General features: G+C 43.1%; 1 protein-coding gene across 1 annotated transcript; it reads left to right on the plus strand.

The window, feature by feature from the left end:
- The first annotated feature begins 13,572 nt into the window (after positions 1 to 13,572).
- On the plus strand, positions 13,573 to 25,083 carry LOC142143224 (protein kinase C delta type-like). The gene is made up of 7 exons (XM_075200936.1): positions 13,573 to 13,633; positions 14,593 to 14,681; positions 18,120 to 18,182; positions 19,994 to 20,132; positions 21,088 to 21,231; positions 23,156 to 23,284; positions 24,916 to 25,083. The coding sequence occupies exons 2-7, from the start codon at positions 14,608 to 14,610 to the stop codon at positions 25,081 to 25,083; spliced, it is 717 nt and encodes a 238-aa protein (XP_075057037.1). The 5' UTR covers positions 13,573 to 13,633; positions 14,593 to 14,607.
- Positions 25,084 to 72,089: the final 47,006 nt, after the last annotated feature.

Consider the following 72,089-nt stretch of genomic DNA (forward strand, 5'->3'; position numbering starts at 1 on the left):
TCCCCTTCCGCAGCAACAGCAACAGCTGCATCAGTAGCAGCATCTACAAAATGGCTGCTCATGCAAAGGCAGGCAACATTGTGTATTACAGGCTTTAATAAGAGGCACAACGCTGACAACATATTAGAGAAAATGAGGGAAATTATCTCCCAGTGGCTTACCCCACTTAGACTCTCATGGGGATTTGTGGTGTCAGACAATGCCAGTAACATTGTGCGGGCATTAAATATGGGCAATTTCCAGAACGTCCCATGTTTTGCCCACACCATTAATTTGGTGGTGCAGCATTACCTCAAGAGTGACAGGGGTGTGCAGGAGATGCTTGCGGTGGCGCGCAAAATTGCTGGACACTTTCGGCATTCAGCCAGTGCCTACCGCAGACTAGAGGCACATCAAAAAAGCATGAACCTGCCCTGCCATCACCTCAAACAAGAGGTTGTGACGCGCTGGAACTCCACCCTCTATATGCTGCAGAGGATGGAGGAGCAGCAAAAGGCCATTCAGGCCTACACAGCCACCTACGACATAGGCAATGGAGTGGGGATGCGCCTCAGTCAAGCGCAGTGGAGACTGATTTCCGTGTTGTGCAAGGTTCTGCAGCCATTTGAACTTGCCACACGAGAAGTCAGTTCCGACACTGCCAGCTTGAGTCAGGTCATTCCCCTGATCAGGCTGTTGCAGAAGCAGCTGGAGAAAGTGAGGGAGGAGCTGGTAAGCCATTGCGATTACACCAAGCATGTAGCTCTTGTGGATGTAGCCCTTCGTACGCTTTGCCAGGATCCGAGGGTGGTCACTCTTTTAAAGTCAGAGGAATACATTCTGGCCACCGTGCTCGATCCTCGGTTTAAAGCGTATGTTGTGTCTCTGTTTCCGGCGGACACAAGTCTACAGCGGTGCAAAGACCTGCTGGTCAGGAGATTGTCCTCTGAAGAGGACCGTGACATGCCAACAGCTCCACCCTCATTTTCTTCCACATCTATGGCTGCGAGGAAAAAGCTCAGTTTTCCCAAAAGAGGCACTGGCGGGGATGCTGATAACATCTGGTCCGGACTGAAGGACCTGCCAACCATTGCAGACATGTCTACTCTCGCTGCATTGGATGCTGTCACAATAGAAAAAATTGTGGATGATTACTTTGCTGACACCATGCAAGTAGACATGTCAGACAGTCCATATTGTTACTGGCAGGAAAAAAAGGCAGTTTGGAAGCCCCTGTACAAACTGGCTCTATTTTACCTGAGTTGTCCCCCCTCCAGTGTGTACTCGGAAAGAGTTTTTAGTGCAGCGGGGAACCTGGTCAGTGAGCGGCGAAGGAGGTTGCTTCCTCACAACGTTGAAAAAATGATGTTTATAAAAATGAATAATCAATTCCTCAATGAAGTACAGCACTGCCCTCCAGATACTACAGAGGGACCTGTGGTTGTGGAGTCCAGCGGGGACGAATTGATAATGTGTGATGAGGATGAAGTACACACTGTAGGGGGAGAGGAATCAGAGGTTGAGGATGAGGACGACATCTTGCCTCAGTAGAGCCTGTTTAGTCTGTACAGGGAGAGATAAATAGCTTTTTTGGTGTGGGGGCCCAAACAAACCAATCATTTCAGCCAAAGTTGTTTGGTAGGCCCTGTCGCTGAAATGATTGGTTTGTTAAAGTGTGCATGTCCTATTTAAACAACATAAGGGTGGGTGTGAGGGCCCAAGGACAATTCCATCTTGGACCTTTTTTTTTTGCATTATATGACCAATCAACAGTCGTTTGCCATGTTCAAAAAGTAAAACCAAATTTAAAAAAATACAAGAAATTAAACCAAAAGTAAAATGCCGTGTCATAATTTAAAACTAAAGGTATTGACGTGCTCTAAAACTACTGTATTGTTGTTTATATTTTATAAACACTACACTTGAAAGCTTGAGTCTTTCAATAAAAAAGTAACTGTCCATTGCACGAATATTTGCAACAGGGACAATTTTAGGGTTAAGAAAGTCAACTAATAACACTTCGACGCTGTCTGTCTTTATAAACACTACACTTGGAAGTTGGAGGAGGTATTGTGGCCCCGGCACCAAATTTACTACCGGGGCCACTCCACTGTGCAGTCCATATTTAGGTGTATCAGATATTAAACAACGGTGACAGTTGATGCCCAATTTTTTAATTATATTGTGGCCTCGGTACCAAATTGTGTACCGGGGCCACCACACTACGCAGTCCAGATACTTGTTTGGTGGAATTCAGACCAGTTGAGGGTTTTATTATTATTATATTGTGTGGACCACTCTATCTATACCACACTACAACTCTATATACCACTCTATTTCATACTTTAATTCTATTTAATACTTTAATTCTATTTCATACTTTAATTCTATTTCATACTTTAATTCTATTACTAATTACCACAAAGAGGAACAAAATAAACCAATTTTACCAAAAGTATAATATGACTTAGACTTACAAACACTACACTTGAAAGATCGTGCCTTTAAATGAAAAAGTCAGTCTTCATTGCACGACTATGTGCAACAGGGACAGTTTTTTGGGTTTACAAAGTCAAACAATAACACTTCGACCCTGTCTGTCTGGGATCTCAATGACGAATTGTCTGTACCATGTTTGGAGGAGGTATTGTGGCCCCGGTATCAAATTGGGTACCGGGGCCACCCCACTATGCAGTCCAGATACTTGTTTGGTGGAATTCAGACCAGTTGAGGGTTTTATTATTATTATATTGTGTGGACCACTCTATCTATACCACACTACAACTCTATATACCACTCTATTTCATACTTTAATTCTATTTCATACTTTAATTCTATTTAATACTTTAATTCTATTTCATACTTTAATTCTATTTCATACTTTAATTCTATTACTAATTACCACAAAGAGGAACAAAATAAACCAATTTTACCAAAAGTATAATATGACTTAGACTTACAAACACTACACTTGAAAGATCGTGCCTTTAAATGAAAAAGTCAGTCTTCATTGCACGACTATGTGCAACAGGGACAGTTTTTTGGGTTTACAAAGTCAAACAATAACACTTTGACCCTGTCTGTCTGGGATCTCAATGACGAATTGTCTGTACCATGTTTGGAGGAGGTATTGTGGCCCCGGTACCAAATTGTGTACCGGGGCCACCACACTACGCAGTCAAGATAGATAGATGCGTATCATAGATAAAGTACATTCAGTGGTGTGGGGCAAATTGAAAAATATTCAAAATGCACTGACATTATCAAAAACAAGAGGTTGTCACACGCTAAAACTCCAACATGTATATGATGGAGAGGATGGAGGAGCAGCCGTATGTGTAGTGTAATGCAGACCTGTTGAAGGTTTTTTATATATTTTATTGTGGTGCCCAGTGCCCACTCCTCTACGCAGTCCAGGTACATTTATTGGTGCGATTCATAAAAGTTCAGGGTTTTTAAGATATTGTGGTGACCCACTCCTCTACGCAGTCCAGGTACATTTATTGGTGCGATTCATAAAAGTTCAGGGTTTTTAAGATATTGTGGTGACCCACTCCTCTACGCAGTCCAGGTACATTTATTGGTGCGATTCATAAAAGTTCAGGGTTTTTAAGATATTGTGGTGACCCACTCCTCTACGCAGTCCAGGTACATTTATTGGTGCGATTCATAAAAGTTCAGGGTTTTTAATATATTGTGGTGACCCACTCCTCTACGCAGTCCAGGTACATTTATTGGTGCGATTCATAAAAGTTCAGGGTTTTTAATATATATTGTGGTGACCCACTCCTCTACGCAGTCCAGGTACATTTATTGGTGCGATTCATAAAAGTTCAGGGTTTTTAAGATATTGTGGTGACCCACTCCTCTACGCAGTCCAGGTACATTTATTGGTGCGATTCATAAAAGTTCAGGGTTTTTAATATATTGTGGTGACCCACTCCTCTACGCAGTCCAGGTACATTTATTGGTGCGAATCATAAAAGTTCAGGGTTTTTAATATATATTGTGGTGACCCACTCCTCTACGCAGTCCAGGTACATTTATTGGTGCGATTCATAAAAGTTCAGCATTTTTAATATATATTGTGGTGACCCACTCCTCTACGCAGTCCAGAAAGATACCTTGTTGCAACGTTTTGGACTAATAACTATATTGTGAGGTGTTCAGAATACACTGTAAATTAGTGGAAATGCTTGTTATTGAATGTTATTGAGGTTAATAATAGCCTAGGAGTGAAAATAAGCCCAAAAACTTGATTTTTAAACTTTTTATGTTTTTTTGCAAAAAAATCCGAATCCAAAACCTTAAATCCGAACCGAGACCTTTCGTCAAGTGTTTTGCGAGACAAATCCGAACCTCAAAAATAACGAAAATCCGGATCCAAAACACAAAACACGAGACCTCAAAAGTCGCCGGTGCACATCCCTAGTTTACATCAGATCAGGCCCAGTGCAACATTTCTCTATGCTCTAGGCAAAGCTTAAGCCAACTGCTCCTTCTTCCCACAATTTCCACTTCCTAGACCCTCACACACTTGACATTTGTAATATAAAAATATTAACTCTCACCTCCTCCTGGCAGTCTGGTAAGTCCAGATGTACTGATGTCTGACACAGAATCCTGTACAGGCTTCACTTCTGCCCAGGAGCAAACACAGGATATCTAGAAGCGTGGCACCAAATGTTAGATTTCAGAACAAAGTAAAAAAAATCATTCACCTGTTACACACTGACATGTCTCCCGCTGCCCACCAGCTTTTCTCACACATGTCACTCTTACTCTTGTTAGCAATGGTGTCCTGCCACCGTGCTGCTCTCCAGAGCCCAGCGCCCTAGGCAGCTGCCTAATGGTGACGCTGGCCCTGCATCAGCACATAACTATTTAAACTTTTGTTTTGATAGTGAAATATGCATTCTTTATTAGGTTTAAAGTCAATTATTTTTAAAAACGTATTGAATATGTCAAGTATAATTCTCCCTCTCCTGTGCAAATTTAAAACAAAATTGTTTCTAAAATACGCTCACAAAATCATATACTATATGCACGAGCAAAAAAGAAAGCACATAACAGCTTAAAAGGTGAATCCCCAAGCAGCCAATCAGTAGCAGCTAGTTAGAGTTGGTGACCATCGTCATCATCAGTTTCTATTTGCACCTGCTCTCTGGCACCGCAATTAACTTAATTGATACGGCTTTGACAAGCACATATGCATCTCTGTGCAGGTCAACATCTATTTGTAATTACGCAAACATACCTTACTGCACTCGGACTATATTAGCACCCCTTCCCTTCACTGATCCACATAACTCATAACTCACTCTACAAGGTAAATGTCACAGGACTAACATATTAACTCTTTACCAAGGGATATGTAAAGACTTATTCTTTTATTGTAATTATGTAAGCTACAGTAATCACTGTCTGTCAGTGTGAACCCTGTGCTCCAATTAAAATATATTTATTTGTAAAAGAGTAAAGTACATTATAGAATATAGAGATAATATTATTTCAATCATGAATGTGTCTACCATTAAATTGGAGTTGTGGAGCAAGATAAAAAGCATTTTATTTGTATTTCTACTTATGTTATCCCCAATACCTGCTTCCTAAGAGAAGGGCAATTCTGTACATTAGGTTGAAGCTAATTGTGTCCATCCCAATTCCTTGTCAAATGATGTGAGAATGTTTCCAGTCAACTCGACTATTTACTAATGTGTCTTCAAATGTTCTTCACCCAACTACATGATAAATCCTCTGACCCCTTAATGTGCCTAGTCACTTGTTATTTGTTTTCCCTCCAAACCCTAATCTGTCCATAACGAGCCCTCAACAGTCACAAACAATATCATATCAACATCCCAATCTATCTCCAGATCCAAACATAAATCCCTAAATACTATAGTATGTGTCCAAAACCCACTGCTACAACTAAATTTACCAAACCCACTTACAGATTATTGATTATATCTCCCAACTCATACATTAAATCAAAAAGAAGAAAAGAGTTCTGATTTTGGAAGTACTTATTTACATGCTAATATGTGGACTCGTTCTTAATCTTATACCCTTGATATGAATATGTTAAAAGTTATCCATTTTATTTCAAACAAATAAAACTTATGAAGCATGGTAATTATGGGTGTGCACCGGCCACTTTTGGTGTTTTGGGTTGTGATTAGCTTGAGGTTTTGGGTTCTGATTTGTTTTGCCAAAACACCCCACGAAAGGTTTTGGTTCTGATTTTGGGTTTTGGGTTCTGATTTTTTTTTTTAAAAAGCATAAAAAGTGCTAAAATCCATATTTTGGTGTTTTTTTTTCACTCCTACACTATTATTAACTTCAATAACATTCATTTCCACTAATTTCCAGTCTATTCTGAACACCTCACACCTCACAATATTGTTTTTAGTCCAAAAGGTTGCACCGAGGTAGCTGGATGTCTAAGCTAAGCAACACAAGTGGGCGGCACAAACACGTGGCCTTTTGCTCCTCCTCCATCCTCTGCAGCATATAGAGGGTGGAGTTCAAGCGCGTCACTACCTCTTGTTTTTGTTGATGGCAGGGCATGTTCATGCTTTTTTGATGTAGCAGGAACAGTGAACGTACTTTAATATCTGATACTAATATTTCTGCACTGCAGGAACAGTGAACGTAGTTTAATATCTGATACTAATATTTCTGCACTGCAGGAACAGCGAACGTAGTTTAATATCTGATACTAATATTTCTGGACTGCAAGAACAGTGAACGTAGGTATTCCAGTAGTAATATTTCTGGACTGCAAGAATATATTGCACTAGAATTTTTTTTATATTTTTTAAATAATTTTTTTATATATTTTTTTAATTATTTTTGTATAATTTTTTTTAATTTTTTTTAAATTATTTTTCTATAATTGTTTTTTTATTTTTTTTATGATTTTTGGATAATTTTAAAATAACTTTGGATAGTATAGATAGATAGATAGATAGATAGATAGATAGATAGATAGATAGATCTATCTATCTATATCTATACATATGTATATATATATATATTTATATATATATATATACACATATATATACACATATATAAATATATTTATGTCGTATTTCATGATACTAATATCATAGTGTTACTAGTAATGGAACCAACAAATAAATGTTATGCCACACAGTAGTGCCCCAGTTCAAATTATGTCACATAGTTGTTTTCCCAATTCATACCATACCTCATAATTGTGCCCCCACTTTATAGTATGCCATATAGTTGTGCTCCAATAGCTAGTAGGTCATATAGTTGTGCTCCAAATACATTGAATGCCACATAGTCAGGGGCGGATTGGCCACAGAACCTACCAGGAGTTTCCCCGGTAGGCAAGTGGCCACAGGACGCCACCGATTGATGTTTTGGTGGGGGTTAAAATAATGTAAAAAAATTAAGTGCAGTGCCTGATTTTGCTGGACGCTGGACCTTCCGGACCGGCTGTCGATGTTGGAGCAATGTGGTAGTGGGTGGCTGGCCCCTCCTCCTCTGATCTATTGATCCGTCCTCCCTCCCCCCAGCGTGGCCTCCTCCATTCCCTGTAATTGCGGATGTCTCATGGGACATGGCGTCCCATGTGTGTGCGCATAGGAGTCTCCAGGCGGGCGGCAGGTAAGTTTGAATGAAAGGTGGGGCAGCTCTTTTGTTTGAATGAAAGAGGGGGCAGATCTAATGTCTGAATGATGGGGGGGCCTACTCTGATGTGTGAATGAAAGGACTGAGGGGCCTGCTCTGATGTGTGAATGAAAGGACTGAATGGCCTGCTCTGATGTGTGAATGAAAGGACCTGGGGGCCTGCTCTGATGTGTGAATGAAAGGACTAAGAGGCCTGCTCTGATGTGTGAAAGAAAGGACTGAGAGGCCTGCTCTGATGTGTGAATGAAAGGACTGGGGGGCCTGTTCTGATGTGTGAATGAAAGGACTGGGGGGCATGCTCTGATGTGTGAATGAAAGGACTGGGGGCCTACTCTGATGTGTGAATGAAAGGACTGAGAGGCCTGCTCTGATGGGTGAATGAAAGGACTGAGAGGCCTGCTCTGATGTGTGAATGAAAGGACTGGGGGGCCTGTTCTGATGTGTGAATGAAAGGACTGGGGGCCAACTCTGATGTGTGAATGAAAGGACTGGGTGGCCTGCTCTGATGTGTGAATGAAAGGACTGGGGGCCTGCTCTGATGTGTGAATGAAAGGACCTGGGGGCCTGCTCTGATGTTTGAATCAAAGAACCTGGGAAGCATGCTCTGATGTGTGAATGAAAGGACCTGGGGGCCTGCTCTGTGTATACTATTAATTTAATATCAAAGCTAGTTGGCGCTTTCTAATTTTCATGTACTCATTATTTTTTCCAAATAGTACACCCAACATTCCAGGATCCAGACAAGCAGCAAATGATCTAAAGTAACCAACAGCCACAGGTGGTGAAAGTGACAAGAACAGGTAGGAGAGAGGAGGACAGTCTGCCAACTGTTCTGAATCTGGTGGGGTAGTTCCGAATTTTGGTGACTGTCAGCCTGTATAATGTAATCCAGGCTGTGGGTCCACCCATTGCCACTTTAAAACTGCAGTTATCATGATGTCCATTAAAAGTGACGTGTTTTATGCTGTATGGGTTCTGCAAAGTCGCATTTTACATTTGAAGGGGATTTTAGCTGCCGGAAATACTACTTGTCAGTTATATTATCGCTTTTATACTCATCGTGATTGTTTTGTCAGTGTGGTGTGTGTCGGGTTTGTAAGTGCCGATTACACGACTACCAACGTGTCTGCCAAACCTCCCTCACTGTTATTAAGTCAAACCACCAAAAATCACTGGGCATATTGAGGGCTCATATGCAATTGTTACGAAAGAAGTGTTTTCATGTTTGAAGCATTTCACCTTTGTGGTGATTGCATCTGGAAAGCCATTTATTATTTATTATAAGGTTTATTTTTAATGCTTATTTGTGAAACACACAGTACACTTATTTATATATTATATATATAGAGAGAGAGAGATTTGCTGATAGTTTGCATCTCAGGATGTCAGGGAAAGATGCAACAGTGCGGTGAGCTGCTCATATGCTACTCCTGTAGACTGATCAAATATAATTGTGCCAACAGGTTCCCTAAACGTATTAAACAAAGTCAGATATGTTTTTATGAAGGGAATATTAGGCGGATGTATTAGTAGGCAAATAAACAACTTTGAGCACAGAGGCATAAACCAGTCGCAGATCATGCAAAAGGATTCATGTATTTTTATAACACAGGACTGGCAGCTTTTGCACTGCATTGCTTTAGAAATGATCCACAGCGTTTTACATCATCACATCTAGGGTTTCCTAAATGTTACTACAACCAAATTCCAGTAGTCCTAAATCCTGCCTACTTTTGTATTAGCCACACCTACATTTGTTTTAATCCCGCCCACATGAGGCCACTTCAATAATTTTTTCCAGGGACACTTTAAGTTCCCAATCCGCCCCTGCACATAGTTGTGCCCCCAATACATTGAATACCACATAGTTGTGCTCCAATAAATAGTATGCCACATAGTTGTGCCCCCAATACATTGAATGCCACATAGTTGTGCCCCCAATACACAGAATGCCCCATAGTTGTGCCCCCAATACTTAGGATGCCACTTACACATGCCCCCAATACATAGTATTCCACTTAGACATGCCCCCAATACACATTATGCCACTTACATGTGCCCCCAATACACAGTATGCCACTTACATGTGCCCCCAATACATAGTATGCCACTTACATGTGCCCCCAATACATAGTATGCCACCTACATGTGCCCCAATACATAGTATGCCTCATAATTACATTTGAAGACTTCTGTTCCACAGCTGGGAACTACTGCACTAAAGCAGCTGATGATGGCCAAAACTGAGTTACTGCGTATGTGCAGGAGCTCCGTTTCGGCCATCCTCTGCTGCTTTAGTAAAGCAGCTGCAGAGCGCCGGTGTGCCATATAAAAGTAGTCTGCATGCCACGTCTGGCACGCGTGCCAGGGGTTGCTGAACCCTGCCATAAATGACCCTGTGTGTTTTCTACTAACAGTGCCTCAAAATTTGTTTGTATCAATTGTCTTTTTGGTAATTTCTATATTTATGTTGCAATATCTACTACGAGTATTTTCAATAATGGTTGATAATGTATAAATTCTTTCACTAGTGGGAACCACAATTTCAATATGTAATTATTATTAACCAAGCATTATTAGTCAGTATGTCATTATCAATTGATATAATGTACTCCTGAAATAATCAGGAAGATATTGGAATAGTTAATAGATGTAAATAATTCATCACTTTCTTATATCTTGGTGATTTGCATCATAATGATAATTAGCTGCCAATAAAATGCTGCAAATCACCAAGATATAAGAAAGTGATGAATTATTTACATCTTTTAACTATTCCAATATCATCCTGATTAATTCAGAATTCTTTTCTTCTTTTCGACTTAATGTAGATGATATAAATCTGGGAGAGCACCCCCTATGAAATAAATACAGAGAGGGGTATATGCCAATATTTTAGAAATAGTGGACTCTTTTGGTGTGGATTTCTCACTTCTACTTTATAATCCCCCAACTCATACTTATATTAAAAATTGTCAATTCCAACAATTTAGCTTCATAAGTACCTGGGGTATTAACTCTTGTAAATGCTTATTCGTGCCAATTTTATAAAACATTACTGGCAACTAATTTTTTTAACTGACACATGGCAATGAAAACTTGGCTAGATCTATAAGTAATATCAGCATCCACAATAAAATGGGGTGAGTAAGGGTTTCACAGTTCTACACAATCTCAGAATCACTGGGTGTCCCTTTTGTGTGTATTATTGTTGTGTCTGAAGAGGTATCATTATTATTCACGTTTTTCTTGAAAATATATAACTTACTCTCTAACAGTCAGTAATCCTGCTAAGCTCTATACTGAAGTCTACACCTTTCTGCAGGGCTTTGCACCTGTGAATATGACAATGCTCGAAGCTGCTTGCCAGGCACTGATACGTGATTGGTTTATAATAGTAGGAGCATTGTCATCTGATCACACACTGTTGGCAGATGTAATGTGAGTAGAAATGTTGTACACTGTCCTGTTTTTCCCAAAAAGGAAATCAACCAAGATGAAGGGAGGAATTCAATTAAGCCCAAAGTCCTGTAGGACTTTTGCTTGCACCTCACAGAGGGATTTACTTACTGTATACCCAGAGGTGCGTATGGCTGCACATTGCACAAGGCTCCTACGGGACCTCGTGCTGAATTGATTTCTCCCTGAAGAGCTTAGACTAGTCATGGTACTAGATTAACAGGATTGGTTAGAGTAGGCATACACACAGATATGTATCATCATCATCAGTTATTTATATAGCGCCACTAATTCCGCAGCGCTGTACAGAGAACGCATTCACATCGATCCCTGCCACATTGGAGCTTACAGTCTAAATTCCCGAACATATACAGACAGAGAGAGAGATGAAGGTCAATTTAATAGCAGCCAATTAACCTACTAGTATGTTTTTGAAGTGTGGGAGGAAACCCGCGCAAACATAGGGAGAACATAGAAACTCCACACAGATAAGGCCATGGTTAGGAATCAAACTCATGACCCCAGTGCTGTGAGGTAGAAGTGCTAACCACTAATCCACGGTGCTGCCCTATGTGCTTTTGTGTCTATATGCTATTATTATGAATAGTATTACTCCATATTATACACTGCACTTGGCACTCAATAATAAGTAGGATACCTCAGTATAGAAATGGAAATCTTCATGTCACATAGCTATCCCAGTTTTAGGAATTAGTAGAACTGTTGGCTCAACCTATAGTCTATAATATAGTCTATAACATAAGGCAAATATTGATATAATCTATTTTATCACTCCATTAGGAACCAGCATTGCTCAGCCAATCTGCCTCGGAGATGATGTCTCTGAAAACATCCTGAGACTATCGTTTTGCCGTGAGCTTGGCCGGGGCTCTTTTGGAAAGGTAAGTAATGAGTGTTCAATAGTCACAAGAGATTTATGTGTGGTGGATGTTATTAGAAATCAGAAAAGCTGCGTCCGAGCTTCTCACACATCACATGTTGCAGTGGAAAAGGCCTTTCTGCCGATACTAGCTTTGAGTTTCAGTTTTGAATATATGTCATTATTATGTTTGTTTATTACATTGCACCTAGAAGTGCAACCAAAAGGTGCAATATGCGTCCCATTATAAGAATAGAGGTGATGACTAATCCTGTATCACAAAGTAAAATCTAAGTTCTGCACTAATTACACTTCTACATCTAATTCACACTTAACAAGTACCAATCACGGTTTGTCCACATGTGTATATCTGTGAAAGAGTGCGAGAGGCGTGTACATAGTACCCTTCCTGGACATCCCTTGGAGGCTTGGCATTGGTGACCTAAGCACTATCCTTTCATCCATAGACCCAGTTGAGCTAGAATATGGGTCTGTTGAAAGTGACTGTGCCAGGCTAAAAGCCTCTTATATGACCCCACAGTGACATCTGTCATAGACTATGGACAGTGAACTGGCTTTTCAAAAAGCTGGGCACGCACCCTGAGGTCACGGCTCCCAAGATTCCATCCGTCAGCGCTGCGAACAGATACTGCAATCTTCACATGCAAAATCAAGCTCTCCAAAGTGGGCGGTACAGGTTGTATATATATATATATATATATATATATATATATATATATATACATACACTGTATATCCAGGTTCTCTATGATAGTTAATAAATGACATCAGTTCAAGTATAAAAATTGTTTTATAAAAATAAAAATATTTAAGATGCACTTTGTAAAGCTAAGTGAGAAATAATAGATTCCCATTGTAACTGACACAGCAATGGCAGCTGCACTCACTAGATTCTGTTAGTTGTATCTATAAAGGCAGATATAGAAGAAAAACACATATCCACTCTTTCCTCCATATTTTTCTCTTCTTGACCATTTTCTACATGGAGGAGGTGTCAGGGGCAGTGAATAATCTCATTGCCATGCCATTATGTATCTATCCCCAGGCATGATAGGAATAGAATAGGAATGAGGGCATAGGGGATATAGATATGAGTTCGTCTGACAAGAGAGAGTGGCAGATTTTGGAAAACACAGACAGGCATCATAGGTAAAAATCATCATCATCATCATCATCATGAACATTTATTTATATAGCGCCAGCAGATTCCTTAGCGCTTTACAATTGGGAACATCCATAGATGTGCATATATGTTGGAAGATAAATGCATTGGGTGTTATTATTAAACAGGAAAGTGAGGGGGTCCCGGATAATATTTTACACTAGTGGCTAGAGACATTTAGCTAAACTATGGTAACACAGAGTTAAATGTTGTAAAATAGGTGTTCCCCAATGTATAATATGTAAAGTCATTAAAGGATTAATGTCACGTTTAGAGGAGATGTTTATAAACATTTAGACACATACTTTATTTGTCCTCTAATGTTACATATTGTCTTTATGTTTCTGTGCTCTTTATGAGGCTGACCCTATAATGTCTCCTCTAGGTCCTGCTGGCAGCAGATTCTTATACAAGTCAGCATTTGGCTGTGAAAGTCATCAGCAAGAGGGATCTGCTAGTTGAGGGCAGTGATCATGTGATGGTGGAGCAGAGAGTGTTACAACTTGCATCTGGAAGCGCCTTCCTCGTACATGGTTGCTTTGCTTTCCAGACCAAGGTACCGCTGTGACCACCTCCTTATTGCCAAATATCCATACATATGTAATATAACCTCACTTGTTTCTACTGCAAATTGTGTTTCTTTACTAAAACAGTAAATCTTATCTCCTACATTCCAGATACATCCGGGATCTTTCGGGCTCATTCACATTATTATTTTGTTAAGTTCTGGAGATGCACAGTGCTAACAAATGCAGGTCTGCTGTATCTACATTGACATAGGGACTATTGATCCTTAGATCACTGCACCTGTGTCACAGCACAACACAGTACAACATGCCAGGAGTTCTTCATAAGGACTTTCTGCTTTGTTGATAGGGCACCTGGTCGGAGCACCTGTCCAGTGAAGAACCACATTCAGTAATAAATTCCTCTCCACAGCAGTGTTGAATCTCCTGTCCTGTCCACTCCTTCCATACTGGTCATTTAGTCATTTAATTTTGGGTATATCTGGGGATGAGCACTCACTTGATGTTACGGACAAGGTAGAGGATCATAAAGATGAAATGTCCGAAACTGAAAAAATTCAGACACTGAAAATTCAGTTAACAGCCATGTGTCCATGACTCCTTTTATCATATAGTTGGTGATATATCATCCACCATCACTGCTGTAAAACATTCCCCCCATTACCTCTGTAGTAACACAATCTCCCACCTGTTGCATCATATTTCTTTTCTGCCCCACCAACCTTTTTGGTAACACATTCTCTCCCCATCACCTATCTAGTAACACAATCTATCCCCCTTATCTCTAAAGTAACACAATTCTTCCCCATCCCTCCTCTGTAGAACATCCATGGTTTATTTTTCCACCTGGCTAACCCCACATGTTTAATTATACTTCTACGTCTACCATAAAACAGGAGCTTGTGCTACTTGGCATGGAATATGCAAGCGGCGGAGATTTCTTCAACTTGCTGCAGAGGAGAGGCCCCCTTGACATCCCCAGTGCAAGGTGAATATAAGAATAATACACTGTAAAAGCCACTGGATATAGGAAGGACTAAATGCATGAATCAGGAAGATAGATGGCATATTATAAATAACTATTTACACTATATTTTACAGAAAGACTGCTACTGATCGAAATAGATAAGACAATGTTATAAAGCATTACTCATGTCTGAGTTATTTCTTATAAGTAGGATATTTTAATATAAGCAGTGAAAAACTGGTCACAGTCTTAACATTATCTGACTCTTTGGTAAAGTACTGGCTCACAGCAGAGTTGCTGGAGGATTTTTCTCTGTTTTTTCCTCCATTCTAGATAATCCCACCTTTTCAAGCACCTGCTGTGATCCTATAAATTGATAGAGTAACTTCCATGTCTATATTACTGGGTAAAATCGTCAGCAGAGTTATGGCAGCTCTGGATCCCACATAAAAACAACAAAATAATGATGATTGATAAGACAAGCGCCAGGGGAGGGCTGGCAGACTTTAGCCTGGGGGGCAAGCACACAGCACTGGCCCATAACTAGCGGCCCATCCTTAAAGGGTGGTTTTTGGTACAATATATATTTATCTATATACAAAGAGGCTATTTGTGTTGCTTAATCCATATATATATATATATATATATATATATATATATATATATTTATGCCCAGGCCCAGAGCTGGATTAAGGCTCTGGGGAGCCTGGGCACTTTAGACAGGGTAACCCCCTATGATGTAGCATGGTTATCATTTTAGAGAAAAAATACACAAGCAATACTTGTGTGCACCACTGTTAGGTGCACACAGTTCTGCCTTCACGAGCAGTACACGATGAAGCGGGACATACCTCTCAACTGTCCTAAGCGAAACAGTCACCCAAATTCGAGACTGTCCCACCAGATTCAGGACAGTTGGCAGACTGTCCTGCTCTCTCCTACCTGTTCTTGTCACTGTCACCACTTGTGGCTGCTGGTTACTTTGGCTCTGGATCCTTGGAGGTCCTATTTGGTAAAAAAAATAAAAAAAATGGGTACATGAAATTTAGAAAACGTCAACAATCCCTGGCATTAAATCAATATATCACCCAAGTTTTATAATTAGGCCCCCCTCTGTCCCAGCACCTATAGTCACACATGTCCCCCTCTGTCCAGCACCTTTAGTCACACATGTCCCCCTCTGTCCCAGCACCTTTAGTCACACATGTCCCTCTCTGTCCCAGCACCTTTAGTCACACATGTCCATCTCTGTCCCAGCACCTATAGTCACACATGTCCCTCTCTGTCCCAGCACCTTTAGTCACACATGTCCATCTCTGTCCCAGCACCTATAGTCACACATGTCCCTCTCTGTCCCAGCACCTTTAGTCACACATGCCCATCTCTGTCCCAGCACCTATAGTCACACATGTCCCCCTCTGTCCCAGCACCTTTTGTCACACATGTCCCCTCTGTCCCAGCACCTTTAGTCACACATGTCCCTCTCTGTCCCAGCACCTTTAGTCACACATGTCCATCTCTGTCCCAGCACCTATGGTCACACATGTCCCTCTCTGTCCCAGCACCTTTAGTCACACATGTCCATCTTTGTCCCAGCACCTATAGTCACACATGTCCCTCTCTGTCCCAGCACCTTTAGTCACACATGTCCCCCTCTGTCCCAGCACCTTTAGTCACACATGTCCCCTCTGTCCCAGCACCTATAGTCACACATGTCCCCCTCTGTCCCAGCACCTTTAGTAACACATTTCCCCTCTATCCCAGCACCTATAGTCGCACATGTCCCCCTTTGTCCCAGCACCTTTAGTCACACATGTCCATCTCTGTCCCAGCACCTTTAGTCACACATGTATCCCTATACCCTGCAGCTTCAATTCCCCCACCCTACACACACTAACTCCCCCTTCCTCTTACCTTTTTGTACACGAGTGGCTCCAGGGACATAGAACTCTGCTGCAGCTCTGCACAGACCATAGAGTTCCAGCAGCCCCACCTACACTTCCTACCATGTGACCACGGAGGTCACATGACCTGGTGATGTAGCTGTTACTGAGATGCGATGGAGACAGCCTGCGCGGTCTGTGCAGGGGCTGTCACATCGCAGAGTACTCACTGCAGCCGGATCATTCATTCACAGAATTCATTCTGTGAATGGATGATGCCCCAGCATGGATGATGCAATGTGACAGCCCCTGCACAGACCGCACAGGCTGTCTCCATCGCATTACCACTGGACCACCAGGCGGCCCAAAATACTGTTATGCTGTCCGGCCCGGGTGCCATCTGCCCCCCTGCCCCCCGGGCCAGTCCGCCCCTGACAAGTGCTATATAAGGTTAAAGCTATGGGACTACTAATCAGTATTATATTGGCACTATAATCATGGCACCCATTATTCACTGCTTTAATCAATGACAAAAATAGGAAATGTTTTTACATGTTGAGCAGACAGTACATAGATTACATTATGTATAGAAAACTACTTAACTCACAGCTATTTATGAACCAGAAAAAAAACATATTTTTCCTTTGTATTGTAATGCATCTAATTTTGAGCGACTGTGTTCTTTATCACGGGTAAGCGCATGACTCACCTTTGTAGGATAGTGAGTTTATATGGAAATGCACAAATTGTTGCGTCCAGTGTTGTTTTCAATGACATGTGCTTGGTAGTTTTCCTTATAAGCCCTTTGTTTTATATTTATTTAATTGATTGAGGCAGAGATACCTCAATCTCGCCTTCCCCTATAGCAGCACCAGGGGTGGGCTGGCAAATTTTGGCCTGGGGGGGAACATTTGATTCAGCAGCCTATTTTAAAGGAGAAAAAATGCAGGTGGCCCAGTTACCCAGCCCAAAGTAGCCCACTTTAGGACTGGCCTGGGGGGCAGATGCCCCCCTGCCCAGCCTTCCCCTGAGCAGCACCACACCAGACACATCACTAAAGCAAAGGAACAGTCTGTCTCCCTATATCAAACAACATATGTTTCACATACTTGTCTCAGTCATGGATTATTATACTTTTAAGCATACAGGATCAAAAAACTAATGTTATTCTTGTTGTGGCTGATTGTCATAGGTTGTGGGAGCTAATACACAAAACAATTTCAGGTAGATAATAAAGTCCAAATAGGCCAAATAAATTGCCTTGTATGTGGCTACCAATTATGCCGACCTAAGAAGTGGTCAGATGGGTTCCATACTATAGTTTGTAACAAGTCCTCTGTTAATGGACATAATCATTGTCTGATTGTATTCTATGTTTTATATAGATCCTCATAAGTAATATATTGAATAAAAAAGATAGATACTTTCATATAGCACATAGAACAAAAAACATCATATCAGACAATTGGTCAGTGTAGAATAAAAACAGGGGCAGTTTAAAAGATTTCAGGGAGTTTCCTTAGCCATCAATTTAACATTACACTGATCCAACATTAACCTATTTTCTTTCCTCCAGGTTCTACGCTGCAGAAATTGTATGCGGGGTTCAATTCCTCCATTCTAAGGGCGTAATCCATCGGTAATTATAATGCTATAATATTAAAATAGTTTAATAAAGTTATATTGCAATGGATTCTAATTTCCACAGTATGATATATTTAGCATGAGGTCTGCTCTCTACTTTCTAATTGTCATACTTTTATTCATTGTCAAATATTTCCTTCTACAACTGACTGATAGCAGCTCTGCTTCCTGTGAAGGGAAATCTACAATGTTGCGGTACCATACTGTCACTTTACACGGGCAGCTGCATGTAATCGCGGACCGTAAAATTAATTGAGCATGCCCCAATGAGTTAGAAAGTTCTAAACTGGATACCAAGCAACATAGGCCCGGCCTAGGACAGAATAGGGTAGTAGGCAGGCCATGCATTCAACATCAGATCACATTTGTAACTTATTTTACATATATGTTCTTTTGCTGGGCACAAGGGCTCTGATGCCATGAGTCACAAATGCCTGCTATTAAAAACATCCTTAAGCATATTTTACTTACTGGTATAAAACAATTATGTATTATAAACAAATGGGAGTTGATTGAGTTTGGGCCTGTTAATAAATTAGGGTCGGGTAGCAGCACAGAAAATGTAGCCTAGGGGAAAGGCAATCCTGTATACTAGTCACTGGAAAGGGTTCTGCACAGGGTCTCTATGCTGGTAAATTGTGTGGGGTCACTGTGCAGGTATAATAAAGGGCTCACTGTGTATGTTCCCATAAACTTCACATCAACCTTAAACTCTAAACATTTGCATGCAAATAAACACACAGAGTCATGTATAAGTTGCTAAAAAATGGAAGGACTTTTATTATCATTTTGTATTAAACTAAACCTATGGTGGTGGAGAAAGGGCACTGCGAAACAGCTCTCAAGCTGATACCACTAGATCACATGGGGACTGGCGCAAACCGCCGTAAGTCCACAAACCAAAGGGGAACACATCCCCACATTACTTGCGCTGAATTGGCGTCAGAGTGACTGCCCCTTCCAAACTCACGCTGCCCTCCCTCACCGAGCCGGACAGGGACCCTCCTCACCGAAGGACCAAAAAAGGAGTTACTGGTGCCTCTAAGGGGACAGTGACCTGCGGCCAACTACCTGTGTGCCCACTAATCAGCCGCTGAACGCAGTGCCTTCCTACCGCAAACATTAACATATAAAATACTTAAACTGAGGAGTGGGTGGGTGGGATCTCGTGCTGCAGAGTGCGGCAGACCAGGAAGTACAGCCTGCTATATTAAATCAGGGACCCTCCCACAGAAGCTGGTCGGGCCCAACCCTATGTTAACCCCTTCAGGTAATTGTTCAGCTTGAACAAACACTGTCGCCCTTTAAGTGCGTTCATCCTAAAAGCCTCACTTGTCATGAGCTGAGAACATTTCTGGTATAATGTGTGATGACACGACTAAGTATAATGTGTGGGGTATAAACCGTAATGGTGAGATTAGTAATTTGGGTTTGTTTATGCCATTCTGCTAAATTTGCTTTGAATATTAAAATGGCACTACATGGTATCATTCTCAGAGCATTAAAAGTGATCAAAGGTTTCTTCATTTTCTGATTAGGACTCCATTTATGAAATGTAATAGAATACTTCTATACACATAAATAACATACATACAAAAGTGAGAAAACAGATATCACTAATCTGCAAATGATTATAATAGGCGCTGACACTCCAGAGTGACACTGCTAAACCTACTTTCAAAACTACTAATGTTCACAATGTACATATTTTAAGTGTAATTTCATTTTGCACAACAAAATAAATCTTGTTTGTATGAAAGCATCGCTTTAGGGCAAAGTGCATACAAAGGTTTTGTTTCTTCACAGAGACCTCAAGCCTGAAAACATCCTAGTGACCGAAACAGGCCATGTAAAGATCGCAGACTTCGGTCTTGCCATTGAAAACATGTATGGAGACCGAACAGCCACTAGCTATGCTGGAACGCCTGGCTATATTGCTCCTGAGGTGAGATGCACAGGATTTTCCTATAGTTTACTTATGTAATTATAGATATTTTGTACAGAAGCCTAGAGAAAAGCAATATGGCTACAAAGGAGAGACTTTAGAAACAGCCTGTACATTAACTGCATCTGCAAGCTGTCCAATAATGAGTAAAGCAAAGTGAGGTTTCACACAAGACCTCCAACAGAGATTATCAGTCAATTATCATTTTGAAGCTATTCTCATTACATAAATAGATGATTTTGCATATTTATCATTCTCAATGAATAGTAAGACTTCAGGTCTACCCTGTTTAAGTTGTACAGTTGCTTTGTCTGCAGAAGACCACTGATGATCCAACAATGGAAAGAGATAGTCCCCACGCTCCTTGAGCCCTGCTTTAGTGCTGGGGAGTCCTGGCTATAATACTGGTGCTAGCCACCTATTTTCGGGGGGAAAGTTTAGGCTGTATTTTATTATATGTATTAAATGATATGTCTTTTAATGTCAATATTGGGCACTTTTGAGAGAAAAGCACTATATAAATAAAAGTATTATTGTCAGTAAATAGGAGGAAAGTGTGGGGAATGATAGGTAAATAAGACATAAACTATTATTAGATTTCCTGAAATGTTAGGTTCAGAATTTACAAATAACTAAATAAATTATTATTATTATTATTATTATATATTAATAATAATAATAATAATAATAATAATAATCATACATTTGTAAAGTAACTACAGCCTACCCCATGAAATACAGCACTTGTTTATGTAACTACAAGTTTGCACTAAGTCACACATCAGTGTCCTGAATTGGAACATTATGTCTATTTTGATACTAACTAACTGCCAGTATCTATCTATTTTCACATAAAATATTATATAGAGTGATGGACCTGGGCAATGGGATAAAAGAACTAGAAGGAAAAATCGATTGCTGAAAAATGTAATAACTATTATCTCTCTGCTGGTAGATGCTGTCTGGTGAGGAGTATAATGCCGGTGCAGATTGGTTTTCATTTGGTGTCATCTTGACCAAAATGATTACTGGGAAGTACAAATATCACCGTACACTATTTAATGCACTTGGCTTGGAAGTAAAGGACATCGTTAAAAAGGTAAAATATATTTTAGATTTAATATTAGTAATTATCGCAGTAAATTATGTTATTTTAAGATCTATAGGCAGAAAAGTTGCTTCAGCACTTTGCTCGTGAGACACTATGTACAAACACCCATGTGACACCACACTGAGACCACTCCTGGAACGTGAGATAAATGATGTCTACTCATAGATGTGGCTCTAGATTTCCTGACCAGAGACCTTCTCCTCTCTCTACATAAACAGAAAGATCATTCCAGTGAAGTGCATACAGAACTGACTGAATGATCAAATTGTTTTTCAGCAATAATTCTTGTTAGAAAATGACACTATAATGAAATAATTAATTGGAGATTATTGCATAGTAAGAAAATTTGGAGAAGCATTACACATTTTTCTAGAAATATTTCTGCCAACGCCCTTCAATAATAATTATATTTCTAGTGATCACTGGTGTGGTCACTGAAGAATTTTGACAGTATCTATTCAGCCCTCACACCTTGACGTTGCTTATGCATACTTACATGTTTGTGTAATAGGATTCATAGAAATAATACTCTCATTTCTATATTTCCTATATCCCCTTAGATTGTAATCTCTAACAAGCAGGATCCTCTTCCTTCGTGTCCTCCTCCACTCATTACTTAAGCCACCAGCCAGTGGCGGATCCAGGGAGGGCGATCGGGGCGATCGCCCCCCCTAGCAGGGGCTTGCTGCCGGCGACTGCACACTATGTGCAGATCCGTTCAGCAGAGAGAGTTAGGGAGAGAGTCCTGCCCAACTGCTCTGATTGACACAATCAGAGCAGCCGGGCAGGACTCTCTCCCTAACTCTCTCTGCTGAACGGATCTGCACATAGTGTGCAGCCGTCAGCAGCCTTAGGTGTCAAAAAGGGGGCGGGGCTAAATTGCCCCCCCTAAATCGCCCCTGGTACAATTAACTTCTGGATCCGCCCCTGCCACCAGCTCACCTGTGTCTTTCCTTCTACCCTCAACAAGTGGCACTGAGTCTGTTTCCTGTACCCACACACATGGGTACAGGCTCAGATTGTGCTAATTAATTCCCTCTTTCAGCCCGCGCCTGCCGCTGAGCACTTTATTTCTTGCTGGTTTGGCTATTCAATTGCTGTTTATTCTATTGTTTTACCTAATTTGTAGTGCACTGTTTTTGTTTTTACTGTAATGTCCTATTTTTGCCTAATACTGTTTTACTGTAATCTCTATGTATGGCGCTGAGGACCTTTTGTGGCACCTTATAAATAAACAGCAATAATAATAATAATAATAATATTTCCAAATAATTGTGCAGTTTATATTTAAACCAGACCAGAATACCTATAGCATAGACAAATAAAAATTAGGCCAAATAAAAGGAATAACTGGTGGTTAGATGTTCTGGTTGTAGAATAATGTTAATATGATGCTACTGACCCCAAATATGCGCAGCATGGGGGCTTAGTGGTTATCACTTCTGTCTCACAGCACTGGGGTCATGGGTTCGATTCCCGACCATGGCCTTATCTGTGTGGAGTTTGTATGTTCTCCCCGTGTTTGAGTGGGTGTCCTCCAGGTGCTCTGGTTTCCTTCCACTCTATAAAAACATACTAGTAGGTTAATTGGCTGCTTTCAATTTCACCCTAGTCTCTCTCTGTCTGTGTGTGTCTATGTTAGGGAATTAAGACTGTAAGCTCCAATGGGGCAGGGACTGATATGGGTGTGTACAGCGCTGCGGAATTAGTGGCGCTATAGAAATAGATGATGATGATGATGATGAAATATGATCTCAGTATCAACCTCCTGTAGCCATGGACAAATCATGCTATATGCCTCTGTTTCTGTTTGGAAATTGATTGTAATGTGTAGAAATGCAGTGCCTGAAAAGTCTGTGCTCCGTGCTGTGTAAATCAAAGTCCCTAAATCACAATCAAATTACTTTTTCAGCTCCTCTGTAAAGATCAAGACATGCGATTGGGAGTTCATGGAAACATCCGCCAGCATCCATTTTTTGAGCATGTTGACTGGGTCTCGTTGGAAGCCCTTAAGGTTGAACCCCCATACATACCTGCACCAGTAAGTACACAGCAGAACTTGTACAAGCACTTGTGGTGCCTGTAAATAAATGTTGTTCAGCATATGGTACATATGTATAAGGCACATAGACCTGCTGAGATGTAGACATGTGTACACATGTATCAGATGTCATGCAACCATTTGACGTTTGTTTTTTATGCAAAAAGCATCTCTACTTTAACACAATTATAACAGGGAAATTTAAAATCCATGTTCAAAGATTACAACAAGAAACATTTGGAAGAGATTAATTTCTACTACTGGAGCCATATAAGTAGAAAATACTTTATTATTACTTTAACCATACTTTCTGTTCGCTGAATTCACATGTGTGAAAATATCCGCTGATAATTTTTGAATAGTAAATGTTTGCATTGTACTTCATAATAAATTAATATGACAAAGTGCCTCAAGCTTCAGTGGTGTCATTAGTTGCTTACGAAATGATGGGCTTCATTCTTATAAATGTTGGTTCAGGGCACAAATATTTAATCTCCTGGGCATCTATTGTGAAGCACAACATGTCCGCTGCCAGCACTAAGCCAGCTTTGAATGCACCATGCACCTTGATTTCCATCAGTGTACCTATATTTCCATCAAGGTGCATGGGCTTGTGAGCAAGATGGTGGCATTAGTAGAAGACCACTAGTTGGCACAGATAGATGACTTGGGTAGAATAAGGAAGTTTCTTACAAAGCAGCAGTAGGCACACCAACACACCTACATTTCCAGATCAATGCAGAAACCAAGATTTCTTTTGCACCAACACAGCGCTGGTGACCTTTAGGTCTCATTTTAAACTTTTAATAGGACCCTTTTGTCCTTAAGTTGCATTTTGGACAACATATACACAAAGTTGTCATATATAATACAGTGTAAACCTGTAGTGTGTAAACCTGCGACTTGAAGGGTGGAATGGGAGAGGGAAAGGGCTGATGAACGTAGGCAATGTATAGCAAGGCCGTGCTGAGGGCGTGTCAATACAGATGTGGCTGATCCAAGTCCTGGGTTCCACTTAAGTATGTGTTCTTTAGCCATATCATTTGCACTAGTTACAGGATAGGTGTAACTGCTGACTGATAGTGATGATTAATACGGTATACGGTATACACGTATGTGTGCTACTAACTAGCTTAGAACATGTGTATGCAAGTAAGATAGACTATGAAAATGCATTTAATGTACAGTGCACATTTAGAACATCCTGGCATGCATTTACTATTTAAAATAAATGGAAAAAAATAATTATATTTTTACAGATATTTTTATCAATGAATATACTATTAAGAGTTGCTAAGTTATTATATAAAACATTTTTGTGCATGTACTTTTGCTAAGACTTTAAATTGCTCATATGCGTACCTTGGACTCTGTTCTGTCTGTCTACATACAGCAAGTAAGGTTTAGGTAGAGCGATTCAGATTCAAATGGAAATATAACTTGAGATCTTCTTGTATTTAAATAAGGTCAGAACTATGGTCAAGTTACGCAATGTTTTTTAAACGCAAGTTGCGTCCGCATATGAAACAGTCTCATAAAAAAGAACAACTAGCAGTATCATAAATAATTTCTGTACTCCTAAAAAGATAAAAGTAATAGCTAAAGTACACTTTTGTTTTGCTTTTCTATAGATAACAATTACACACTCTCGCTCCAAAAAGATCGATTTAAAAAGGATGGAAAAAGCAGAGGCCCAGAGAGCAGCTATAGCATCCAAGGACCAGGCCATGTTTAGAGGGTTCACATTTGTCACCTCCAAGTGGAAAACCCTCCCAACGGCAACGGGCCCGAGGCAATAGCAATGCTGGTTAGAGCAATATTTTCTCTATATATGTATATATGTGTATATAATGCATATATTTTATGTATTTGTCTGCTCATGTCTAAAAGTGTGTGTGTTATACTACTACATGACCTGACACAGCTATACAACTTTATACATTATCCACACATTGTTGATTAGATTAAGCTCTTAGCACGTTATTCATTTAGCATACATATCACATACAGAGGCACCAATCACTGTATGTGCCAGAGTCTACAGCTCCTTCACTCACACAACTTGCACCTGGCACACTCACTACACTATTTACCTACTTTATTTAAACACTGCCTGAAGCTCACGCCCTTTAAATTCCTGGCAAAATCTGTTAGTCTTCTATGCATAAGCATAAAATGCCTTGGGTAAGAAATATATAATCCCTGCTCCAACATCCAGAACAACAGCCAATACAATATGCAGGGACTGTGCGCAAGAGGTGGAACGCAAAGACTGCAGTCCATCACCTCACCACTCGACAAGTTTTTCTGCTATCCACACAACTTCTGGTTTGTGTTCCAACCGGCAGCCATCTTTAACTCCACCAGTAAACACTACATGTAAACCTGGATACCTAAGAATAAGGCACTACTTCTAATCTCCTTAGAACCTACATTACAAACAAATTGCTCTTATAAGAGAAAATAAGCTATATATCATATAACACAAAGTTATTTAAAAAAAACCAGAGCTCATAATCGCATAGAACTTTATTTGCAAAAGAGCTGTAAAGATTAGTTCCAGTAACAATACACAACTTTGAATCAGACCATGAAATCAAAATATTTAAAGAAGTAACAACCCACAGCACAGTACCAGGAAACCACACCTTAGAAAACAAAATCAGCAAGGTAGTATGGGCTTAGCGGGGTGTAGCATGTATGTCGTGGCCCTTGGGGTTATTCTTAAGCATAGCCTGAGTGCGGGAGAACAGGGTCTGGTTGAATAAGCTTAGCCAGACACCACTGCTAGAGGAGTGATAAGTTTCCGGGAAGCCAGGGAATTGATGCAGGAGCTAACTTGTGTTTCTAATATGAAGGGGTAAATTTCCTGGAGGAGTATAGTAGAAGGGTAATCCCTCAGACAGACAGTAAGGGGAGTATACAAAGATATTAGGGAGACAAATATGTAATAGTTCACTGTAGTCCACTGAAGCCCAGGGGATGCTACCAGAGATTCACCTTCTGGTTTCCTACTGGTACACAGAACGTATTTAAACAGAGTGCCAAGATGTCCAAGGGGCAGGGAGGAAGCATTAGTATGGCTGTATCAATATATATAGGGTATTAACAATGTACAGGAGTGAAACAATCTTCAAATGAAGAGAAATATTAGAACACGAGGACATGCACTGAAACTGGAGGGAAGTAGGTTCAGAGGAAATTTGAGGAAAAACTACTTCACTGAAAGGGTGGTGGATAAATGAAATAGTCTCCTACCAGAGGTGGTAGATATTAATACAATAGAGCAATTTAAACATACTTGGGACAAAATAAGGATATCCTTACACAGATTAAAAGACCAAATAGGGTTTGAGGTTACCGTAGGTTCATAAAAAAAAATGGCCAGACTAGATGGACCAAGCGGTTCTGTTCTGCCATCAAATTCTATGTTTCTATGTTAAGAGCTGTACATATTTACTTAAGAGCTTTTTTAATACTATCTTTCCAACACACAGGCATTACGATTTTCTTCAAACCCCTCCTACTACCACAGCCACCCACTGCAACTATCCTGCTCCACACCAGCCTTTCTCCCACATCACTGTTGCCCCTCACCCTACCTCTACTTACTCTACACTGTTTCACCACAATCTGCGGGTAGTTCACCATCACTCATCCACTTCTCATCCCCTACCTTGCTACACCCATCCACATACAAACATCCCATATCCTCTTATACATACTTTCTACCCTCCTGCCACTTCCTACAACAATACTCTTCCCACCCTCTTCAATAACATTTTCACCTCAGTCACTCAACCACCCCCACTCTCTTCTTTCTTGTTCCCTTACCAGGACTGCCTAGAAGGAATGCAGATGAAAGTAAATGTAAGGAAAGACTAAAAGATTGAAAGAACTTCAAGGATAACAGGTACATACTACAAGGAGAACTGATACACCCCTACAAGGAAAATAGATACACTCTTCATTTCTATACTAACTCTCACCAACAACCATAACTCACCAGGAATACACTAGAGAAGACAAATACCAAGAATACGCTGGAAGCGACTAATTCCAGGAATATACTGGAGGAGAATGACACTAGCAATATACTGGAGATGGTTGATACTAGGAATACACTGGATAAGACCGATACCAAGAATACACTGGAGAAGACAGATACCAGGAACACACTGGACATGGACTGATACCGGGAGTATGCTGGAGATGAGAGATACCAGGAATGCACTGGAGATGATTGATACCAGGAATGCACTGTAGATTGTTGATACCAGGAAGACACTGGAGATGGTATATACCAGGAATACACTGGACATGATTGATACAAGGAGAACGCTGGAGAAGACAGATACCAGGAATACACTGGAGAAGACAGATACCAGGAACACACCAGACATGGACTGATACCAGGAATACACTGGAGATGGCACAGTGGCCTAGTGGTTAGCACGTCTGCCTCACAGCACTGGGGTCATGAGTTCAATTCCCAACCATGGCCTTATCTGTGTGGAGTTTGTATGTTCTCCCTGTGTTTGCGTGGGTTTCCTCCGGGTGCTCCGGTTTCCTACCACACTCCAAAAACATACTGGTAGGTTAATTGGTTGCAATCAAAAATTGACCCTAGTCAATTGTCTGTCTGTGTGTGAGTGTCTATAGTAGGGAATTTAGACTGTAAGCTCCAATGGGGCAGGGACTGATGTGAATGAGTTCTCTGTACAGCGCTGCGGAATTAGTGGCGCTATATAAATAAATGATGATGATGATGATGATGATGATGATATACCAGGAATACACTGGAGATGATTGATACAAGGAGAACGCTGGAGAAGAGAGATACCAGGAATACACTGGAGATGATCGATACCAGGAGTATCACGGAGATGACTGAGGAATCAGAGATTGAAAGAACTCCAAGGATAACAGGTACATACTACAAGGAGAACTGATACATCCCTTAAAGGAAAATGAGTACACTCTTCATTTCTACTGTGACTCTCCCCAACAACCCCAAATCAACAGGACCATGTTGGAGATGACTAATAGCAGGAATACACTGGCAATGACAGATACCAGGAATACACTGGAGAAGACAGATACCAGGAATACACCGGAGAAGACAGATACCGGAATACTCTGGACATGATTGATACCAGGAGTATGCTGGAGATAACAGATACCAGGAAAACCCTGAAGATATATACTGGGGTTTGTGCTTCAGGGAGGGATAGGAATCTCAAGGAGTGGAATATAGACATGTTCACCGTCACAGAGAAGGCCAAGAAAGTTGTAGCTGCGGCTAAGGCAAAGGGCGGTGACGTTGAGGCTAGTTTTAAAACTTACAGAAATTGGTTGAGCGGAGTGTATCTGTGTATGGCCTTTTATCTTCAGTCTCGTTCCAGGGAGTACATGGAGGTGCCTTCGAATGATACATGGGATGTATGTATCATCTGGCATATGATGAAGAGTTTAGGTCAAAATACGATGGTCACCCAAATCTGTTATTTGGGTTCAAGTCAAGGCCTGGCAAAAAGTTATGGAGGAGGGGTGGGTTGACCCCTTCCCTGCGGTCATAAGGCATCCTCCGTGGCGAGGGAAGCCTGGCATGCCAGTAAAGTGAAAAAGGCAATGTTATGCCTTTAATAGGGGATAATGTGAACGGGGTGCTGCATGCAGGTTCGCACATACATGCTCTCTCTGTAGTGGGCCCCACATGGCCAGGGATTGTGACAAAACGGCAAGAGGGGGTGGGGCAGGAGTCTCCACACCCGCTGGAGCTATTTAAGGTGGTTTCCCCAATAGTTTTTTCAAGCCTTTCCCGTTGGCTGGATTGATATCCACAGCAGGCATATGTGGAGTTTTCTGTGTTCCAGGTTTCTTCAGGGTTTCCATTTGCTAATCAAGGGGTCCGTGTGGACCTCTCGGGTCCCTAATTTAAAGTTGACATTTATGTTTCTGGAGGTCTTAGTCGAAAATGTGGGAAATGAGGTGGTTTTAGGACATATGTGCAGCCCCTGTTCAGAGACCCCGCTGAAAGGCATGGTGATTTCCCAGATTGATGTGGTGCCTTACTCAGCATCTATCATTCCCGCCTGAGGCTTCAGTAAATGATGCAATCCCAAAGCATTATTGCACAATGACCTATCAGTCCTTTGAATCTGCACTGGATTTGGTTTGTAGCTTTGGGAAAGGGGCTTTATTGGCGAAGGTGGACATTCAGTCCGCATTCCGCCTTCTCCCCTTGCACCCTGGCTCCTTTCCTTTCATGGGATTTCAAATGAAGGACGGGTTCTATATGGACAAGTGCCTTCCCATGGGCTGCGCTATTTCCTGCTCATTCTTTGAGTGTTTCAGTACTTTTCTGCACTGGTGTGTGACAGATGGGAAGGGTCACCAGGGGGTCGCTCACTATTTGGATGACTTCCTGGTGATAGGCCCAAGTCAGTCCGTGACTTGTGGAGAGGATTTATTCTCCCTGGTGGCCTTGTTTTACTCTCTGGGGGTGCTGGTTCCACATGATAATACAGAGTGTCCCACGGATCGGCTGTCTTATCTGGGAATTGAAATTGATACTCAAATGGGCCTATTAAGGTTACCTGCGTACAAGGTTAAGAAATTGCTGTCAATGATCTGCACGGGCTACAGTCCTCAAAGATAAGGCTGAAAGAAGCTCAATCTCTGCTGGGACTGTTTAATTCTGCTTGAAGGGTTATACCGAAGGGCAAAATGTTTTGCCGCAAGCTGGACAGGGCAACTACTGGCTTCTCCCGGCCTCAATGTCATATTCCTCTGTCCCATGAGATTAGGGAATACTTGCGGGTGCGGAAACTGTTTCTCCAGGATTTCAACAGTATCCGTGTCTGGCTCGATCTCCCGAATTCCAGTCGGGAGTTACAGGTATTCACGGATTCCGCGGGCTCAGTTGGATTCAGGGCAAACTTCGCAGGTGACTGGTGCATATCGCGCTGGCTCACTGATTGGGTCCGTTCCGGTTGGAAGGCTAATTTGGCTCTCAATGCTTCTCTGTCCTGTTTATGTATGGCAGATTGAGAGGCCGGAATAAGGAGCCTGGCAGAATGTTCGTTAGCTCCTGCTACGCTGTGTAGATATCAGGATGCCTGGAGGGGGTGGTTCATTTTTCCGAATGTGGTTCCCACTGGTAGTAGGGATGGGTACAATCGTATGTAGGGCTTTGTGCGGGCTGGCTATACCGCCGGTAAGTCAGAGTCAGCGATGTGCGCCACCCTGGCAGGCATATAATTTTTCTCTAAAATGTTTGGTTTAGTTGATGTGACAGAGAGTTTATAATAATTAGGGCGCTGCAGGGCTGGGCAAGGAGACGTGCAGGTGGCCGCTAGCTTTTCTGCACTGGGGCCAAAGGATGCATTACCTTGACTGGTGCATAATGATGGGTCCTCTTCACGCGGTACCAGTTTAGACGCCTTGGGTTTGAATAGCACGCAATTTGGCACACATTCGTTTAAAATAGGTGCGTCCATGTCTGTAGCTGTAGATAGGGAGTCAGGCCTATATAGGCAGATGGAAGTCCACTGCATATCAGCGATACGTGAGACCCTCTCTTCTCTCTTACACTTTTCTTATCCTCCTCTTCAGGGGTTGACACGGGACTCTGTTGCTTGCTGCTCTTGGGTGCAGGGGCGCGAAGGGATTTCTCCGGATTTTCCCTCTAAAGTGGACCTGATTGGCTATTGGTCCACAAGGTTTTGACGGTTTTTACCTTCGCCTGTGTCGCCTGTCCTTTTCTTCTTCTTGTCATTCTTCTTCTCTTTCTCTTTTTGTTTCCTCCTTAACTCCACCAATTTTCATTCTTCTCCTTGGATTGAGTCTTGCTTGTCTTGATGTGCAGTGGCTTCTATAGATAATGGCCTATGGGATTGGTATGTTGTTGTGTGGTGCCATAACAGTGTTGTTTTTGATGCATTATAGTGGATGGATCTCGCTGAAGCTCTCGGTCCTGGGTCACTCGTTTTATGCATTGGGCTGCTTTACAAGTAGCGGTATCTTGGTTAGGCTTGAGGGGAATGAGGTGGCCGAGTTTTAAAATTTCCACAAAAATAGCGGAGAGTGGGGTTCCCCATATTTTGGTTATACATCTGGGTGGAAATGATTTCAACAATGCCAAATCTATTGAGTTGTACCTAGCATGGGTTCATGGTTCCTGGCATTAATTGTTTCTGTGCTAGTCCGACATAGTTCCCCAGCTAGTGTGAAGATTTATCGCAGATGGAAGAATGGCGGACCGTGGCCGTAAAAAGGTGAATGTTGTCATGGCCAAGTATCTATGGTTAATTGGTGGTCTTCGAATTGAGCATGCAGGAATTAGGTTTCTGAACCCGGGCCTCTACAGGCCTGATAAGGTGCACCTTAGAGATGAGGGGTTAGGTATCTTTATAGCAGAGATTTATAGGGTGCTAGGCAAATTGGATAAGGGATAGTATAGTGGCAGGCCTAGTTTCCGGTGGGAACCTGGCATGGCAGGAGAACACTGTACATAATAAACAAAGTGGGTGAAGCACACATTCATGGTAGTCAGTCATTTGGAACCCATGCCCTTCGAAGAGTCAGCTTAGGTTTGTACAGCACAGCTCATCTGGGCTGACTTGCGGAGCATTACGATTAGCCCAGAGGGGTGCCGATTCCAGGGATGTCCCATTAAGTTTAAGAAACAGTGTGTGCTTATGGATGGACAAAGTCGAGTACAGTGTTCTCCTGTCACCATATCAGTTACAGTTTAATTTAAATAAATAAGAGTTATTTGCCAACAAATCGGTGTGGTTTCTTTATTATATTACTTAGGAGTTAAGGTTAAGACTAAGGTCTATTGTTTACAATATCAACCCTGAGCATTTTACTAGAACTGAGGGATGGATTGAGGAGTTGGGTACCAAATGATGAATGTGATGGCACCGACTACAACAAGCGCGACGCAAAAAATCAGATTTCCACAATGACTATAAAAACCAAATGCAGACTTAGCATAAAACTAACAATAGAGATCACCGACCTGCTTTTCTTACATAACGAACCCTGGCAAAGACGGCACTTTGTATGCAAGTCAGTTTGCATAGCGACTTCAACTTTACTCTATTTAAAGTGGAAAAGCGAGTCCTGTTCCCAGGCTCAGTTACAGTCCTGTTGCCTGTTGTCAGGAAGAGAGAGAAAGGTAACTGGCCCAGGAAGCTTATATGCCGTTTTAGTTAACAAAAAACAGTGACGATTTCACAATGTACACAAAGATAAACTAAGTCACTTCTTCATTGGTCCAGGGGTTTGGTCGGTCCAGTATAATGCAAATCATAGGTCAGTTCAAAGGACTCCTACGGTAAATTGGAGGTCAGATCACTCCAACAGCTGAGCACAAGTGCCTAAGGGAACCGACCTAATCTAGTTTAAACCAACCTATTTGCATTCCAAACACAATATCATTTTGAGTATTAATCCATTATCTTCCATAACTAGCGATCGCAGGAAGCGATTGCTTTACTGATGGTAGCGGATTCCTGATGGTAATGTGTAGATCAAAATTACACTAAACATGATACATTTCCTATATCCTGAGCCTTAGATACCTTTAATATAATATCATTTATGTATAAATACTTTCTCATACATTTTACTAATAAATAAATGTGGATTGGAACCTTAATAAATGTGTACTTTTTACACGTGTAAGTGCGAATGTAAATGTGTGTGTTATTAATCCGTGCAATTGCGTCACTACATGTGGCGTACCAATCGAATGGAAAACAATTTTTAATCAATTTAGTTTATTTCATCCAATTATTTGACTCCCACAACCCGGAGATATGTTGGTCCGCAGGGAGTTACGGCCATGGTATGGTACGAGTGCTATGGTTCAGCCTCGCAGGTCATTGCCCCCTCCCAAGATTCATGACTCATGGTCCTCCTGATTGAAGGACCCCTTGGAAGGCTTTGAGCGGGCACCATTGTCGAGTCTAGGAGGGGCACAGCCGCCTCGTTAGCCCAAATTAACTCCAGGTCAATTGTAAAGGAGTTTACTCCTGGGACCAGTGGGCAAGTGCATGACCTTCCACTGTTTGGTTTTGCGTTTTGCCTGCGGACTGCTATGCTCTCGCCACCAACGTTAGGTCAGGATTAAAAATAAAAATAAATAAACAAGTTTATTTTTCCCACTTACAAAGTTGTCGTGTGGTTATTTCTGATTAAAGTATTAAGTTGATTGTTGTCGATGTATAAGTCCATGGTTAAAGACATATGGTATATATAGTTTATGGTTAATGATGGACTGAGAAAGCAAAAAAAGTAAACTGAACATAAAACTTATTTATAAATATTTTGTAGAATAAGGCAAAGGAGTGTTAAATTAAGAAATATTTACTAAAGACTGGTCAAAGCACTATGTGCAACCTTATAACATTCTATTATACTTTTATAAATGATTTGGATCTCTAGTGGAAAAAACACGTTATCTGTGTGTATATAGTATATAACTAAAACATCTTTCATCAAAGGAATGAATGTGGGGAATTGAATGCCACCTTGTGGTGGTTTCAGAGTCTGACATTGGCTCCAAACTGATTAAAACCACTGCTAGAAGCAATAACGGATGTGCATTGAGTTTCAGTGAATTGCTTTTATCAAAGAGTGGGGGTAGAGCATAAAAGCATATACCTATCTACTTGAAATATAATGATCCCTTGTTATGTATTATTTTTTTTCCTTATTAATTTAAAGCTATAGTGAATCTGTCGGTAAATATAAATATAAAATATAGTTTCCATCATTACAAAAAAAAAAAAAGTATGAATTTATAAAACTAATGCTTAATATCAGAAACAGTATTTGTGTTACTCATTGTGATATGTGCACATTACAACACAGGCATCATATAAAGTACGATAAAACATGAGAAGGTAATCCTAACAAACTTTTACTGTAATCTAGGAATGTATGCATTCATACCTACATGTACCTATTGTACTGATGAAAACAGGTGTCTTCAGTATAACAAGGTGAGCTTAAGGGCAGTGTCAGTCTGGCATGTTCCAATGGAACATTCCATTGTCACAGCAGCAGTTCCGCTGTTAAAGTGTTCCCCATATTGTTACACTGATTGCCTCTATCCTTGCTTTGCTGTGATTTCTTGGTCAACAAAATTGTGGCTCCAGCCTAACACTACCCTAAAACCAGTGGTACTATAATGAGTGGCTCTTTCTATAAAACACCACTTCCGAATGCTTAACAAGAAGAAACATTTTTTATTTGTTTAACGGTGTTTACAAAAATATTTCTGAATAAAAAAATGCTTTTATTTTCCATATAAAATAAAATGTATTTATTTGTGTAAATTATACATTGTCATTCATTATTTGCAATCTTTTTCCTAAGATCAGGTTTGCTTTATTTGTATACATGGTTGCATTTATGATCTTAACTGGCTAGCAGCCATCCATAGCTGATCTGACTTATAACTCTAGGGGCTAGATTTACTAAGCTGCGGGTTTGAAAAAGTGGGGATATTGCCTATAGCAACCAATCAGATTCTAGCTTTCATTTATTTAGTGCTTTCTACAAAATGACAGCTAGAATCTGATTGGTTGCTATAGGCAACATTCCCACTTTTTCAAACCCGCAGCTTAGTAAATCTAGCCCTAGGTATTATCCTTCATAATGTTGTTGGGTTTCCTATTAGTAATATTGTAACAAGTTTTACAAGATTTGATGTTTTCTAGGTCCCTGGGCCCAATTGTTCCCTGTGACCTTATATTATCATTATATACATAATGTTTTGTGTGGTAGGTTTTGGGGATAACCTGAGCGGATGGGAGTATGCTTAGTCTAGCAACATCCTGATATCTCAGATTCTCCTCACTCGCTCCTCCCCGCCTCGGCAGGCCTGTCGACCCTTCCTTTAAATACCAGCACACCAGTTCTTCTCGCTGTTTTGTATAGGGTTTTTAGTCTGTACATGTTTACATTTGTTATATTTTGCTCTTTCTGGGATCCCTCTCTGCACTCCAGATGTCAGCACTTTCCCCAGCCCTTGGGTCATAATAAATGGTTATATATCTCTGATACAAGTCAAAGACGCATCCCTTTTTCCTTTTTCTTTCTGTGTCCAGTTTGCCCCTGTTTGTCCATCTCCTGCCAAAGCCATGGGTGGGGGTTGCTTTCGATTTAGGATCCACGCCCCCATGTTACTCACTTTGCTGCTTCCTTCCCAAGACGGCAAATACGCTAACCCCATTTCTGGGTTACATCAGGTTTTTTTTCTGTTTTGCTATCCCTTTCTCTTGCCCCTTCCCCTCATGTACCCCAATAGCAGACACTATCTCCACAACAGAAACCATGCACTTATCTTTTTCTCAACCCTATAACAGATTTTTCCAATGTCTTTTTTTTTAGGTCCCTCGGATCCATTCATCTCCCTTCCTATGGTTAAGCTACTATCCCTAAATGTAAGGGGTCTTAATTCCCCAAATAAAAGGCGATTAGCACTCAATACATTCCATAAATACAAAGCTGATGTAATGGTATTACAGGAAATCCATTTTTGTTCAAGTGCTTATCCTCTCCTTTAGAGACCTACATTACCCTATCTGTTGCACAGCCAATAGCCCACTTAAACGTAATGACTGGTATGACATCTGGCGGGCGTTGACACCTGGAGAGAAAGACTTTACCTAACATTCACAGGTACATAATACTTATTCTAGAATCGACCTCATACTTACTGACAAATTGCCCTTTCAACACTCTAAAGCCAATTAGATACTCCAAATTACGTGGTCACACCATGCTGCATTACTATGGTCTTGCCCCCCTAGACCTTAGAGACTACCGGCCTACCACCTCACTTCTTTTGAAGGTAGGACAGCCCTTTAAGAATCACGAGACAACTACCTTGCCACCAACTCTATAGAGGATACATCAGTCTTCACACCAATGTGTGCCCTTAAGGCAGTCCTCAGGGGTGCTGCAATCCAAACGGGTGCTAGGCTTAAGACAGCTAATGTTTTCATGCAGAGAGACTTAGAATCTAAAATTGTGGCGCTAGAGACCAGAAATAAAACCAATCCCTCTATTTTGCTAAAAAATTAATTGACTCCACTTAGGCATCAACTTCAGCAGCTCCTCATGGCCCGCTCCCAGGCTGCCCTCTCACACCTTTGACATAAGTTCTACACAACAGGAAATAAAGCGGGGCGCATGCTGTCGCGGAAACTTCGGGGCCAACAAGCTAGAAACTGTATACGACACCTCCCTGGCCCCTGGGCACTAAAATTGTCAAATCCTCGAGATATTGCCAATTTGTTTGCAAAATATTATGCTGGCCTTTATAATCTCAAAGATGATTCTAATACCCCACAGCCCTCCTCAACCCACATACAGGACTTATTCCAACATCTGCATCTTCCCTCCCTTGATATAGACACACTTCAGACTTTAAATAGCCCTTGGACCTCTAGCGAGGTGACCAATGTTTTCCTAAAACTCTTCCGAAAGGTAAAGCCCCTGGCACAGACAGCTATAATAACGACTTTTACACCACTTTTCAGAAAGATCTTGTCCCCATGCTAGTCTCCTTATTCAATAGAGGCACAGACTGTGGTGGGTTTCCTGAAGAGATGCTAGAGGCTCGGATTGTAACTATCCCAAAACAGGGGAAAGATGCGGGGACTGCCTCAACTATAGGCCAATTGCTCTTCTTAATACTGATCTAAAGATCTACACCAAATTGGTCACCAATAGGATCAGCCCCATTTTTCCATCCCTCATACAGCCTGATCAGGTTGGGTTTGTGTTGGGACGCCAAACGTCAGACAACACGAGCTGAGTGCTAAACCTTGTAGCCTATACCTCGAGGAACTATGCCGAGCTGTTAATGCTTTCTCTGGACGCGGAGAAAGCATTTGACACATTACACTGGGACTATATGAATCTGTTCTTAATTATGTTCGGTTTTCAGGGGACCATCCTACAGGCGATCATGGCATTATACTGTGGTCCATCTGCCAAGGTCTTTAGCAACGGGTTTCTTTGATTCATTTCCCATTACTAAAGGGACAAGACTGGGGTGCTCTCTGTCGCCCCTCATTTATGTTAAGGCAATTGAGCCCCTGGCTAAACACTTGTGTAGATCAAATTTGTGCAAAGGCTTTGATCTCGGGGGGACCTGCCACAGCCTGTGCCTATTTGCGGATGATGTTTTATTATTCATCTCAGAGCCAGAGTTCTCGCTGGATCCGTTACATCTTATATTAAATAAACAGACCCGAGCTTCATATTATAAACAAAATATTACAAAGACTGAAGCATTACCAATCCATGTACCCTCAGATTCCGTGGCCCGCTTGAAATCTAGATTCAAGTATGCATGGAAGGAAAAAACAATTTCATACTTAAGAATCCATGTCCCCGCTAATCTCTCAGAGATATTTGAAGTTAATTATCCTCCATTACTAAACCATATCCAAAAGCTTTCTATTTCATGGTTGACATTTGAGGCTTCTTGGCTGGGCCGAGTAGCTGCCTTTAAAATTATGCTTCTCCCCATAGTTATGTATTTATCATCATCACAATGGTGATGATGATGATGATGATCACCATTTATTTATATAGCGCCACTGATTCCACAGCGCTGTACACAGAACTCATTCATATCAGTCCCTGCCCCATTGGAGCTTACAGTCTAAATTCCCTAACATACACACACAGACAGACAGACTAGGGTCTATTTTGATAACAGCCAATTAACCTACTAGTATGTTTTTGGAGTGTGGGAGGAAACCGAAGCACCCGGAAGAAACCCACGCAAACACGGGGAGAACATACAAATTTAACACAGATAAAGCCATGGTCGGAAATTCACTCATGACCCCAGCGCTGTGAGGCAGAAGTGCTAACCACTTAGCCACCATATTTATTCAGAACTATTCCATACATTCTTCCAAAGAAATTCATGTCTCCATTCCATTCACTGATGCTTCACTATATCTGGAAAGGGCAGCCACCTAGGTTGTCATATACCCGTATGACTTTCTCTCTGGACCTCCCAAAAACCCTGGGTGGACTTGGAACGGGCTCTATATACTGTGTGCCCAGTTACAAACTTGATTTGGCTTCCCAAACACCTGAGACCTCACTCTCCTGACTCCCTAATGTGTAAGGTGGAGGTTCGGAAAATTTGGGATAGAACCATAGGGTCTTATACAGACCTCACCCTTCTGACTGATAATATCTCCCTCCACACAGTGTCTATGCTATTCCTGGATTTTGACATCTCTGGCTGGGTTCAAGCAGGAATCTCCTCCCTTGCCCATCTGTTTGGCCCTGTGGACCTCTGCTCTTTTGCACAGTTGCAGGACACATATGGGGGTAAATGTATCAATATGCGGGTTCTTCAACACCCGCGTGTTCAGCCTCTTCCGCGATTAAATTTCAAGCGGCGCTGCATTGTAAAGGGAAGTTAACCCTTTACAATGCAGCGCCGCTTGAAATTTAATCGCGGAAGAGACTGAACACGCGGGTGTTGAAGAACCCGCATATTGATACATTTACCCCATGCTCTTCCTTTTAAAGACTTTTATAAATACCTGCGGCATTGGATCGAGGACCTTCATCGTCAAAACAGACCACTTCGCCCCTTTTCTACACTAAACTGACTAAGGGTAACAACAAGGGGGGAGTCACCTTATGGTACCTTTCTTCCATCTCCCCCATCCATAAACACACCTCTCAATGTAAGTGGAAAACAGACCTCAACATTTCCTTCTCCCCAGCTCAGTGGGAAATCATATATGGCAATTTGTGTACGGTGTCTAAGTACACCAACCATGTAGCGATGTACTGTGTACACTTGAATGAAACGTATGACCTGTGTTTTTTGTACTTTATACAAATAAAGCTACTTTTTCTATCAAAAAACCATGTAGAGATGTTGTATAACTTGTTGTATCGTACTTAACTAACTCTGGCCCGCCTCCAGAAGATTTGGTCTAATCACTCAAATCTGTGTTGATGCAATTGTGGAGCTGTGGGTGGACCTTATTCATGTTTTCTGGTTGTGCCCCGTTGATCAGCCCCTTTGGCAAGAGGTCTTTGACCATGCTCGTAATGTTACCTCTATATCCTTAATGCCATCAACACTTGTAGCTCTTCTTCATTTATATGCTGAACAACTGGCAAAACACCACGGTATGTATGGGGCCATATCATGCTAGCCACTAGGGCAGCAATTACACAACTCCGGAAACAGCTTTCTCCCCCTACCTTCCATACGGTCATTGCGAAGATTCACTTTAGTTTTCGCATGGAAACATTAGACGTTATATACTCCATGTCACCATCCTCTCCAATTGTCAAGTGGATGTCATGGCACAAATTCACAACCGATGGCGAGGGCTCTAAATTAATCCATCTTCTAGAAAGTGTACCCCTCTAACTCCTGATCCACCCAATCTACCTCAAGCCCCCTACCTAGATTTTCAATATTGTGAATATTTCATCCCCTTTGGAGACAATGCTGTTATATTTACACATTTGCTGTGTGGTTTGATATTCAATATTATGTCTGCACCCCACTATGTACCCCCCTTCCCTATACTTTTAAAACCTTAATAAAAACTATTAATGTTAATAACAAACCTCTCCCTGTCTATCACACACACCCTTTTTTCTCTCGCCAATGGTCTTTGTTCAATAGCGTTCTAATACCAAGCTACGTCTGACACTTGAATGCGTAAGAACACAGGGACATGAAGTTATTAAGTGTTTTTTAATATATTGAAAATTAATTCACAATGCTTAAGATATGAAAACCATTAACAAAGATATTATACAATAGCTTCTTAAAAAGAAAAAAGGAAAAAAAAAAAAAGAATTGAATAACAGAAAAATGGTACACTCATGAATGATAAGGTTTAGACTCCCAAAAGTGAACAAATCGTTTAGCTTTACAGGACATTTTAAGTCAGCTTCAGGTGCCCACAACCCCAGTTCTCCTGTGATGATAGCACCAAAAAGCTGGTGTAAATGCAAATTAGTTTTAATGATCTTGTTTTCAAAACATTTCTAGTCAGGAATTGTTCACACTGGCCTAACTTCTTACCAGAGTCCTAAAAGCTATCTCCACACAACAGGTCATACGCTTCCCTTCATTTACATATCAGACATGAATCCTCTAACTATGGTATTTGAGAAAGTTTGACCTTTTCCTGTGCAGTTATTTCCATTCATTGAAACTTAGCTCAGCTGTTGTCACCCAGTTGAGATGTCCTCAGAGATCACATAACCAGAAAGAATGAGGGGATATTTATTAGATATTATTGATGGGTATTTGTTATAAGCATAAAGAGATTCCAAGAACTTTTAGCTTTTTTGACCTGTGCCATAAAATAGTATTGGACAGTCATCTGCAGCTAAGAACAAACAGATGGATCTCTATACATCATGAGTAGAACACAAGACTTTAGAGACAACACGATAACAGAGTAATTTAGTTTCCCAATCTTATGGTTTAACCTATAGTAGGACACAGAGTTCCTGTGAGCCAAACCATATTGTGAATTAAATCTCAAACATCTATTTGCAGGTTTAAGTGACTGTAAGTAGCTTGCATGTGACAATTAGCCATTGTAACAAAAACTTAATTTTGGTTGAATTTCATCTTTAGAAAAGTACCTGGTGATCTCCATATTGAAAAATTACTTTTCGTGTCTTGGCAGAGTAAAAGCAGTTTAGAATACCTTCTGGTTACTAAACAGAATACAAGAGTTTTAAATCTTATATTCTCACAGTGTAAACAAAATCATTCCCATTATCAGCCTGTCACGGTATAGGAATTTGGATCCTAGGTTTGCCTAGATTAATACTACTCCAGTGAGGAGCGGAGTCTAGCGGGGAGACTGGTTTCACCAGAGGCCACCGCAAGGTGCTTTGGACTTAGCTGCATCTATCCCGCAGGTCCCGGCCCTCACTGAGAGGGCCAGGGGAAGCCCTATAGGGGAATATACAAGAGAGGTCAGCGATAGCAGATAACAGGTTACTGCAGGAATGATGAAGAGTTAGCTCAGCGGACAACAGATTACCACTGAGATAGCGGTAGAGTTCATGGATGATAAAAGAGGGTACTGCAGGATACAATCCAAAGAAGAGAAAACACCCAGCAGGAGCAATGGAGCCACATCTAGTACCTAGCAGGTAAATTGAAGAATAGGCATCGCCAGGAGGAGGTGCCTTTTGAATTTGGAGCCAAAATGAGTCAGCCAATAGGAAGCAAGCAGAGATGAACAGATTGGATCTGCGCAGAAACGAAGATGGCGGCGGCCGGGACAGAGCGAGTGGTCAGCGGGGACCAGGTAAGTGCGCCGGGATTCGAGTAGGCAGCCCGACTGCCCAGCGTGTAACAGCCCTTTTTTTGAACCATATCTGTTCTCATTTACCGACCCATTCCTCAAACCAACTGGAGTGCCTTGTTTGCAATAGACTTACCTTTTACCTCACCTAACTCCTTATCGGTTCCTCTTCAATCCATGTCTTTATTGTAGGATGGTTATTCTGCTGAAGCTCAGGTATCACTTGCAAAATTATAATGAAAAACTTTTGATACATTCATAAAATGTATATTTTAATCCGCTTGTCTGCCTGCACCCGTGTAAGATTACTACTTTGTCCTATTTGATTTGTACGGTTATGAGAATATTAGATTGTTAGATTAGTTAAATGTTGGGCTAGTCGCTCGTATTTGAAACATTGTTACAGATTAACAACAAGGAGAAGTAGGCTAATCTAAAATACACCTGTATTTATGTTAACGGTGTAATACACAGATTGGCTACAGGTATGTTTTGAAGAATGATTGCAATAAGTGGTCTGACTCTAGATAAGGGCACATAATATGGTGGGCTATAATGGAAAGGTACAGCTTATCACACACCTGGATGGACCATTGTTTTATGCAGCAAGTATTACTATGAGAAGCACGTACTAATTTTAAAATGAAAAATAGTGTTTCAGAATACCTTTCCATTGCCTTCAATGCACTATTAATAGGATTCAAATTTTCATAAAAGGTCAAATTAGAAACTGTTTATTTACAAATGCGGCTTTGAATTCATATTGGGATACATTGCACATCATGTTATGCAACAACATCTGTGATCATTTCCAAAGACACCCATTATTCTTTATCAATAATACTTTTTTAAGAAAGTGTGTGTGTGTATATATATATGAATTTCAAAATATTTAAGAACTAAGATTTACATATTGAGCCTAATCACAATATATCTACTAAATGATCCTTATGATGGAACAGGTTTACAATGAGGTTTTGCTGTGGGTGTGACCTGGTTTTACAGCTGCAACACGCACAAGTCTGGACTGGACCTGTGGAGAAAAACCATACAAGTCTATGTAAGATGACTGATTGAATTATTAAATAATTGTCAAGAATCATAGAATAATAATAGAGTATTTCTTAACCAATTGTGTATTTGGAAGTTAGGTGTTCCTGCATCACAGACAGCGAACTCAGGTTAAAGTAGAATCAATTAAGATATCTACTTTTGTAGCTCAATTAATCAGAGGTCATTTAAAAAAAACAAAAGAAATCTAAAAAAACAACACATGTCAAAACCACTTCTTCATATCTCTTTTTTAACTTTCCAAATAGAGAGAGAATTGCACCTACTACTGATATTTGTTTTTGGTACCGTTCAATAGAACTTAATTTAGATCAGATATTCCAAAAACAAAGCTGGAATGGAATATGAAGGAAATTAACAAGTGACACGTGGGAATCATTTTGTTGGCATTTGAGCGTGGAGACACAAAAACACAAGATAATAGTAAGTGTATCCTGGGGAAGATATGAAGTTTTAGCCGTAATGTTTCCATTCTAGTGAGAATAATTGCACAATAATAGCCAATCTAAGACTTCTTACCTGATCAAAGCTTGTATTTAACTTTTCCAGTGTCATGTTGTACTCTCTAATTCGCTTATTATGTTCAGTCAGAACAGTGGCTTCCTTGGTTAGACTCTCTGCAAGTACAGAAGTAAATATCAATGCTTTTCATACAATTAGGTTTATGCTGACTGTAGTTAAAAGTATTGTACACCTTTGTAAAAACCCCTGTGAATTAGGCCCACCTTTCCTCATGTATTCATTGGGTGCTGTGTTACCATATGGTAGAGTCTCACTGCCAGCACTAATAACCAGTAGAGAGTGGTCAGTGTTGGCTGCGAGACCTGGGCTCAGGATACAAACTCCTACAAACAGTAAATGAGAACCCTCAATGAAAAGCCTTCAGCTTCCAACCCAGGCAGGAGCCATGTTTACTAGAGGACTCATCCTAGTAGTTTAAGAAGGGAGCATGTCCCACAGCAGAGAGCAGCTGTATTATAGTCGCTGTGTGAGTTCAGAAGGGACCCAAACCCAAACAATGGGTATATGGGGAGAGGAAACACATTTTTTTTTTTTTGTAAATGTGGTGGTCCACAAATATAATCTAACACAGAAACATGATTGCAGGAAAAATTATATTAAAGACAAATTATCTGAACAGAAAGCTCTGGGTGTTAGACAACACTTGATAAGCCACCAAGTCAAACACCCTGTTGTAACCTAATAAGTCAAACTATGGAGAACATTACCAGTTATATTTATTTAAAATATGTAACCAGGAAGAGATAAATTAGGTGTCAGCTCTCATTTACAAGCATGTCCTGGAAGCATGAAATCCAATTTTAAATGTGGCACCATCCATGAAAGATGGTTTCCATTGGCACAGAGAATGGATAGAAATCTTGACATAATATGTACACACCAATTGCTTTCAGGCATGTATCACTAAGGTGTGCCCACTTACTGTTTTTATCATGATGCCCATGCCACTCGCCTCATTATAGGCCCAACCTTGGAGATATGGTACTCATCCGGTTGGTAGACCCTGGATTTGCCATCTCTGTGGGTGGCATCGCCCCCCAGGCTTAAATACACCTGCGCTGCAGTAATGTCCCCCCCCCTTATTCTCCATTGCTGGGCAGCATTACCCAGTGCAGACAGCAGTGCAGAGTACACTCGTAGGGACTCGCTCTCCATTTCATATCAGCCACCCAGACGGCAGTGACGTCACTGGGAAGTAACCATCTCGCTGCCGCCATAGACAGCACAGTAAATACCATCAGTCTTCCAGCACTACCGCTGGCACACACATGGCTGTGCACAGGGAGAGGAGGATGGAGAGGACTCGGGCACCTACTGATGACCAGATGCTGATTGACGAGCTGCAGGTGGAGAGAAAAATGAAGTGAGATAGAGTCTTTGATTATGCATATTAACTGCATCTGTGCGATCACCCTGTTTCGCTACCATAGAACTACAAGTCCCAGCATACCAGGTGGAGCGTGTCCTCCTACGACAGCTGGAGAGTTACAACTTGTGTGACTATGCTCCGGCTGCTGCTGGACTGCTAGTGGAAATAGTTATCAACACTGTTATTTATAAATAGAAGTAACTAACATGAAGTGTAAGAACAATGAAAGAAGGGTCACACATGAAGATGTGTATGTCCTACGCAGAGCCGTAGCGAGGGTGGTGCGACCGGTGCCGCCGCCCAGGGCGCAAAGTCTAGGGGGCGCCATGGCCCCCCCTGTTATTAAACAAGTCACAGCCCCAGGTACACATCTGGGGCTGATGCAGAGTCAGCGCTGCAGATCGCGATATAAGCAGTGCGGGGAGGTGGGAGGCGCCATGCTGCAGAGGCACTCCAGCTTCTATTGCCACCTTACAGTCAAAATACACTAAGGAGCTCCTGTGCAGTTCAACACAGGACGCTCCTACAAGAAGCCGATCTGCCCGCCCACTTTGTGTTGAGTGACAGCAAGCTGAAAGAGGCGCCCATCCCCCGTGGTCAGCCCTTCAGCTTGTCCAGCACAGCAAGCTGCCTGCTACAAGTATCGAGACTGCTCAGCAGAGGACCCTCCGCCCCCTGGACAGCCCACAAGCTTCTGTTGCATTTTTCACCAGCCTGTACTCCAGCTATGTAGGTAAGTAATAATCAGCATGTGTTTCTTACCCTGTCTCTCTCTTTGTATTTGAATCTCTCTCTCTCCCCTTCCCCCTATCTCCCCCTCAGCCTGTGTGTGTGTGTGTGTGTGTGTGTGTGTGTCTCCCCCTCAGCCTGTGTGTGTGTGTCTCCCCCTCAGCCTGTGTGTGTGTGTGTGTCTCCCCCTCAGCCTGTGTGTGTGTGTCTCTCCCCATCAGCCTGTGTGTGTGTGTGTCTCCCCCTCAGCCTGTGTCTCCCCCCCCCTGAGCCACTGTGTCTCCCCCCCCCCCCCTGAGCCACTGTGTCTCCCCCCCCCCTGAGCCACTGTGTCTCCCCCCCCCCCTGAGCCACTGTGTCTCCCCCCCCCCTGAGCCACTGTGTCTCCCCCCCCCCCTGAGCCACTGTGTCTCCCCCCCCCCCCTGAGCCACTGTGTCTCCCCCCCCCCCCGAGCCACTGTGTCTCCCCCCCCCCTGAGCCAGTGTGTGTCTCCCCCCCCCCCTGAGCCAGTGTGTGTCTCCCCCCCCCTGAGCCAGTGTGTGTCTCCCCCCCCCTGAGCCAGTGTGTGTCTCCCCCCCCCTGAGCCAGTGTGTGTCTCCCCCCCCCTGAGCCAGTGTGTGTCTCCCCCCCCCTGAGCCAGTGTGTGTCTCCCCCCCCCTGAGCCAGTGTGTGTCTCCCCCCCCCTGAGCCAGTGTGTGTCTCCCCCCCTCTGAGCCAGTGTGTGTCTCCCCCCCCCTGAGCCAGTGTGTGTCTCCCCCCCCCTGAGCCAGTGTGTGTCTCCCCCCCCTGAGCCAGTGTGTGTCTCCCCCCCTCTGAGCCAGTGTGTGTCTCCCCCCCCCCATAGCCAGTGTGTGTCTCCCCCCCCCCATAGCCAGTGTGTGTCTCCCCCCCCCCCATAGCCAGTGTGTGTCTCCCCCCCCCCATAGCCAGTGTGTGTCTCCCCCCCCATAGCCGGTGTGTGTCTCCCCCCCCCCCCATAGCCAGTGTGTGTCTCCCCCCCCATAGCCGGTGTGTGTCTCCCCCCCCCCCCATAGCCGGTGTGTGTCTCCCCCCCCCCCCCATAGCCAGTGTGTGTGTCTCCCCCCCCCCCCCATAGCCGGTGTGTGTCTCCCCCCCCCCTGAGCCAGTGTGTGTCTCCCCCCCCCCCTGAGCCAGTGTGTGTCTCCCCCCCCCCTGAGCCAGTGTGTGTCTCCCCCCCCCCCTGAGCCAGTGTGTGTCTCCCCCCCCCCCTGAGCCAGTGTGTGTCTCCCCCCCCCCCTGAGCCAGTGTGTGTCTCCCCCCCCCTGAGCCAGTGTGTGTCTCACCCCCCCCCCCTGAGCCAGTGTGTGTCTCACCCCCCCCCCGAGCCAGTGTGTGTCTCACCCCCCCCCCCTGAGCCAGTGTGTGTCTCACCCCCCCCTGAGCCAGTGTGTGTCTCACCCTCCCCCTGAGCCAGTGTGTGTCTCACCCCCCCCCTGAGCCAGTGTGTGTCTCACCCCCCCCCTGAGCCAGTGTGTGTCTCACCCCCCCCCCTGAGCCAGTGTGTGTCTCACCCCCCCCCCTGAGCCAGTGTGTGTCTCACCCCCCCCCCTGAGCCAGTGTGTGTCTCACCCCCCCTGAGCCAGTGTGTGTCTCACCCCCCCCTGAGCCAGTGTGTGTCTCACCCCCCCCTGAGCCAGTGTGTGTCTCACCCCCCCCTGAGCCAGTGTGTGTCTCACCCCCCCCCTGAGCCAGTGTGTGTCTCACCCCCCCCTGAGCCAGTGTGTGTCTCACCCCCCCCCTGAGCCAGTGTGTGTCTCACCCCCCCCCTGAGCCAGTGTGTGTCTCACCCCCCCCCTGAGCCAGTGTGTGTCTCACCCCCCCCTGAGCCAGTGTGTGTCTCACCCCCCCCCTGAGCCAGTGTGTGTCTCACCCCCCCCCTGAGCCAGTGTGTGTCTCACCCCCCCCCTGAGCCAGTGTGTGTCTCACCCCCCCTGAGCCAGTGTGTGTCTCACCCCCCCTGAGCCAGTGTGTGTCTCCCCCCCCTCAGCCTGTGTGTCTCCTCTTCCCCCTGCCCCCCCCCCTCAGCCTGTGTGTCTCCTCTTCCCCCAGCCCACCCCCCTCAGCCTGTGTGTCTCCTCTCCCCCCTGCCCCCCCCCTCAGCCTGTGTGTCTATTAATTTAACAGGAGTAGGACTATTCATTTATTGGTGACAATTAATTTAATGGGAATAAGGGTTATTAATTTATTGGTGGGGCTATTCTTATACTTGTGGGATGATTGTGGTGGTGGGGGCTATTAATTTAATTTATTACTGGGGATTTTGGGGGGTGTTTTCATTGAATGTGGAACAGAGTTGGTGTTGAATAGGGCCTATTTGTGAAATGGGAGTGCTCTTAATTTAATGTTGGTTGGTAAGACTGAAAATATGCCTTTTTTAATGTAATTTTGAGAAGGAGACCTGATTATAAAACATGGGTACTTTTATTTCATGTCAGGGCTGGTTAGAGGAAGGAGGCCTGGACTATTCACTTGTTGCTTTAGATTCCTTTCCTTGTGGTGAATATTAAAAATATTTTTCCAAACAGGGCCCCAGCAGGATCCGGACAAGCATCAAGTGAGCGGAAGATGACAGCAGCAGCTCCATGTGGTCATACTACAAGAACAGGTACGAGAAACTTGTACAGGATTGGAGACCAGTCCAGTACTTGTAAAGTGCTAGGCGTATTCTCCCCCACACAGGGCCGTAACGAGGGTGGTACAGGCGGTGCCGTTGCCCAGGGCGCAAGGCCAAGGGGGCGCAGCTGCCGCCCGGTACCTGACTCCATACCTTGAAGAGAGAGAGACTAACTTACAAGAGCTTGGTGCTTCTGCCCTTAAGTTCCGCAGTGGAACACATGTGCGTTCCACCGACAGGAAGCTCGTCATTTGGAACGCAAGTTTGCGTTCCACTGTGGGCAGAAGCACCAAGCTCTTCTTTCTCACAGACCCACAGACTGGATACTATAAATGACTGAAAACACAGATGGACGTAAGAAAGACAAAGGAATATACTCGTAAATATAGATCGGCACGTACGAAACAGGGGATAGTCATTTTAAGTTGGAAACACACTTTGAATTTTTTTTCCTAAGTGCTTACTTTTCTTTAGTTATTTACTGTTATAATTGTACAATAATCCCACCGTTTCTCTTGCTGAGACCCTCACCTTAATGCATTCTGTATAAAAAAAGAGAGAGGGGATCATTTTAATGGACACTCAAGCAGTCTGAAAACAAAGATGGTCTCTTTGGATTTATAGCGCAAACCAACTACACAAATCCTTATTTTAACTACGCTAAAGTGATTTAATGTGGAGATGCCAAATATAAAGGCATCATTCAGTCTTTCTTGTTGCCCTTTATCCTTGTCTCTAGTTTTAAAAGAACACCTCAGTGTTTTGTTTTCAGTATTCACATCAGCGATAGCAAACCAGTATTTCATGATCTCTTTAAACTTGTTTTCAGCATCTTTGCTGCTTTATAAATTAACAATTGTAAAGGGCAACAGAACTCTATCTATCTATCTCTCCCTCCCTCTCTCTCTCATCACTCCCTCTCATCACTCCCTGCCCCATTGGGGCTTACAGTCTACAATTCCTTAAGACACAGTTTTTCTGCTCTTATTTCAGTATTAAGTGCATAAAAATTAGAATACCTATTGCTATATATTTTTTGCATACTTTAAATGGTCATATTATATATATATATATATATGAATTGTTTCAGTAAAGTGCTAGCCACACCCACACATTATGTTTGCCACTCCCACTTAAATGGGGGGCGCCGGTGCCTTGTCTCGCCCAGGGCACCAAGATGTCTAGTTACGGCACTGGTCCTACGCCTTGCAGACAAACTGAATATGAGAGCTGGAAGAAACGTTCTATTGTTACTGGTGTCTTCTCGACATATTCGTTTTGCCTTATTGTTCATTTATATAGCACAAGCATATTATGCAGCACTGTATATAAAACGTAATAATTCACATTAGTCCCTGTGCCATTGGAACTGATAGTCTAAATTTTCTACCACAGAAGGGCAAAAACACTTGGGTGCATTTATGTCAGCAGCCAATTAGCCTGCCAGTATTATTATTGTTGTTATTTATTTATAAAGTACTGAAATATTATTCAGCTCATGACACAGACTACATGAAATGACATGAAACAAGAGGTAAAAATTGCCCTGCCCAAATGAGCTTACAATGTAAGAGGTGTGGGGAACACTTGCTACATAAGATAGAGGAATAACAACTGCAGTGGCTGGTGGTGACTATTGTAAGGCAGACAATAATAAAACAGTCATTGATGACTGGCATTTCTCTGCAATTACTGGTGGTATGGTACTTTTGGAAGAAGGAGCTATAGCAGAAGGTGGAGACACAAAACATGGACCAGTCACAGTAGAAATGATAAAACTATCTAACAATAACTGTCCTTCACCAATTATTTTAACTGACCCTCCCTTCTCGTCTGGTTCTAGAGAAGGGGTTTGTTTTCATACTGCATGGGCACTCGTGTCGTCTGTCATTATTTCTGTGATGGCAATAACCATGACAGTTGACAGCATTAACAGTTAGACTCACTGGGTCCAGTAGCTGATGGTAGTCAGTAGATCTTCTAAAGAACCTTGTGCTAGGTGTGATAACTTCATTGTACTCCACACTACCGAGTAATTTCCCACTGCCTTCAAACTGTAACCTGTTTTTAGATGTGTGAGAAGATGATTATGCATACTTACCAACTCTCCCGGAAAGTCCGGGAGACTCCCCAAATTCGGGTCAACTGGCATTTCTCCCGCATCCTGGGACTCCTTTGTCAAAATGACGTGATTCACAGAGAATCGCATCATTTTGACCCCGCCCCCTGTGACAAAACATCATTTTACTCATGGGGCGGGGCCAAAATGACGCGATACGAGGCGCCCCGCCCCCCCCCCTGCCCATTAGTCACGCCCCTCTCCCGGACGTCCCCTACTGAAAGTAGGTAAGTATGTGATTATGTGGGAGACTGGTTACAGAGCTGATCTAAAGCACCACCATCACTAACTGTTATCTGCATGTCCCAGTGTTCCTCAAACTGTTTTAGTGTTCCATATAAATTGCATTCATTTACAAGTGTGTATTAAAACAATATATTTTTTGATGACCGATACAATACACTAACCTGCAAATAGTATAATCTTGCATTGTTCTCAAATTATTGTATGTATCTAAATACATATTTTAAAGAAAGTGTGTAAAAGGAAATGTGCTCTAATTGCACATATTTTAATTTATGTAAAGGCTTTTGGTGGCATGGTGACACAGTGGTTAGCATTGCTGCATCACAGTTATGGGGCCATGGTTTCAACTTGGACCATGTTAGCATCTATGCTGAGTGTCATGTGCAAGCTAATTTTTAGGCATAAATCTGCAAATATATGTTTGTGAATTACTTCCAAGAAATAGTGTGACATGGCTCTCTTAGAAGCTGTTAGATCAATGGGTTTTGTGTATGTTAAAGTACCCAGAGGGGGCTGGTAGATAAGGGTAGCACCTTATATCATTTATGGCAGGACGCAAATGTGAAAGCCTTTGAGGATATCTCTTGCAAGACAATGAAATCTAACACGTGTTTGGGAGGCCCCAGACAGGCCGACTGCAGAGACTGGGTTGTATGTTAATGACAGATTCAAGCTGAATAGGGTCACAGGAAAATATCATCTCATTTTTTCCAATATCATACATACCAGAGGCATGTGTGGTATGCAGATGAAGGGAAACTTATGACCTGTTGTGTGGAGGTAAAATCATGTGTGTAAACCATACTGTTGAAAAGTTAGGACGGTGTAAAGAAAACTTGACTTAAAGGTATTCCAACAGCAGAGTCATAAAACCATAATTTGCATTCTACCATCCTGTTGGTTCTGACCTCACAGGAAAGGGGGCTGGGGGGTCCTGTAGCTGGGTTTTAAAACTATAGTGTAAATGTAAGTCTTGGTTCACTCTGAGGGAGTCATTTGATTGAAGAGGTCCCATTTTTTCTGCTTCTCCCAGCACCAGAAACTTGATTCTAAGTGAGGTATCAATTCTGTGTTTCATCCTTTTTATTTTATAAGAAACAATTGCACTATATTTGTATGTCTTTTATTATCTGTTTTATCTTAAGCATTGTGGATGTATTTTTCATATTAAATTACACTTAATAAGTTCTAGTCTCTGTGTTCTTACGAATTCCCGCGACAGTTTGGTCCAGACGCTACATAATTGAAACTGTGCAAACCTTGTGGTTTATGTGAACTCTGATTAAAGTAAATTGTGTTAGATTAATGCTAGGGAGAACCGAAGGCTTCCTAAATAAGAGTGTCAGCTCTTGTCCGAAAAAACCTTGGTGGTTGCATAATTAGTATCGCAAAGCTAGTGGGTGGCATAGATAGGGAAGGATTTAATCATTTTGGACAGACAAGGTAGTTGTATTTTTTTGTTAACCCTGTGTCACATATGCATCACGCAGACTCAGGTGAGTGCTGTTCGTGACAGTCTATGTTAGGGAATTAAGACTGTAAGCTCCAATGGGGCAGGGACTGATATGAGTGTGTTCTCTGTACAGCGCTGCGGAATTAGTGGCGCTATAGAAATAGATGATGATAGTGAAATATGATCTCAGTATCAACCTCCTGTAGCCATGGACAAATCATGCTATATGCCTCTGTTTCTGTTTGTAAATTGATTGTAATGTGTAGAAATGCAGTCCCTGAAAAGTCTGTGCTCCTTGCTGTGTAAATCAAAGTCCCTAAATCACAATCAAATTACTTTTTCAGCTCCTCTGTAAAGATCAAGACATGCGATTGGGAGTTAATGGAAACATCCGCCAGCATCCATTTTTTGAGCATGTTGACTGGGTCTCGTTGGAAGCCCTTAAGGTTGAACCCCCATACATACCTGCACCAGTAAGTACACAGCAGAACTTGTACAAGCACTTGGAGAGCTAGTAAATAAATGCTGTTCAGCATATGGTACATAAGTATAAGTCACATAGACCTGCTGAGATGTAGACATGTGTACACATGTATCAGATGTCATGCAACCATTTGACGTTTGTTTTTTATGCAAAAAGCATCTCTACTTTAACACAATTATAACAGGGAAATTTAAAATCCATGTTCAAAGATTACAACAAGAAACATTTGGAAGAGATTAATTTCTACTACTGGAGCCATATAAGTAGAAAATACTTTATTATTACTTTAACCATACTTTCTGTTAGCTGAATTCACATGTGTGAAAATATCCGCTGATAATTTTTGAATAGTAAATGTCTGCATTGTACTTCATAATAAATTAATATGACAAAGTGCATCAAGCTTCAGTGGTGTCATTAGTTGCTTACGAAATGATGGGCTTCATTCTTATGAATGTTGGTTCAGGGCACAAATATTTAATCTCCTGGGCATCTATTGTGAAGCACAACATGTTCGTTGCCAGCACTAAGCCAGCATTGAATGATCCATGCAACTTGATTTCCATCAGTGTACCTATATTTCCATCAAGGTGCATGGGCTTGTGAGCAAGATGGTGGCGTTAGTAGAAGACCACTAGTTTGCACAGATAGATGACTTGGGTAGAATAAGGAAGTTTCTTACAAAGCAGCAGTAGGCACACCAACACACCTACATTTCCAGATCATTGCAGAAACCAAGATTTCTTTTGCACCAACACAGCGCTGGTGATCTTTGGGTCTCATCTTAAACTTTTAATAGGACCCTTCTGTCCTTAAGTTGCATTTTGAAATACATATACACAAAGTTGTCATATATAATACAGTGTAAACCTGTAGTGTGTAAACCTGCGACTTTAAGGGTGGAATGGGAGAGGGAAAAGGCTGATGAATGTAGGCAATGTATAGCAAGGCCGTGCTGAGGGCGTGCCAATACAGATGCGGCTGATCCAAGTCCTGGGTTCCACTTAAGTATGTGTTCTTTAGCCATATCATTTGCACTAGCTACAGGATAGGTGTAACTGCTGACTGATAGTGATTATTAATACGGTATAGTTATTGTTTTAAAAAACGACACATATGTGTGCTACTAGCTAGCTTAGAACATGTGTATGCAAGTAAGATAGACTATGAAAATGCATCAAATGTACAATGCACATTTAGAACATCCTGGCATGCATTTACTATTTAAAATAAATGGAAAAAAATAATTATATTTTTACAGATATTTTTATCAATGAATATACTATTAAGAGTTGCTAAGTTATTATATAAAACATTTTTGTGCATGTACTTTTGCTAAGACTTTAAATTGCTCATATGCATATGCGTACCTTGGTCTCTGTTCTGTCTGTCTACATACAGCAAGTAAGGTTTAGGTAGAGCGATTCAGATTCAAATGGAAATATAACTTGAGATCTTCTTGTATTTAAATAAGGTCAGAACTATGGTCAAGTTACGCAATGTTTTTTAAACGCAAGTTGCGTCCGCATATGAAACAGTCTCATAAAAAAGAACAACTAGCAGTATCATAAATAATTTCTGTACTCCTAAAAAGATGAAAGTAATAGCTAAAGTACACTTTTGTTTTGCTTTTCTATAGATAACAATTACACACTCTCGCTCCAGAAAGATCGATTTAAAAAGGATGGAAAAAGCAGAGGCCCAGAGACCAGCTATAGCAGCCAAGGACCAGGCCATGTTTAGAGGGTTCACATTTGTCACCTCCAAGTGGAAAACCCTCCCAACGGCAACGGGCCCGAGGCAATAGCAATGCTGGTTAGAGCAATATTTTCTCCATATATGTATATATGTGTATATAATGCATATATTTTATGTATTTGTCTGCTCATGTCTAAAAGTGTGTGTGTTATACTACTACATGACCTGACACAGCTATACAACTTTATACATTATCCACACATTGTTGATTAGATTAAGCTCTTAGCACATTATTCATTTAGCATACATATCACATACAGAGGCACCAATCACTGTATGTGCCAGAGTCTACGGCTCCTTCACTCACACAACTTGCACCTGGCACACTCACTACACTATTTACCCACTTTATTTAAACACTGCCTGAAGCTCACGCCCTTTAAATTCCTGGCAAAATCTGTTAGTCTTCTATGCATAAGCATAAAATGCCTTGGGTAAGAAATATATAACCCCTGCTCCACCATCCAGAACATCAGCCAATACAATATGCAGGGACTGTGAGCAAGAGGTGGAACGCAAAGACTGCAGTCCATCACCTCACCACTCGGCAAGTTTTTCTGCTATCCACACATCTTCTGGTTTGTGTTCCATCCGGCAGCCATCTTTAACTCCACTAGTAAAACTACATGTAAACCTGGATACCTAAGAATAAGGCACTACTTCTAATCTCCTTAGAACCTACATTACAAACAAATTGCTCTTATAAGAGAAAATAAGCTATATATCATATAACAAAGTTATTTCAAGAAAACCAAAGCTCATAATCGCATAGAACTTTATTTGCAAAAGAGCTAAAAAGATTAGTTCCAGTAACAATACACAACTTTGAATCAGACCATGAAATCAAAATATTTAAACCCACAGAACAATACCAGGAAACCACACCTTAGAAAACAAAATCAGCAAGGTAGTATAGGCTTAGCGGGGTGTAGCATGTAGGTCGTGGCCCTTGGGGTGAGTATTAAGCATAGCCTGAGTACGGGAGAACAGGGTCTGGTTGAATAAGCTTAGCCAGACACCACTGCTAGAGGAGTGATAAGTTTCCGGGAAGCCAGGGAATTGATGCAGGAGCTAACTTGTGTTTCTAATATGAAGGGGCAAATTTCCTGGAGGAGTATAGTAGAAGGGTAATCCCTCAGATAGACTGTAAGGGGAATATACAAAGATATTAGGGAGACAAATATGTAATAGTTCACTGTAGTCCACTGAAGCCCAGGGGATGCTACCAGAGATTCACATTCTGGTTCACTACTGGTACACAGAACGTATTTAAAGAGTGCCAAGATGTCCAAGGGGCAGGGAGGAAGCATTAGTATGGCTGTATCAATATATAAAGGGTATTAACAATGTACAGGAGGGAAACATTCTTCAAAGGAAGAGAAATATTAGAACCCGAGGACAAGCACTGAAACTGCAGGGAAGTAGGTTCAGATGAAATTTGAGGAAAAACTACTTCACAGAAAGGGTGGTGGATAAATGAAATAGCCTCCTACCAGACGTGGTTGATGTTAATACAATAGAGCAATTTAAACATACTTGGGACAAAATAAGGATATCCTTTACACAGATTAAAAGACCAAATAGGGTTTGAGGTTACCGTAGGTTCATAAAAAAAAAATGGCCAGACTAGATGGACCAAGCGGTTCTGTTCTGCCATCAAATTCTATGTTAAGAGCTGTACATATTTACTTAAGAGCTTTTTTAATACTATCTTTCCAACACACAGGCATTACGATTTTCTTCAAACCCCTCCTACTACCACAGCCACCCACTGCAACTATCCTGCTCCACACCAGCCTTTCTCCCACATCACTGTTGCCCCTCACCCTACCTCTACTTACTCTACACTGTTTCACCACAATCTGCGGGTAGTTCACCATCACTCATCCACTTCTCATCCCCTACCTTGCTACACTCATCCACATATAAACATCCCATATCCTCTTATACATACTTTCTACCCTCCTGCCACTTCCTACAACAATACTTTTCCCACCCCCTTCAATAACTTTTTCACCTCAGTCACTCAACCACCCCCACTCTCTTTTTTCTTGTTCCCTTACCAGGACTGCCTAGAAGGAATGCAGATGAAAGGAAATGTAAGCAAAGACTAAACGATTGAAAGAACTTCAAGGATAACAGTTACATACTACAAGGAGAACTGATACACCCCTACAAGGAAAATAGATACACTCTTCATTTCTATACTATATCTCACCAACAACCATAACTCAAAAGGAATACGCTGGAGATTACTAAACTAGTAATTTACTGGAGATGACTAATACCAGGAAGACACTAGAAATGGCAGATACCAGGAATACACTGGAGATCGCTTATTCCAGGAATACACTGGAGATGACAAATACCAGGAACACACTGGACATGGACTGATACTAGGAGTATGCTGAAGATGAGAGATACCAGGAATACACTGGAGATGGTTGATACCAGGAACACACTGGAGATGGTATATACCAGGAATACACTGGAGATGATTGATACAAGAAGAATGCTGGAGAAGAGAGATACCAGCAATACACTGGAGATTATCGATACCAGGAGTATCATGGAGATGATTGAGGAATAAGACACTGAGAGAACTTTAAGGATAACAGGTACATACTACAAGGAGAACTGATACACCCCTACAAGGAAAATAGATACACTCTTCATTTCTATACTAACTCTCACCAACAACCATAACTCACCAGGAATACGCTGGAGATTACTAAACCAGGAATTTACTGGAGATGACTAATACCAGGAAGACACTAGATATGGCAGATACCAGGAATTCACTGTAGATCGCTTATTCCAGGAATACACTAGAGAAGACAAATACCAGGAATACGCTGGAAGTGACTAATTCCAGGAAAATACTGGAGGTGAATGACACCAGCAATTTACTGGAGATGGAATACACTGAATAAGACCGATACCAAGAATACACTGGACATGGACTGATAATAGGAGTATGCTGAAGATGAGAGATACCAGGAATACACTGGAGATGGTTGATACCAGGAACACACTGGAGATGGTATATACCAGGAATACAATGGACATGATTTATACAAGGAGAACGCTGGAGAAGAAAGAAACCAGGAATACACTGGAAATGATCGATACCAGGAGTATCATGGAGATGACTGAGGAATCAGACACTGAGAGAACTTCAAGGATAACAGGTACATACTACAAGGAGAACTGATACACCCCTACAAGGAAAATAGATACACTTTTCATTTCTATACTAACTCTCACCGACAACCATAACTCACCAGGAATACGCTGGAGATTACTAAACCAGGAATACACTGGTAATGACAGATACCAGGAATACACTGGAGAAGACAGATACCAGGAATACACTGGAGAAGACAGATACCAGAAAGATACTGGACATGATTGATACCAGGAGTATGCTGGAGATAACAGATACTAGGAAAACCCTGGAAATATATACTGGGGTTTGTGCTTCAGGGAGGGATAGGAATCTCAAGGGGTGGAATATAGACATGTTCACCGTCACCGAGAAGGCCAAGAAAGTTGCGACTGCAGCTAAGGCAAAGGACGGTGACATTAAGACTAGTTTTAAAACTTACCGAAATTGGTTGAGCGGAGTGTATCTGTGTATTGCCTTTCATCCTTAGTCTTGTCCCAGGGAGTACATGGAGGTGCCTTCGAATGATACATGGGATGTATGTATCATCTGGCATATGATGAAGAGTTTAGGTCAAAATACGATGGTCACCCAAATCTGTTATTCGGGTTCAAGTCAAGGCCTGGGAAAAGGTTATGAAGGAGGGGTGGGTTGACCCCTTCCTTGCGGTTATAAGGCATCCTCCGTGGCGAGGGAAGCCTGGCATGCCAGTACAGTAAAAAAGGCAATGTTATGCCTTTAATAGGATATAATGTGAACGGGGTGCCACATGCAGGTTCGCACATACATGCTCTCTCTGTAGTGGGCCCCACATGGCCAGGGATTGTGACAAAACGGCAAGAGGGGGTGGGGCAGGAGTCTCCACACATGCTGGAGCTATTTAAGGTGGTTTCCCCAATAGTTTTTTCAAGCCTTTCCCGTGTGCTGGATTGATATCCACAGCAGGCAGAGGCAGAGTTTCTGTGTTCCAGGTTTCTTCAGGGTTTCCATTTGCTAATCAAGGGGTCCGTGGGGACCACTCAGGTCCCTAATTTAAAGTTGACATTTATGTTTCTGGAGGTCTTAGTCGAAAATGTGGGAAAAGAGGTGTTTTTAGGACATATGTGCAGCCCCTGTTCAGAGCCCCCGCTGAAAGGCATGGTGATTTCCCAAATTGATGTGGTGCCTTATTCAGCATCTATCATTCCCGCCTGTGGCTTCAGTAAATGATGCGATCCCAAAGCATTATTGCAGCATGGCCTATCAGTCTTTTGAATCTGCACTGGACTTGGTTCGTAGCTTTGGGAAAGGGGCTTTATTGGCGAAGGTGGACATTCAGTCCGCATTCCGCCTTCTCCTTTTGCACCCTGGCTCCTTTACCTTCATGGGATTTCAAATGGAGGACGGGTTCTATATGGACAAGTGCCTTCCCAAGCTCAATCTCTGCTGAGACTGTTTAATTTTGCTTGAAGGGTTATACCGATGGGCAAAATGATTTTCCGCAAGCTGGACAGGGCAACCACTGGCTTCTCCCGGCCTCAATGTCATATTCCTCTGTCCCATGAGATTAGGGAATACCTGCGGGTGTAGAAACTGTTTCACCAGAATTTCAACAGTGTCTGTGTCTGGCTCGAACTCCCAAATTCCAGTCGGGAGTTACAGGTATTCTCGGATTCCGCGGGCTCAGTTGGATTCAGGGCATACTTCGCAGGTGACTGGTGCATGTCGCACTGGCCCACTGATTGGGTCCGTTTCGGTTGTATGGCTAATTTGGCTCTCAATGCTTCCCTGTCCTGCTTATGTCTGGCAGATTGTGAGGCCGGAATAAGGAGCCTGGCAGAATGCTCGTTAGCTTCTGCTACGCTGTGTAGATATCAGGATGCCTCGCGGGAATGGCTCATTTTTCAGAATGTGGTTCCCACTGGTAGTAGGGATGGGTATGATCGTATGCAGAACTTTGTGTGGGCTGGTTATAACACCGGTAAGTCAGAGTCAGCGATGTGCGCCACCATGGCAGGCATATCCTTTTTATCTAAAATGTATGGTTTAGTTGATGTGACAAGGGGGTTCTTAATTATTAGGGCGCTGTATGGCTGGGCAAGGACACGTCCCGTTCATCCTGATGGTAGGAGATCTATTAGTCAGGTAATATTGAAAGACTTGCTAGGTGCGATCTCTGTTGTGGCCCGTGACCCATATGAAAGGGGCCCTTTTAGCTCGGTCTTTGCGATGCTCTTCTTGGCGCATTTCGGGTGAGAAAGTTGGTTGCCTCCGGGCGGTCCGCTCCACTCTCTGGGATGTTAGCAAAAGACGTTGTTCTATTCCCTCATTCACTATCTTGCAGTGTGCGGTGGTCAAAGACAGATCAGCTGGGTAAGCAGCGATGGGTTACACTGTTCCCCCTGCACACTTGGTCAGTTTGCCCAGTGCAGGTGGTCGCTGGCTTTTCTGGACTGGGGAAAAAGGATACATTACCATGACTGGTGCATAATGATGGGTCCCCTTCACGTGATACCAGTTTAGACGCCTTGGGATTGAATAGCACGCAATTTGGCACACATTCGTTTAAAATAGGTGCGTCCACGTCTGTAGCTGTAGATAGTGAGTCAGGCCCATATATTCAGGAGAGAGGCAGATGGAAGTCCACTGCATATCAGCGATACGTGAGACCCTCTCTTCTCTCTTACACTTTTCTTATCCTCCTCTTCAGGGTTTGACACGGGACTGTGTTGCTTGCTGCTCTTGGGTGCAGGGGCGCGAAGGGATTTATCCGGATTTTCCCTCTAAAGTGGACCTGATTGGCTATTGGTACCACAAGGTTTTGACGGTTTTTAGCTTCGCCTGTGTCGCCTGTCCTTTTCTTCTTCTTGTCATTCTTCTTCTCTTTCTCTTTTTGTTTCCTCCTTATCTCCATCAATTTTCCTTCTCCTTGGATTAAGTCTTGCTTGTCTCGATGTGCAGTGGCTTATATAGATAATGGCCTATGGGATTGGTATGTTGTTATGTGGTGCTATAACAGTGTTGTTTTTGCTGCAATATAGTGGATGGAACTCGCTGAAGCTCCCGGTCCTAGGTCACTCGTTTGTGCATTGGGCTGCTTTGCACCAAGCAGCTGGTAATACAGCTGCGTTCCCCTGCCAAGTAGCTGTATCTTGGTTAGGTTGGAGGGGAATAAGGTGGCTGAGTTTTAAACTGTCCACAAAAATAGTGGAGAGTGGGGATCCCCAGATTTTGGTTACACATCTGGGTGGAAATGATTTCTGTCACCATATCAGTTACAGTTTAATTTAAATAAATTAGTTATTTGCCAACAAGGCAGTGTGGTGTCTTTATAATATTACTTAGGAGTTAAGGTTAAGACTAAGGTCTATTGTTTATGAAAGCAACCCTATGCATTTTACTAGAACTGAGGGATGGATTAAGGAGTTGGGTACGAAATGATGAATGTGATGGCACCGACGACGACAAGCGCGACGCAAAAATCTACAATGACTATAAATACCAAATGCAGACTTAGCATAAAACACAATAGAGATCACGACCTGCTTTTCTTACATTCCGAACCCTGGCAAAGATGGCACTTTTAGCAAAACAGTGGTATATCGCACCAGGATTATCCTTACAACTCTAGGCTATATTTATTGGACCATTATCTTCGTTAAATTTATATTCTCAGAAGGCCTATAGTCCTCAGAGGTGGTGCACCCACACTATGTACTAATATTGGAATTAACAAGAGTTGGTGTGTTTGACTTGGGGCACTCAAAGGATATATAGAATATAAAACGTATTCAAACTTTATTAGTATACATTAAAAATAATGATAGTAAAACTAAGTAGAGCAGTGAAATATTAAAAGATGTAGATGGATATGTAAACCAGACAAAAATCTTGCTGAACTGTTAAGACTAGCAATAACCGCTAGTACGCGCTGTCCTCTCAATTCCTATATAGATCAGAGTATAATTAGTAAAAGGAATCATAAGCTTATCTGATATAAAGATCAGGGGTAGGAGGGGTGAAATAGGGTATAAATATCTTGCTAGCACAACATACACTCAATAGTGTTAGTGATCTTTTATTTCCCTCTTTATGATAGAAGGACTTGATATATAGGAATTGAGAGGACAGCGCGTACTAGCGGTTATTGCTAGTCTTAACAGTTCAGCAAGATTTTTGTCTGGTTTACATATCCATCTACATCTTTTAATATTTCACTGCTCTACTTAGTTTTACTATCATTATTTTTAATGTATACTAATAAAGTTTCAATACGTTTTATATTCTATATATCCTATGAGTGCCTCAAGTCAAACACACCAACTCTTGTTAATTCCAAAGATGGCACTTTGTATGCACGTCAGTTTGCATAGCGACTTCAACTTTTCTCTATTTAAAGCAGCAATGCCAACAGCCGTGTGTAATGTAAAACAGTATAGGTTGTTAAATGACCTAGTAAAGTGTTTGGCTGTTGGCATTGCCGCTTTAAATAGAGAAAAGTTGAAGTCACTGGAAACTGACGTGCATAGAAAGTGCTGTCTTTGCCAGGGTATGTAAGAATGTAAGAAAAGCAGGTTGGTGATCTCTATTGTCAGTTTTATGCTAAGTCTGCATTTGTTTTTTATAGTCATTGTGGAAATCAGATTTTTTTTGTCGGTGTTCTCGTCGTCGGTGGCATCAGCGTCATTCTGATGACTACCACCAGGATTAAGCCCAAGGAACATTAAAAGCTGTAGTTTGTGTACATAACTATTTGGATCACTGAGGGTTAACAAAGTGAGTAGGTGTGGTGATGTACAAACAAGTGTAATTAATGGGCAGAGACAAGGGATCAGTTTAAAAGAGTGGGGTGGAGTTAGCTCACTCTCTTGGCCCAGGAAAGCAATCTCTCCCTCCCATTCCTGAGTCCTGGTTCAAGTGTGGTGGTTGTCTGCTCAAGGTACAGCTTGTCCTGCTTCTGTCTTCTGTACAAATGGCCACATGATGCACGTGCCAGTTCTTACAGTGGAGTGTTGGTGCAGGCCGGAGGTATAAAAAGGCCAATTGGAACGCGGGCTCATGGTATTATACGGGTGTTGTGGTTCAGACCCTATAATGTTCATTTTATTGTTACCAATAAACATTGCCCAATTCGATTATTGTGGTTCGAACGCACAAAGAGATTTAATAGCAGTAGATAGCAGGATTTACAGCAAGCCATGCTGAAGCATTAAATATATAACAATAAACAGGAAAGTATAAACCCAGATACATTAGATTTCGCAAAGCGAGTACTGTATCCAGGCTCAGATACAGTCCTGTTGCCTGTTGTCAGGAAGAGAGAGAAAGTTAACTGGCCCAGGAAGCTTATATGCAGTTTCAGTTAACAAAAAACAGTGACGATTTCACAATGTACACAAAGATCAAAGTCACTTCTTCATTGGTCCAGGGGTTTGGTCAGTCCAGTATAATGCAAATCATAGGTCAGTGGAGGTCAGATCACTCCAACAGCTGAGCATAAGTGCCTAAGGCAGGGGTGGGCAAACCTGTCCTCAAGGGCCATATCCAGTTCATGTTTTTAGGATTTCTTTAATCATGTACAGCTGAGTTAATCTATTTGGCTGGGTCAGTAATTATCCCACCTGTTTCTACAGACAGAAATCCTAAAAACATGAACTGGATATGGCCCTTGAGGACAGGTTTGCCCACCCCTGGCCTAAGGGAACCGACCTAATCTAGTTTAAACCAACCTATTTGCATTCTAAACACAATATCATTTTGAGCATTAATCCTTTATCTTCCATAACTAGCGATCCCAGGAAGCGATTGCTTCACTGATAGTAGCGGATTCCTGATGGCAATGTGTAGATCAAAATGACACTAAACATGATACTTTTCCTATATCCTGAGCCTTAGATACCGTCAATATAATATAATTTATGTATAAATACTTTCTCATACATTTTACTAATAAATAAATGTGGATTGGAACATTAATAAATGTGTACTTTTTACAAGTGTAAGTGCGAATGTAAATGTGTGTTTTATTAATTCGTGCAATTGCGTCACTACATGTGGCATACCAATCGAATGAAAAACAAATTTTAATCAATTTAGTTTATTTCATCCTATTATTTGACTCCCACAACCCGGAGATATGTTGGTCAGCAGGGAGCTACGGCCATGGTATGGTACGAGTGCTATGGTTCAGCCTCGCAGGTAAGTTGGGCCTGCAAGTAGATAAGGTCATGGTATAGTATAGATATAGATTGTACGCTCCTTTGAGCAGGGCTTTCTCTCCTCCTGTTTCCACCACTTTAAACTTTGCTTTCCAGCTACTCAGCCCACCTCCTCTTGGACCTTCTGCTCTCCGACTCCTCTCGCTTCTCTCTGTTCCTCTCAGTGGCTCTTAACCTGTCATCCGCGCCCACCCTTTTGTGCTCAAGTTACCAACTTGTACTGATTATCCCTCACCCTTTCTCTCCAGCTGTGCTCTGAGCTCCCAGAGTTATAGTGCTTACTGTTACTTATACTGTGCCATTTTTTGTCCTTGTGCGGCGCTCTGTACACTTTGTGACGCAGTATAAATAAAAATTAATAATAATAATAATAATAGGTGTTGTAGTTCAGCTCTGGAGATATGCTGGGTCAGTAAAAGAAAGCACAGCCCTGGATGTACTTGGTGCTACATGTTCGAGGACCGTGGTATGGCACCGGCTGTGGTTCAGCTCTGGATGTACCTGGTACATGATGGCTGTGGTATGGTACTGAATGTGTTTTATTTCTGGATGTACTGGGTGCCACATGTTTGAAGGCCATGGTATGATACAGGTGTTGTGGTTCAGCCCTGGAGGTAACTGGAGACGCTTGGTGAGCGTGAAAACGGCATGGTCTGCCGTCCAGCGGCTGGTGCAGCCTTTAATGTGGCAGGAGAACACTGTACAGGATAAGCAAACTGGGTGAACTCTACATTCATGGTAGTCGCGCGTTTGGAACCTGTGCCCTTCGAAGAGTTGGTCTAGGTTCGGTGCAGTACAGCTTATCTGGGCTGACTTGCGGTGTGCTACGCCCAGTGGGGTGCGGGTTCTGGGATCAGATGTCCCTTTAAGTTTAAGAAACAGTGTGCGCTTATGGATGCAAGCAGCATTCAAAAGGGAGATGTAGCAGGCAGATCGTGACAGTACCCCCCCTTTAAAGGGCGGATTCCAGACGCCCAATTACCAAAAATGTCTAAATTCGTTGGAATCATAGTCCACAATAGGGGGCCCGGCAGAAAAGTCCTCGTCCATGGGCAAAAGGGCAAAGGAGGCCATGCCAGCTGCCAGTTCAAGCACTGCAGAACCACCTCTTTTCTTACGTCCTCCTCTCTTACGGGACTTCCTTAGAGTTGGGACCTGCGCTAACTGGGTGGAGCACAAGGGTAGTTCTCGAACTGTAGTGCCGGGTAGTGTTGCTGAAAGCACCGGTGATCCACAGGATGGCACTGCAGGGGTTGGAGAAAACCTTTTGATTGCTTCCTCAACAAACCGTTGTAAGTCAAACAGGATGGGATCTTGGGTTTCAATAAAAGGATTTTCCCATTCCAAAGCTTCTCCTTTAAAATACGAAATAAGGAACAGTACACGTCCCTTAGGGTTGTTAACAAGCTCTGGTATGGAGGGCATATAAGAGGCAGCAAATTTCAGAAGAGCACAAAGTTGGGAAATGTGTCCCTCAAAGAAAGGCAACGGCTCAGACTCGGCACCCTCAGCACAGGATGACTCGGACTTGGCAACAGACCTGACAGGGGACCCGGACTGGGCGGCAGACTTGGGAGCAGGCCCGGACTGGGCGGCAGACTTGGGAGCAGGCCCGGACTGGGCGGCAGAATTGGGAGCAGGCCCGGACTGGGCGGCAGACTTGGGAGCAGGCCCGGACTGGGCGGCAGACTTGGGAGCAGGCCCGGACTGGGCGGCAGACTTGGGAGCAGGCCCGGACTGGGCGGCAGACTTAGGAGCAGGCCCGAACTGGGCGGCAGACTTGGGAGCAGGCCCGGACTGGGCGGCAGACTTGGGAGCAGGCCCGGACTGGGCGGCAGACTTGGGAGCAGGCCCGGACTGGGTGGCAGACTTGGAGGGGACAGCGCTGTGAGAAGCCTCGGAGGGGACAGCGCTGTGAGAAGCCTGAGGGCAGACAGCACTTTGAGAAGCCTGAGGGCAGACAGCACTTTGAGAAGCCTGAGGGCAGACAGCACTTTGAGAAGCCTGAAGGCAGACAGCACTTTGAGAAGCCTGAAGGCAGACAGCACTTTGAGAAGCCTGAGGGAAGACAGCACTTTGAGAAGCCTGAGGGCAGACAGCACCAAGTGGGAACTCGGGCTGAACCGCATGGACTGGCAACACGGGCTGGACCGCATGGACTGGCAACTCGGGCTGGACCGCATGGACTGGCAACTCGGGCTGGACCGCCCACTCTGGAGCAGACTGGAAGGGCAGCGCCCCCTCTGGAGCAGACTGGAAGGGCAGCGCCCCCTCTGGAGCAGACTGGAAGGGCAGCGCCCCCTCTGGAGCAGACTGGAAGGGCAGCGCCCCCTCTGGAGCAGACTGGAAGGGCATCGCCCCCTCTGGAGCAGACTGAAGCTCAGGAACAGAGACAGCGGCTGAAGACTCGGAACTGGCGGCAGTGGCTGGAGACTCGGCACTGGAGGCAGCGGCTGGAGACTCGGCACTGGAGGCAGCGGCTGGAGACTCGGCACTGGAGGCAGCGGCTGGAGACTCGGCACTGGAGGCAGCGGCTGGAGACTCGGCACTGGAGGCAGCGGCTGGAGACTCGGCACTGGAGGCAGCGGCTCTAGACTCAGCACTGGATAGCACGGTAACAGGAGACTCGGGTGCAGAAGCTGCGGCAGCAGGCTCACGACCGGGCACAGTGGCAGCAGGCTCACGACCGGACACAGTGGCAGCAGGCTCACGACCGGACACAGTGGCAGGAGACTCGGGACCGGACACAGTGGCAGGAGACTCGGGACCGGACACAGTGGCAGGAGACTAAGGACCGGACACAGTGGCAGGAGACTCGGGACCGGACACAGTGGCAGGAGACTCGGGACCGGACACAGTGGCAGGAGACTCGGGACCGGACACAGTGGCAGGAGACCCGGGACCGGACACAGTGGCAGGAGACTCGGGACCGGACACAGTGGCAGGAGACCCGGGACCGGACACAGTGGCAGGAGACCCGGGACCGGACACAGTGGCAGGAGACTCGGGACCGGACACAGTGGCAGGAGACTCGGGACCGGACACAGTGGCAGGAGACTCGGGACCGGACACAGTGGCAGCAGACTCAGAGCTGGAGGCAGATGATGTAACCTCAGAGCTGGAGGCAGATGATGTGACCTCAGAGCTGGAGGCAGATGATGTGACCTCAGAGCTGGAGGCAGAGGCTGGCACCTCGCAACAGGAGACAGAGGCTGGCACCTCGCAACAGGAGACAGAGGCTGGCACCTCGCAACAGGAGACAGAGGCTGGCACCTCGCAACAGGAGACAGAGGCTGGCACCTCGCAACAGGAGACAGAGGCTGGCACCTCGCAACAGGAGACAGAGGCTGGCACCTCGCAACAGGAGACAGAGGAAGTTAGTGCCTATGGACAGGCGGGTGGAGCTTGCTCCTCAGGACAGGCGGCTGGAGCTTGCTCCTCAGGACAGGCGGCTGGAGCTAGCAGATTGGGTCTCTTCGCAGAGAACAGGAATGCTGGAGCATAAACAGATTTGGAGTGCAGAGAGGAAACAACAGTTCAGTAAGCAGATGTGGTCTACGGATGGGACAGTCCTGCAAGAAATGTGCATTGCTGGCACAGTAGAGACACAACTTGTTTGTTATTCTGCGACGCCGTTCCTCTTCGGTCAGATGGGGGCGTGGACCACCTGTGAACTGGGAATTTGTTACCCCATAGTTCTTAGAAAACAGCAAACTCGTAGAAGCACTTTTAAGAGATACCGCTTGCACAGGTTCATCAGCAGAGAAGGTGGATTGAAACAGATCAGCAGCTTCTGAATTAGGAGGGACAGAATCTGACAGTCTCCTGAGTGGGTCCAAAAGCAACGTAGCAAATTTAGCCAGCTGGGAGCGAAGCAAGATAATGTCCATCTGTAAAGTTTGTAGCAGTGGCAATTCCAAGTTTGGTAAAACAGACATGTTGCAGAAAACAAATGAAAACTTGATTGCAGAGAAAAGGTCCCAGAAATAAAAAACTTTCACCTGACTCCTAAGCTGTTTTTTGGGCTGGTTATACTGTCACGGTTGCATACAGGAATACAGCTGGGAGCCACGAATATGGTGAAAACACTCTGGGCTAGATTTACTAAGCTGCGGGTTTGAAAAAGTGGGGATGTTGCCTATAGCAACCAATCAGATTCTAGCTTTCATTTATTTAGTACCTTCTACAAAATGATAGCTAGAATCTGATTGGTTGCTATAGGCAACATCCCCACTTTTTCAAACCCGCAGCTTAGTAAATCTAGCCCTCTGTGTTTATTTGCAGAAATGTACAAAGCAGGTAATCAAGTCTGTAGAAATAAATGCCAGGTGCAAGCTGATGCAGGAAATGATATGATTGTTCAGAAACCAGCAGGTAAACATTTAATGCAGGGAACCAGGATGTATGAACAGATTTCCAAGCAGCATGAACCAGAGGAGCAAGGCAGGAGGAAGAGTCCACAGGCTGCAACAAGGATATGACTTCACAGGATGGAACAACAGGAAATGACATCAATAACCAGCAATGTGTGCTGGGAGTGACAGGTATATAAAGGGAAAAATGAGACCACACCCAGGTGCATGGGATAATTAGTGAAGCAGCAAGGTTAACCCCTAATGCACACAAATAGGGCACAATAGCAGCATCTCTGGTGAATGAAGGTACTGCTGATTGAAATGGGACACAGCCGAGAGAGAAGATGAGGAAACCGCTCATGCAGGACACTGAGCGTGCCTTACTGAGGTAAGAGTGTCAGCAGGTCCAGAGTAGATAGTAACCCCGGTCTTAATGGTTGATGCTAAATACCCATAAAGTGGTTTGTTGGGAAACGTCCTAAGAAACTTTCTTAGGAGTTTGGGAACAAGAACATCAGTGGCATCAAGACAGGTATGTTCTTTTGAACCATAGCCTTCCAATCCACCAGATACTGAGTCTTTCCCCAAGAACATCTGAAATTTAGAAGCCGTTCAAGGAGTCTTGATAGTAGAAGTAGCCAAGGCTAAGGATGAAAAAACAATAATAAACGGCAGTTTGAGTAGGGAAATATCATGGTGTAGGGAAATATGGAAAGAATTAGAAATACGGAAAAAAGGGGAAGCTTAAAGACTACCTGATTGATAAACTTTTTATTCTCAATGGACCAATGTACATAGGTGAAAGTTTCACACCAAAGTGCTCGTAAGTGAAGATTATGGGTTGACAACCAAACTATGTTTCCTACTTTCAAAGATGTAGCAGCGCAACGTTTCTTGTCAAAGAATTAAAAGCAAATGGATGCATTCTTTAGACTCTCCACCGCTTTAGTTTAGATGTAAAAGTGGTGACACAGAGAGCCTTTTTTACGCCCCACGGTGGTATAATTTCATCGTGCACCGTCCTCCTGTCAGAATGCAGAATTCCAAATCCTGGGATAAAGCTATAAAAGTCCCCTCCTATTCTCAACAAATTGCCAGTGCAACACTTTCCTAGTTCCTGGCACTAGCGTACCACTGTTGTTGTTTATCTGCTGCTGCACAGACTTCAGCCATTACCATCTGTTGCTGCTCAAACAGTAGATATTTACCCCTCGTGAGGATGAAGCTTTCTCCTACGTTTTCTTCTGATTCACCTTTGGCCATTAGGGGTAGTAGGTTACTGCTCTAAGTCTTCCAGGTTCTAGATACTTCTCTGTATCTCTAGGTACGGGTTTCCAGTACCAGGTTTGACTAGGTTGTGGGTTCTGGGACGGCCTGATCCCTTTGGGTTTGCTCATCCCGAGTTCCTACTTTCTGATGCAAGTCCTGAGTCCTGAGTTGCTCGGGACCAGTTCCAGGTTTATTCTGTCCAGGAGGTAGCCTTTCCAGTCTTGGTACAATAATCCTCTGAGTTTCTGGACATTGGGGGGTACTGAGTCTCTGGCCGTTGGTTCTGTTTCTCTGTTCCCGCTTCCAGGTTCCAGTCTACCAGTTCTAGAGTTATTCAACTAGAGAGTCCAGTCCAGTATTGCTCCTCCTGTCATCTGGTAGTCACAAATAGAGTACACCTTCTCTCCATGAGAATCCGGCCTCCTAGTTTCCACTTTACCTCTGCTACAGTTAGTCCCAAGGGTCCCGAGACGGATCCCAGGAACCCTATTGCCATGACAACACTCACTTTATTACCCTACACCCACCACCCCAGGGGTGTAGGAAGAGCCTTAGTATTTTCAGCACAGGGCTGGTTCTTCCTAACACAATTTTTTTGTGGACCTCACTTCCTACAGATTTCAGCCCCGTGCTGTATAGCTTGGGGTTGGGTTGCCGTTATGGCAGGGGGACACTCGACAGGGGTCTATAGTGCCATCCACTCCAGCTGGTTGGCCTACTGCTGGTTTTGGTAAAATCAGATGGACTCCCTGCATTTTTTTTCTCCTAATTTCACCGCAACCAGCACTATCCTGGCAGCACTAGGATTAATAGCATTAGGAGGGGGGACTCCACGTGTTTGTTTTAAAGCAAATTTTATTTTTCAACACCTTATAGAACTGGCGTTTCAGGCAGCTGTAATGCCACCTGCTCCGCTGGATCAGCAGGTTCTGACAGGTATGTATGTACCTGCAGCGCCTGAGTACTACAGAGGCCTGCACCCGAATTCAACAGGTCACGGATCTTGTGATCTGTGGCTTGATGAATTCGGCCTCACGGAAAGCCAAAATATGGGCGGGTTGTGCTCAGAATATGTACCCTAATCAATCAGGCCCGCTGAAACTGAAAGAAAGTCTCTAATGTCCTGCCAAAGGGATGACTACCAATAATCCTGATAAAAACATTACAGAGTTTTCCGAAACCCAGATTGATCAGAAACCGGGAGGAAGGAGCCCAATACATAGACTTTTTCTGAAGTTTCGAAGATACCAACATCTTGCTCTGCGAAGCAGTAGTAGAGGGAGTTGTAGATGTGACAAGCAGACACTTAAGATCTAAAGTAGGATGGTTCTCCAAAATGTAAGCATCATGGTCACTTTGAAAAGAGTGGGATAAGGTGTCAGGCTTACGATTTTTACTACTCGGTCTAAAGTTAATACGGAGGTCAAAACGGGAAAAAAAGGAGAAACCACTGGGCCTGTCATAGGTTTAGACACTGAGCAGTTTAAAGTATGCCAATTTTTTATGATCCATAAAGACTCTTACAAACAATAAGGAACTCTCGAGAAGATATCACCATTCTTTGAATGCTAATTTCATAGCCAATTTTTCTCCTCTGATATGAACTTAACAAGAGAATAAACTAAGTTTTACTAATAAAACTTCTTCTACTAATAAACAGAAGTTTTTCAGCAGAAGATCTTTGAGAGAGGATGGCACCCACTTAAAAGGAAGAGGTATCAACCTCTAGGGAAAAAGGCTGTGAAAATTCTGGTTGTTTGAGAACCAGCACCGTAGAGTATGCCTGCTTTAGAGAAAGGAATTCTTCTGTAGCTGCAGTAGTCCAAATCCTGACCCTTTTTGTGTGAGATCAATGATGGGAGCTGTCAAAGAGGAGTACCTGTGAATAAAAAACAATACTTCCTATTGCTTTGCTTATCTGCTATATTATATAATACTTGACAATTGATAAATAGCTACTCATAGGTACATATGAACATTGATAACTTATATGTCTATATGCCTATTGTCCACAGACTTTCCAATTCTGGTGTAATCAGTTCATAAAAATTAGCTCTGAGGCAATCAGATGGGGCTGAAAAGCAGTCTCTCAGGAGCAGGGCTATCACGCGCCGGGTGATCAGGCAGCACCCTACACCCGGCAGACTTATCTGTCTCCGCCACTCCGCTCCGTCCTGGGCGCCGCCATCTTGGATCCGGGCTGTGTTAATACTTCTCTCTTTCTCTCATTGGTGTATGGCTGTGGCGCCCAAATTAAAAGGCACCACCTCACTACCTACAGTGTCTGTTCTTTGAGTCACCTCCTGGTGGTAGAAGTGGCTTCCCTGCGTGTCCTGTCTACACTCTTGTCTGCAGAGCTGACGCTCACCTCCTGCATCTACCATACTGTTCTCTGCAGAGCTGACGCTCACCTGCTGCATCTACTATACTCTTGTCTGCAGAGCTGACGCTCACCTCCTACATCTACCATACTGTTGTCTGCAGAGCTGACGATCCACCGGCTACATTTACTACACCGTGGTCTGCAGAGCTGACGCTCACCTGCTGCATCTACCAGACTGTTGTCTGCAGAGCTGACGCTCCGCCTGCTACATTTACTACACCGTGGTCTACAGAGCTGATGCTCCATCCGCTGCATCTACTATAGCTTTGTCTGCAGAGCTGATGCTTCACCGGCTGTATTCTTATACGGTCATCTGCAGAGCTGACGCTCCACCTGCTGTATTCATATTCTGTTGTCCACTGAGCTGACCCTCTACAGTTGTTCTAGGCTGATTCTCTCCACTCCTGCTTTGTGTGGTAACCGGCTAGACTACAGAGGTGACGCTCCATCCAGTGCACCTGTATTCTGTTATTGCAGAGTTGACGCTCCATATCCTGTTCCTGGGTGTCTACCTAGTGTTGGGACCGCTGGCTACTCCTCCTACGGTCCTTTCTCCTGTAGCCTTCCAAAGGGCTTCCGTTCAGTACTCATAGTGGGGGCCGCGACCTGCGAGTCAGACGCAGCTAAGACCATACTGGTTCCTGGTGAACACCATCTCCTCGTTAGACTCCGCGCTTTGCTAGAGT

This window comes from Mixophyes fleayi, chromosome 3, assembly GCF_038048845.1.
Source record: "Mixophyes fleayi isolate aMixFle1 chromosome 3, aMixFle1.hap1, whole genome shotgun sequence".
Taxonomy (NCBI): domain Eukaryota; kingdom Metazoa; phylum Chordata; class Amphibia; order Anura; family Limnodynastidae; genus Mixophyes; species Mixophyes fleayi.

Coding starts and splice junctions, on each gene's coding strand:
- LOC142143224 (XM_075200936.1), top strand. CDS start 14,608: ATGGAATATGCAAGCGGCGGAGATTTCTTCAACTTGCTGCAGAGGAGA. Junction 14,682..18,119: donor CTTGACATCCCCAGTGCAAG/GTGAATATAAGA, acceptor TCTTTCCTCCAG/GTTCTACGCTGCAGAAATTG. Junction 23,285..24,915: donor CCCCATACATACCTGCACCA/GTAAGTACACAG, acceptor GCTTTTCTATAG/ATAACAATTACACACTCTCG.